At 42.3% G+C, this 72,089-nt stretch overlaps 2 protein-coding genes across 2 annotated transcripts; both read right to left on the bottom strand.

The window, feature by feature from the left end:
* Positions 1–389: 389 nt before the first annotated feature.
* LOC128399073 (vomeronasal type-2 receptor 26-like) lies at positions 390–14,246 on the bottom strand. Its single transcript, XM_053360333.1, has 5 exons — positions 13,939–14,246; positions 7,632–7,923; positions 2,517–2,744; positions 2,186–2,312; positions 390–1,291 (listed from the first exon to the last, which is right to left on the bottom strand). Exons 1-5 carry the CDS (start codon positions 14,244–14,246, stop codon positions 390–392), a joined length of 1,857 nt encoding a protein of 618 aa, XP_053216308.1.
* Positions 14,247–14,671: 425 nt separating this feature from the next.
* Positions 14,672–21,952, bottom strand: LOC128399074 (vomeronasal type-2 receptor 26-like). The gene is made up of 5 exons (XM_053360334.1): positions 21,873–21,952; positions 20,844–21,135; positions 17,748–17,975; positions 15,964–16,090; positions 14,672–15,573 (listed from the first exon to the last, which is right to left on the bottom strand). The coding sequence occupies exons 1-5, from the start codon at positions 21,950–21,952 to the stop codon at positions 14,672–14,674; spliced, it is 1,629 nt and encodes a 542-aa protein (XP_053216309.1).
* Between the last annotated feature and the right edge of the window lie 50,137 nt (positions 21,953–72,089).

Consider the following 72,089-nt stretch of genomic DNA (forward strand, 5'->3'; position numbering starts at 1 on the left):
TCCGCAGTCTGTTAGGGAATTTCTCTGCATGCAAAGACAGGTCATAGCAGATAAGAGCAAAAGTGGGCCCAATGCTTAAAAAGGTGGCTACTGCAGGTGCTGTAGAGGGAAATCAGGGGCAGATGGGTCTCATAAACCTTGGAAGGGAGCCCACCTAGGAGATGGAAATTTTGAACCTAAACCTCCACTGCTTTACAGCATTACTCATTTGTGAAGAAGGCTTTGGGACTAGAACCTGAGGAAAAATTTGAATCCATTGCCTTTGGGACATCTTTGGCGAACAAAACAGTTAAGGAGCTAACTCTACAAAGATCCAGAGCAGGAACTCAGAAAGTGATACCCGCCACCAAGTCCATAAGACTCAACAGAACCACAAATTCCACTGTCATTTATACCTTTCTTTGTGTTAGCTGCTCTTTGTTGTTCAGGTCAGGCCTCACCACAATAATGTAGCATTTAGGGGAAAAAATGCAAGCCAGTAACCCAGCACCAGAAGCAAAGATGGAGAAGATCTCCACAGCCACCATGTATTTTCCTCTGGTGCTCAGATAAGTTGGAATGAAGGAGAGCCAAACACTGCAGAAGACCAGCATGCTGAAGGTGATGAACTTGGCTTCGTTGAAAGTGTCAGGCAACTTTCTGGCTAGGAAGGCCACCGTGAAGCTCATAGCGGCCAGGAAGCCCATGTAGCCCAAAACACAATAGAACATGGAGACTGACCCTTCATTACATAGAAATATGATTTCTTCAGTCATTGAGTGCATGTCCACATCTGGGAATGGGGGAGAGGTTGCCAGCCAGAGGACACAGATTCCTACTTGAACAATGGAGCAGGAAAAGACAATGGAATAAGCCAGTTCTTTGCCTACCCATTTCCTCATATTGGATCCTGGTTTGGTAGCCATGAATGCCAAAACCACCAATATGGTTTTGGCTAAGATGCTGGAGAGGGCCACAGAGAAGACAATGCCAAAAGCAGTTTGTCGGAGAAGGCAAGTCACCATATTAGGTTTTCCGAGAAACAACAAAGAAGAGAGGAAACACAAGAGGAGGGAGATAAGGAGACCATAGGTGAGGCTTCGGTTGTTGGCCTTGACTATGGCTGTATTGCGATGCTTAATGAAGATGCTGAGCACCAGAATTGTGATTAGAGCGAATAAAAGTGCAGAGGAAGATGAAAAAATGGCCAAGGTTTCATCAAAGGCTAGGAAGTTTGGAATCTTAGGAATGCATAGATCCTGGCCGCTGTTTGGATACTGATCTGCTGGGCAACTGACACATGTATCCATGTCTGAAAATACACAAACAGTGTGTGACAATTTGAAGCAACCAAAAGTATTCTTAAGAATTCCCTCATCACTAGTCCATTTAGTACAGTGGTGACACGCAAGACGGATGCCTCGCAAAACGAAAAATGCGCAAGACGAAAGGGTTTTTCGGTTTTTGCATCGCTTCGCTAGACGATTTTCCCTATGGGCTTGCTTCGCAAGACGAAACCTCTTGCGAGTTCTTGCGAGTTTGTTTCCTTTTTCTTAAAGCCTCTAAGCCGCTAAGCCGTTAATAGCCGCTAAACTGCTAATAGCCGCTAAGCCGCTAATAGCCGTGCTTCGCAAGACGAAAAAACCGCAAGACGAAGAGACTCGCGGAACGGATTAATTTCGTCTTGTGAGGCACCACTGTATAGTGTTTTCTACGTCAGAATGTATACGAGCTTCAAGTCCAAATGCTTTTGTACTAGGTGTATCAAAAATAAAAGTTGTGTATCAATTCTGGAATTTTCTACATGGGTAATGTCTTTTTTTTCTTTATTGTCTCCCTGCTTTTTCTTAGAGCCACATAAACAGTACAACAAAATGAGAAATGCGTTACAGCTGAAATCTTTGCATCTCAGAAAAGTGAGTTTGATAAGAGTTTCACCCTATTGTCAAACAACCTAATTCTTAGAGGAGAAAACACCACTTCTATTCCACCCAAATTTTGTAGAAGTTGGAGGTAAAATATATTAGCTTCCACTTAAAAAAGAAATCTTCAAGATGCTTTAAAGATTAAAATATATTGATGTTATCTATAAACAGTGAGAAGAACACATCTGTTAATTTAAGCCTTCTCTCCTGCAGCAGTTTAATGTCAACTAAATTGCCAGGAGCCCAGAATATCTGCAGTATCTTAAGACGTCATCTCTAACCTTTCTCATTTGAAATCATTCCTTCTGGACATGGATCACAATCATAGCAGCAAAACTTCTCCCCCTCCTTCTTTTTCTTCCCGTAACCAGGATGGCAGTTGGCATTACATAGAGAAAGCGGTGGCACCTATCCAAAGAGATAGGAAGAGTTTAATATTATGATATTGTTTTGGGGAATTTATCAAATTTCCAATATCAGGTGATTTAATAGTAAATAGGAGGACTAATAGCATGAAATGATCCGTAGGTACACAAGTGGCACATACAGTGGGGTAAAAAGCTGCTGTTCTAAGCATCATACAAACTTAAGAAGATATCAGTATTCCCATACCTTAGTGAAGCGTCTGTGCCATTTGATTCTGTCTTCATTAACGGTGAGCTCTTTGCCAGGAGGGGCCTGAGGATCCAAACTTCCCACTTTGATTCTGACATAGGAATTATTTGGGAAAGTGACCAAGTTGGTAATATCAAAGCCAGCTGCTAACTCTCCATATTCATTTAATGTAATTTCATCTCCAGCACTGTTGTTGAAGGAGATTCTCTGCAGGAATGAGTGGAGCTAAGTGGAAAGGGAATCAAAGTTGAACACTTCAGTTCACAATGAAGAGCATCCATATTTTAGTTGCACATACAGGAGGAGTAGGAAATAATGAATCAGTGCCAATTCAACATTCAACAGACTTGCATCAAGTTGGAGAGACCTTAGTCCTGCTTGCCTGAGACCAGCCTTTGTCTGTATCCAAGAAAGGTATGGAATTTGAGAAGTCATGTAAGAGAAGAGATGGGAGCTTATGTTCTCAAAAGATAGGAATGCAACATGAGAACATCGGACTGGACCTTTCCATAGTTTATAGAGTGGATTTGAGCATGATTGGATGTTGGATGCAGAGGAGTGGTAGGAAGCAGCAGCTGGAGAACCCGAAAGGGACGCCCCAAGGAAAGGGGCTCAGAGCCAGGGGATTGGTGGTGGGATAACAAGGAGTGGTCAGTGGAAGAATAGGCAGCAGACTGGGAGGAAGAGGTGTCAGAAGCAGAAAAGGCAACAGGGTTAAGGGAGCAGGAAGAGGCTGTGGCAGACTGAAATCCAGACTCAAAGGCAGAAGAGGAGAAGGGAGAAACGCAGGTTCTAGAGACAGTGATCAAACAGTTGCTAGCCTCTTCTAGGGACCTACCAGTGAGGCCAGAAACCCCTGGTGATTGGCAGACAGGGAAAGATGAGGAGCTGGGGACAGGGCCTTCCAAGATGTGCCCAGGTAGTGGCAGCTCCCTGGTGGGCTGCTCTTCTGTTTTCTCTTGGATATGAGGATCCCTGCAAAAGCCAGTGCCTGGTGTTGGGGTTCTGGTTGTTCTCCCTTAGAATTATGTGCCCAGGGTCAATGGGCCCCAGGCCCCCAACCTTAGAACACTGGGTAACTGGACAGGTAAGAGAGACAGAAAGAATTGGGGAGGGTCTTGAGATGGTGATCACACAATTGCTAGCCTCTTCTGGGGGTCAGCCAGCAAGGCTTCAGGGTCCAGAAACCCCTGGTGGTTGACAGACAGGGAAAGATGAGGAGTTGCGGAGCTCCCTGATGGGGAGATGAGGAAAGATGAGGAGTCGGAGCTCCCTGATGGGGAGATGAGGAAAGATGAGGAGTCGGAGCTCCCTGATGGGCTGCTCTTCTGTTTTCTTTTGGATATGAAGATCCCTGCAAAAGCCAGTGCCTGGGGTTGGGGTCCTGGTTGTACTTGCTCAGAATTATGCGCCCGGGGCCCCCAATCTTACACCACTGGGTAACTGGAGAGGTAAGAGAGACAGAGAGAAGTGGGGAGGGATATTTGGAGAAAATGGAGGGGTTTGCAGCATGAAGGAGGTACTTGTTTGTAGTCTGTTGCTTCTGAAAGTCTGTGTCATCTAAAGTCTGTTTAGTATCATTATAGGAAATATTCTAATTCCCATCTTTCATACAATAAATTTACTTAAGGTTCATTTTTAATTTCTTAAGTTTTATTCTTTTATTTCTTTACTGATGATTAAATGCCAACTATCATAATGTACCAATGCAGTGTATGCTTTGTAACAGAGAACATTACCTGCCAAGGTTCTACATATTGAGGAGAGAGTCTTCCCCTAGCACCTCTCCATTTGCAGATGACTGCAGCCAAGTGTATGCTATTTAAGGCATGTGCCAAAGTATAGACAGCATTATAAACACTGTAGCTGTGGCCAGTCATGCTCATTTCAAAAAATGGTGCAGGAAGGCTCTCCAGCATCTCCTCTCCAGTACACATGGTTTCTGAGAGAGTGGAATTTGGAAGTGAACAACTGAATGCATCTTCCCAGAAATCTTGGATAAAACCATCTGTCTCTGTCCAATGAGGATATACACTCCGAAGAAAGTCTTGAAAGTTGTGAATCGCCTTGGAGTGAATTGCAAAGGATATTGCACCATGGAGCATTCGTATTTTAACATTAATTTTTTTTTGAAGGCTATATAATATGAAATCAATTTGGGTAGTTGTAATCCATACTTTTCCTACATGTGACTTCTTTTGAGGAAATAGTAGCTGAGTAAACCCCATCATGCTTAAAGCCAGTGACAACCATATACTAGATCTACTTTCTCCATATAGAAGAATTGCATTGGCTCTGCTGGTTGTGAAAGTTGGTAACAAAATCCTTGAGTCCTCCAGCATTTCTAGTAAGTTACTGTTATAATGTATATTGGGTTTAACGCTTTCTGTAAATGCCGAACAGATTCCATTCTTGAAAAGCATTGGCTCAATTGTCTGTAAGAAACGTTCCCCAGCTTCATTAGCTGGAGTGATGAGCCCAACCCATTTCCATCTGAAATGCAGAAGTAACTGGATAATTCCCTGATACTGAAGGTCTTCATTGGGGACCATGCGGTAAAAGGAAGGGAACTTGGTTCCATCATTTATGGCTGGTTCAAATGAACCATATGAAATCTGGAAAAAGCAAAAGCCAAACATTTCCAAGAACTCCTGATACTCCACTTTATTCAAATATAAACACGTGCACACACACACACTTAAATATTGAATATATATTGAATCTGTATGCCAAGTTTACCAAGTTTAGGGACAGCACCAACTCCAGCTTATATAGGAAAACACAGATAACCTTGCTCCATGTTTTCTGTTGATATTTATTATTATTATGGCATCATCACAGCTTCATTCTTGTACATATTGATTGTATCGAAGAATAGGGGAGCATTTGGGGGAGGAGCTTCCGGTGAGCTGCGATGGAGGATTCCTGAATTCCATCACCGCCGTACGTTCCAGAATCAGAGGCTGAGATGGGAGTAATCAGGCTCCCAACATTCCCCAGGCTGGGGAGTGGCAGCTCATCCGCAGATCGCCCAACACCTTGCCCCAAATTCAGTAGGAGGGGCTGGGGGCAGCTGGGTGGAAGGCCTGGAACCTTTCTTGGCAACTCTTCAAAGTCGCCTCCAATTAGCAGCAAGCTTCCAGTTCTTAAGATGAAAAACTGGATTTAAGTTTTGGACATGATCTGAGCGAAGGGGAAGAAACTACTCTTCTAATTAATTCATCCACTGAGGTGCTAAAAAGGATTCGAACGGAAAAAGGATAAACATCTATGTAGACTTGGTATGTTGGAACTGAAAGGGGGGGGGGGTTGAGCCTCCTTTGTTATTATATTTCGTTTTGCTATGTTATGTGGCAAAATCCTCCTCTGAAAGAACCATTATTTATAGCAAGCGAGACTGGAGAGGTGGTGTATTTGGTGATATAATATGATTCTAATAGTCATTAACTGTGTGGAAATAACAATCATTCAAAGGTGGAAAACCAAGTTCAAAGTATTCGGCTGCAGATATATTTGGAAGAGGATAAAGAGTTTCCCAACTTTGATTTGGAGAATGACTGGGGAGACGCCAAAAAAACCTTGGGAAGTTTGCCTGGAATTAGAATCGGAATGATGCAGCTCCAATTAAACGAGCGGCCATGACCGAAAGTACATCAGCTTCTCTGATTAAATGCAGAGCCTTAGGGGAATAGGTGCCTTTTAATATCTTACTTAAGATTTGCTCTGGTCCATGGGGTCACGAGGAGTCGGACACGACTAAACGACTAAACAACAATATTTGCATTCCCAGTTTTATATGGCAAAACCTTCCCTGGACAGGTTAACCATTTGAAGGACAGCTGGTCTTAAAAGCATTGGGCAGATGCCTTGCTTTGATTTTATCTGGACTGACTTGGCTGCTGCCCAAGGTGAGAAGATTTTTGGACTGGCTTGGTGGAAACATCATTTTGTGAAGAGACATCGTGAACATACAGAGGGAACTCGGGATGTAAATTCCACACAGAATATATTGTTTTGTTTTATCTTGCTTGTCCAGAGGCTGTGAAATGTAATAAGTATTAACATCGGAATGATTTATTAGAACTATCGTGAAAATTATGAAAGCAGCAGAAGTATGAGATGATCAGAACCATCCCGGCCTGAGAACATGGGAAGATACCTCCAATTTTTTTTATAATTTGGCCTAATATTTGGACTGTTTGATGGTTGAATAATATGTATAATTTGGAATATTTAATATGATTTTATTGAATTGTTAAAGTGGAAAATTTAATACATATTATTTTTTTAAAAAAGAAGAATATGGGAGCATTTATAATGGCTCATGTTAACATACTAAGTGGACGATTAAGCAAAATTCCAAGATGGAAGTGGAGTGATAGAAATTGTTGATTATGTACTTTTGATCTGTAAACTTTGTAATGACTGTAGGGAGCGGTTGATTCTCTGTTTACTAAGAACTCTCTCAGGAAGATTTCCTGGGAAATCCTGAAGATCTCCATTAGATTGTATATTCTCTTCTATTCTGAGCACTATAAACCAAATCATATAAAATATCAGTAAAATATAAAATACTGTACCAGCACTATTTAAAACAACTAAAATGAAATACTACAAAGTAGCGGAATAGCACAATGCTGACACCACTATAAAACGCTCTGAAATGACACATGACAAATGCCAGAACAAAGCAAGAAAACACTTTTTCACTTAGCCTCTGAAAGTGAACAATGCTGATTAACATCATACTTTGGGAAAGGACTATCTTGATTTTTAAGGGGAAGAATATTTTTAGTTAATGTGTTCTCAGCTATTTTTGCCTATGAAGCCAATGTCAATGTCCTATATTCTGTAGCTCACAGGAAGCCAGTGTAGTGCGTTCAGGATTGTTGTATATGAACGAGTCTAGGTGCCTCCTTTACAAACCTGGCAGCTTTACAGAAATCTTCTATTACATCTATTAAACACAAATTGCCCTTCTTACACACATTGTTGGATATGCATATTATGGCCCTTTTACTTTGTCTATTTCCCCACTCCATATTTATGAATCAGTAGATTCCTAATGCAAGGACAGCATGAAATCTCTGTTTTTCAAAATCCATATTCTACCTGTGGAATCTTGAAAGGACCTAAGACGTTTGCCATGCACCAGGAGGTATCAGAGCTGAGTCCCCCAATGACTCCTATGACATTTTTCTGGATGCCACACCTGTAGTTGGGAACAAAGTGACGTGATTTAAAGATCAGGTCCAGAGTGTTTCGGTAGGTCATCTTTGAATCATAATAGCTATCATAGATGTGGAAGCCGAGAGAGACATTGGGCAACATCCTGGGATTCTCATTGATCTCATCAATAGCAAAGACCAAGGCCAGGATTTGCTGGTAGAACTTTGTCACCACCCTGCAGATGAAATAAGAGTGGGGAAATTAATCATAATCTAGGTATGAGAGACTCACCTGCCTGCCTATCGAAAGAAAGGACAAAGCCCGCAAAGTTTATTTACTTAATAGGCAGTCTCATAATACTGTGTCATTAAAAAAGCTGTTGCACATTTCTTCGATATCTTCAGCAACCCGTGTTTGTTTTCACCACCTTGAAAATTTGGGTATCATCAACAAAGTTGAGTACAACCCTTTTGGCTATATGTTTCTCCTAGGTTTTCATGCCTTTTCTCTTTCTCCTACTCTCTTTTCCGTCTGTCAACATTGTCAACACCCTGCAAATGAAGTGAGATTTTGTTTGTGACAAAGTGCTCAGAATCTAGATAAGAGAGATTCACCTGCCTGCCCAATAAAGAAAGGATGAAGCCAGCAAAGTTTATTTACTTATTTGGGCAATCTAAGAATACTGTGTTTGTTTTAAGTACCTTGAAAATTTGGGTATCATCAAAAAAATTCAGTACCGTTCCTATTTTTTTATTCCATCTCTTTTCTCTTTCTGCTACTCTCTTTTCTATCTCTCTTTACACAATTAGAATCCAAAACGCTTATAGTTCATTGAGAGTATGAACACAGCCTATCTGCACAGAGATTTCTAATAAAATCTCTCGACACATTAAAAAAATAAAGTTCTAAAGCTATCCCCCCCAATCAATCATATCAGGAATAATTAAAATAATATTAATTAACGGTTACTTACAGTGGGGCATCAATGAATTCCTTGGAAGGGTGTTTCTTGAAGGATAATTTGGGGACTATGTAATAAATATGAGATGCCATTGCACCAATGACCAGGTCACCTGGCTCATACCACTCGTGTGGAACATGAACAGGATTATTTGTGGTGCATTTAGTACTTTGTCCTTGGGACACTATATTGGGGAGCAGCAGGAGCAGCAGGAGCAACATCCTGATGGCAAATACACTTGTCTGCATGGACTCCCCTGCTTCTCCTGACAGTATTATTCCTCTCCTCCACCTGATCTGAACAAGACAAATTGGGTGGCAGCTGACTCTGTCAATTTGGCACTTTAAAGGACAGGTATCCACCTTATTGTTAGCTTGAACATTGTCACAACAGAATGCCTTGGATACCAAATAAGATGCAGTGGTTTGATATGAAAGAGGGAAACTGATAACTGATAAGTAACAGAGCCCAGCCTAGTTGTCTATGGAGCACAGAGGAGCTTATAATAATTTCAGGCTTGCTTGTTGATTCTTTTTTTCCACTGTGACATCTGGAGGTTCAGTCAGATGGATTGATTATTGTAATTTTAGTAATGATAGCGACCTCATTATAACAATACCAATTTTATCTAATTAATGCAATTATGAATGCCAATTATTCAAATGTCAATTATATGATTTAATTAAACTTTTCCCCTTGGTGCTTGATTTGATGGCTTCATTCTTCTTCATTATTTCTGTGTTCCACTATGTTAATAATTTCCATTGCATTCCATGCACATATAATAATCTCTTATATAACGGCTACAGTCTTGTGATTTCTATTTGTATTAGGTAATTTATAAACTTTCAATTGAGGAACTTTAAGTGTAGTCCTTATTCTTTCCTGAGTGTGACAATTTCCCCTCATGATGTTTTCCTGTCCATATATGATGATGTATCCTTCATTCCTGCAACTGTTGATGGTTCCCATCATGCCCTGGGAGAAGCGGTTATCCCACATTTTCCAAAAGTCACTGCATCGCTTTGTCCTGTGATTCGGCTTCCAGTAAAAAAGCAGTGTTCACCATTTTTTCCAGCCTAGGAGGAATGGTCTGAATCCAGACTGCAGATACTGAATCCAAAAGGATTTATTACTGCAGCTAGTAGACACAAAGCCGGATCTGCCAATGTAATTATATTTGTAATATCACAAAATCATAAGCAAGGAATGAACCTACTAGGTCAGCAGGATGTCTAGAGTTGAGCTGGCCCCATCCTTTCCCTGCTTCCTAATATGTTAGTACTGTGGTATCCATCACTCTCCCACCTATGTAACACTGATCAGACATAGTTTGCCATCATATTAACTGAATGGTGGCAGCAATTCTGAATAGCATCCTTGTCTTATCAAGAAGTGGGGACACTGGATTATAGCATCAATAGACCAATGGGATATCGGATCCACACAAAGCATGATGGAGAACAGCAACAACTTGCAAAAGATGGATGTGACAAGCTTGGAACCTCAGTTACCACTCAAGCCCATGTGTCCGCTCTCTCTTAAATATATTGCCCCCACCTCATCGAACAACCTTTGACCCGAAGGCTTAAAAACAAAACCTCACTATACCAGGGGGATCTTTGTGAGGGGGATAACCAAGAAGTTGGAGTATCGGGGGGGGGGGCGCTAGGGGCGCATTGGAAGATGGCCGGCAATACCATCTCTCTGGCTCACACGAGGAAATTAAGAGGCTGATATGGGAGTATGCAGCCTCCCTTGTTACCCCAGGGAATGGGGGGACACTGCCTTTGCCGGTGGTGCCAATAAATCACCCCCGAGTTCGAAAGATGCAGGGGGTGAGGGCACTAGGCGCACAGCCCTTGTGTGGGTTCTCGGCTCTCCTGGACGCTGTCTCCGATAGCGCGCCTGGTTGCAGCAGCTCAAAATAAACAATTAGAGAGCAGCAAATGCACATGTTTTGAGTGAAGAATGGGAGTTGAGACTGCTATGTGAAGGGACCTCTGTGAAGTTGAGCGACGGGCTGGATTCAACAGGAAAATATATCAAGAAGAAGACACATCAAAGGGTCGGTATGTCGGAACGGGACGGAATGGGGGGGAGGAAACTTTTCTTTTTTTATCTTATGCGATTACCTAACAACCCCCCCCCAAGAAGAATCGTTGCAACTACTGATTATAAGCGGGATGATTAAGAACTGTGTGGAAATGAATTACTAATCAAAGACATGGTTTGTGGAATATCTGGAAAGGAATGAAAGGCCTTTGGAATGACGCAGTTATAAAAAGAGACTCGCTAGGAAGCAGGCCTGGTTGCAGGATTTACGATCGAGGGGGAGGAGACCATGGCTTTGTTATCATATTGGACTGTGAGTTTGACCTGGCAGAACCCCCTAAGAAGATTGAGGAGAGAGTGACAAGCCTGCGAGGATTAATGGGCAGACTTTAAGAATGTTTTGTACGGAGTGATGAAATGGCGTCTGTCTATTTGAATATGGCTCTTGGAGGAATGGAAAATCTACACAGGACTATAACAACGTTTGTTTTTAACCCGCTTGTGGAGACTATCAGAGGTCACAAGGAAAGGATTATATGATAACAAGAAGATGAGGAAAACAATAAAGAGAAGATTGGACAGAACTGTGAATACTATTTGGACAGAACTGTGAATATGAAAGCAGCAGCAATAGAGATGTTTGGATCCCTTTCTGAGCTCGAAGCATGGGTACCCCCAACAAAAAATTAAAAATTTGGCTCTGTAATTTGGAATTAATGTGATTTGATTGGTTTGTTAATAAAATATATATTAAAAAAAAGAAAAAGAAGTTGGAGTCTCGAGCAGGTGTTCTTTAAATAAACAATAAAGATTTATTTTTAGAACAAGGAAGTATAATACAAGTGGAGAAACTTAGGTTACTTCAATAAGAATACACTAGTTCACTTCAATGCGCTTTATAGTTTGTTTCCTTTCTAAGGTGGTACTTTCCTTCATTTACCCACCCCTTTAACAAATGCAGCTCCTGAGGTACTTTCAGTAATAGTCTTAAGGGCTCACCCCCCTTCCTTCACTGGGATTTGGAAGTCTCTTCTTTCCCTCCTCCACCCTCCTATCCTATCTCCCTAACTCACAACCTCTCCAGCCCCCCTCCTCAAACACTTCAACTCAACCCCCCTCTTAACCACACTCTAACTCCATCTCCCTCGAAGTGTGTTCCTTTTAAACTCTCCCTCCTGGAACCACAGCCAATCAGAGGCTGCCGTTCTTTAAGCATTTGCTGGCAGGAGAAAAAAGTAAAAAGAAATACTTGTGGAACCAACTTTTCCGTCACAATAGACAAAACATTTTACAAGGACTGGAAGAAACACCATGGAAAGAATAATTGCCACAAACAGGAAGAACAAGGATATAGTTTGAGTGCCTCATTTTCAGTTCTATGAATCATTTAATGTGCCAACATGAATAGAAGTTATTAATATTGCAGTTGTTGTATAAGGGATTATTATTCTGACCGAAATATAATAGAAATTAATAAGATTTTGGAAACGCAGAAATAAAGGAAATCATCTAGCAATGGGGGGGCACCTAAATTATCTGATTCGGTATTTAAGTGATTAGTATTAGTATTACAGTTTGGTATTGTTTTAATGAGGCTATTATTGAATGGTAATTTAAAATTAATAAAAATTATTATAACAGAAATAGCATAACTAGGCTTTAGAATCAACTTTAGAAACAACACATCTGTATTCTCTGAAGCCATTTGGCTTATTTGAGATATTCTCTGCCACCACTCTTTCAAACAGGTTAGAAGTATAATTCAGGAAAAAAGCCTTGTCCTATTAGTGTTAGTAATATCCAGTGTGTTTTCCTCCAGATATGGTTGCATATCTCTGCTACTTTTCTTTGTTAAAACTATTTTTTTTAAAAAAAGGGGGGAATGGCTGTTTTAAACTTCTCCTTCTTCTGTTCCTCAGCTGCCTTGTGGGTGAGAGATAAAGAATGTAGAGCCCTTAACTATTTCACAATGTTTTTTGTTTCTGGTACCCTGTGTTGTCTGTCTTCAAGATGAATTTGCAGATTACACGAAGTAATTGATAAGAGACTTTTTATTAACAATCATTCATACCGTACATGTACAACACTGAACCACTGAAATTAACCATTTCTAAATGAAAAGGCTGAGAGTTTTGCTATTAAGATTCCATTTGCTTTAAATATACATTAATACATGACAGGGGTGTATGGAGTGTTAGGGAGTGGTAGTAACTCTAGCGGGGAACAAGTCATGCTCCTTCTGGGGTAGTTTGTCTACCTCAGATCCCCACCCTGCACTCAGTTCTCACCTGTATCTCCTAGATGTTGTCAGCATGTAACAGCAGCCACATTCCACAAAACAGATTCACCTGACTGCCTAAATCAGGTGAGGGGAGCCTATGGACTTCAAATCCTCAGTGAGTTACAGCAGGGGTGTCAAACTCAAATTCATCGGGGGCCGCATCAGCAGTTTGGTCACCCTCAAACGGCCGGTTGTATTGGCCTAAAATATTTGAGCAGGCTGAGACCCCCGAAGTTGATGGGCTTTGACATTTAAATGGGGTGTGTGTGGCATGTGATAAATTATGTGAGGTTCGAGCTGGTCTTTGACCAGTAATAAATTATTATGATAATGATGATTATCATACCTGCCCCCCCTCAATATTTTATTCAGACTGACACCCCTGTTATGAAAGATTACTAAAGCCTGCCCCTGTGGTGATGTATCATAACATTGTGCAGGCCCAGTCTGAGGGCACCTTTACTGGACTGCGTCTTGTGGCTGGGGCTTGTCTGCGCCTTCTCTTCCTTCTCCGCCTGTTGCTGCCTCCTCCCTGTGCCAGGCGCTGGTGGGGGGGGAGATGTGCCAGTTGCACCCCAGTTTCTGACGGGGGCCAATGCTGCTTGTTCCTCCCTCTGCTTTTCAACACTGCAATATATCGCTACCGTATCACAACATCACTATCATAATGTTGAAAAGTTGGTATCGTCTGCTTTTAGGGGCTGAGGGGCTTACTCAGTACGGACAGGGGCACTCCTAGGAATTTATTGGATTTCAAATCCCTGGATTTCAAATCCCATTGAGGGGGGACAGGGGCGGACTTTGGTAATATGGCACCCACCCTGAGTGAGGACAAAATTTGGTGCCCCCCCAATAGAATAAATAGGCATCGTTATCATTATTTTGTGCTCCCTTGGCTTGGGGCAGGTGAGGTGCCCACATGGCCCCAAATCTGGCGCTGGTGGAGGAAGTACATTTCCACAACCGGCCGAGCTGCCCCTGTGGATCCTGCTGCCTGAGGCAGCCGCCTCCCCTTGCCCTCCGTGGCAAGCCGAGGCTGAGGGGGACGTTCGCTTGCCCAGGCGCCGGGCTCCCGTCCACTTGCTCCGACGCGCCCGCTGCAGCCCTGCTGCCAGTAGCCATCGGGGAAGGTGGCCGGCCGGGCTCCGGGGCTCGGTGGGGCCCGCCGGCAGAGGGTGGCGCTGCGCCTCGCCTGGGCATGGAAGCCCTGCTGGCACGTTGTTTCCCACGCCGCGCGTCCGCGCCGTACTCCCACCTCCATCTCGGCTCACTCCCTCCTGTCCTCCGCCTCCACGCCCGCCTCGCCTGCCAGACTTGCATCCCTGCCCGCCGGCGGCGGCGCAGCGGAGACCGAGCATGGTGCCAGCAGTGGCTGCCGGGGCGCGCGGAGGAGAACAGCAGCGAGAACGGCAGCTACACAGGCCACATGACGAGGTCTGGCGGGCCGGATTTGGCCCACGGGCCTTGTGCTTGACACCCGTGCTTTACAGCATTACTCATTTGTGGAAAAGGTTTAGGGAGTAGAACCTGAGGAAAAATCTGTACCGATTGCCTTTGGAACATCTTTGGCAGACAAAACAGTTAAGGAGCAAAATCTACACATATCCAGTCAGGACGCGGAAAGTAATACCAGCCACCAAGTCCATGTATTCTAAGACCCAACAGAACCACAAATTCCACTGCCATTTATACCTTTCTTTGTGTTAGCTGCTCTCTGTTGTTCAGGTCTGGCCTCACCACAATAATGTAGCATTTAGGGGAAAAAATGCAAGCCAGTAACCCAGCACCAGAAGCGAAGATGGAGAAGATCTCCACAGCCACCATGTATTTTCCTCTGGTGCTCAGGTAGGTTGGAATGAAGGAGAGCCAAACACTGCAGAAGACCAGCATGCTGAAGGTGATGAACTTGGCTTCGTTGAAAGTGTCAGGCAACTTCCTGGCTAGGAAGGCCACCGTGAAGCTGAAAGTGGCCAGGAAGCCCATGTAGCCTAAAACACAATAGAACATGGAGACTGACCCTTCATTACAAAGAAATATGATTTCTTCAGGCATTGAGTGCATGTCCACATCTGGGAATGGGGGAGAGGTTGCCAGCCAGAGGACACAGATTCCTACTTGAACAATGGAGCAGGAAAAGACAATGGAATAAGCCAGTTCTTTGCCTACCCATTTCCTCATATTGGATCCTGGTTTGGTAGCCATGAAAGCCAAAACCACCAATATGGTTTTGGCTAAGATGCTGGAGAGGGCCACAGAGAAGACAATGCCAAAAGCAGTTTGTCGGAGAAGGCAAGTCACCATATTAGGTTTTCCGATAAACAACAAAGAAGAGAGGAAACACAAGAGGAGGGAGATAAGGAGACCATAGGTGAGGCTTCGGTTGTTGGCTTTGACTATGGCTGTATTGCGATGCTTAATGAAGATGCCAAGCACCAGAATTGTGATCAGAGAGAATAAAAGTGCAGAGGAAGTTGAGACAATGGCCAAGGTTTCATCAAAAGCTAGGAAGTTTGGAATCTTAGGAATGCATAGATCCTGGCCGCTGTTTGGATACTGATCTGCTGGGCAACTGACACATGTTTCCATATCTGAAAATACACAAACAATGTGTGACAATTTGAAGTAACCAAAAGTATTCTTAAGAATTTCCTCATCACTAGTCCATTTTGCATAGTGTTTTCTACATCAGAATGTATAAGAGCTTCAAGCCCAAATGCTTTTGTCAAACAACCTAAATCTTAGAGGAGAAAACACCTAGTCCACCCAAATTTTCTAGAAAGTGGAGGTAAAATATATTAGCTGCCACTTGAAAAAGAAATCTTCAAGATGTTTTAAAGATTAAAATATATTGGTGTTATCTATAAACAATGAGAAGAACAAATCTGTTAATTTAAGCCTTCTCTCCTGCAGCAGTTTAATGTCAACAAAATTGCCAGGACCCCAGACGTTCTGCAGTATCTTAAGATGTCATCTCTAACCTTTCTCATTTGAAATCATTCCTTCTGGACATGGATCACAATCATAGCAGCAAAACTTCTTCCCCTCCTTCTTTTTCTTCCCATAACCAGGAAGGCAGTTGGCATTACATAGAGAAAGCGGTGGCACCTATGCAAAGAGACAGGAAGAGTTTAATATTAAGATATTGTTTTGAGGAATTTTTCAATAATCCCATATCAGGTGATTTAACAGGAGTTCACATGGTGTTCCTTTTGTAGTGGCTCAAGGAATTTAATGTAACTCCTTATAGTAGTTCTGCTCCTACCTGCAGGGTCACTACAAGCAAATTATCCCATGACTTTTGGGTTGTGGTGTCCTGTTAGGCCCCATTCTGCCTCCTATGCAGAATGCATCATCTATATGATACTCTTAGGAATAATATGCTAAGATATGGGACACTGCATCATCTGTATGCTGATGATATGCAGTTCTATATTTCCATTTCACTGGAATGAAAGGAAAGCTGAAGTTGTTTGACAGGTGTCTGGAGTGAGTGATGGATGGGATGGGGGCTGACTCCTTATCATAGAGAAATGCTTTGGGGGGGGTTCCTACACCTGCCTTGTTCTGTGAGGGGTTGCATTCCCTTTGAAGCAAGAGATCTGGGAGAACTCCTTGATTCTAACTCATCACTAGAGTCTGAAGTATTTTTTGGTGCTAGCTAGGAGTCCTCCACCCACCTTAGACCTATTCACCAGCTACAACCACTCCCAGGTGTATATATCCTGAAATTGCTTCATATAAAATCAAGAAAATTATGATGTTCATTCTCAACCCAAATACTGATACAGCCAGTTTAGTATTTAATCTAATGCCACTAACTGGAGAACTGCTTCATGGATTTCATAAACAAGAATGGTGGATGTCAGGGAACTGCCATCAGTGCCGGAGGGAGAGAACAAGCTCCAGAAGGATCCCAGAGAGCGTCCCGGGATTGGGAGAGGTAGCCCATCTTCTGGGGAAGGGAATCAGCGTAGCACCAGTGGAGAAGGGGGGCAGATGGGGGAATCGGCAAGGCGGTCCCATGACTCCTTGCCGGGGACCAGCGGGGAGAGTAGAGGTCCTCCGCTGCCTACGCCCTCCTTGTGCAGAAGGCTTCCGCGCAGGGAGAGTAGGAGGAGACTGGGCGTCAAAGAGCTTCTTTGCTGGAAGAAGTTTAAGAAACGCCCACTAACGGATTCTGCCAGCGATTGAGACAGCCACGGGTGAGTGGCTGTCCGAACAGGAAAGGTTCACTCAGGCAACCAAGCCAGGTGTTGGCACAGGCTTACGCACGAGCAACCCCTAGAACCATTACAGTGGATGATGCTGGACTCTCTGATAGCCATTGCTCCTTCTTAGTGGGAGATGCCTTCTGCGCATGTTGCTCATTTTGGTATTGTGGCTCATTTGTTTTTGTACTGATAGACCTTACAGTGTTTCTTAAAGGACAATATTTTCTCCTGGATGGCTTATTGACATGCAATAAATAAAAAGGGAATGTCAGTATCACATGTAATGTAATACTATGTACAAAGAAAAGTGCCAATAGCAAAATTGAAGGCCAACAAGCACAGCCTCAGAGGCTGAAGGTGCAAACATACAGAAAAAGCCACTCTTTCAAAAAGAGAATCTCTCTATTAAAGCACTATCCATCTAGATATGAAAACTATATAGGAAAAATAAGCTATATTAAATAATAAATTTCAAAATTATTAATGCATGAAATGCTTTTGTTACATCCCATTCTGTGGAAAACGAGGGACTGTGCCATTTTTTTCCATACCTGAGTGAAGGCTCTGTGCCATTTGATTTGGTCCTCATTAATGGTGAGCTCTTTGCCCGGAGGGGCCTGAGGATCCAGCCTTCCCACTTTGACTCTGATGTATGATCTATTTGGGAAAGTGACCAAGTTTGTAATATCAAGGCCAGCTGCTAACTCTCCATATTCATTTAATGTAAGTTGGTCCCCAGCACTGTTGTTGAATGAGATTCTCTGCAGGAATGAGTGGAGCTAAGAGGAAGAGCATAAAAAGATCTATAAAACATTTGAATAGTCTGATTAAGATTGTTGAATAGCTTTCCTAGACAGAATGAATTCCTTTTCCTCTAGAAGTTGAACACTTCAGGCCACAATGGAGAGGAGGAGGGAGAAAAGCAGGGTCGAGAGACAGTGATCACACAGTTGCTAGCCTCTTCTGGGGACCTACCAGTGAGTATAGGTTTGGCTTCAGGGTGCCAGAAACCCCTGGCAGTGGGTAGACAGGGAAAGATGGGGTCTTCCAGGACATGCCCAAGCAGTGGCAGCCCCCCAAATGAGGATCCAGTGCCTGGTGTGGGGGTTCTGTTTGTGCTCCCTCAGAATTGTGTAAACTGGGGCACGGGCCCCTGGCCTCCATCCTTACACCACTGGGTAACTGGACAGGTAAGAGAGACAGAGAGAATCGCGGAGGGATGTGGTTGGCACAGCTTCAGTTACATGTAGTTTTTGGTAGTCTGTTGCTTGTGAAAGCCTGTGTCATCTAAAGTCTGTGCAGTATCATTATAGGAAATATTCTAATTCCCATCTCTGATAAAAATTTCTAAAGGTTTATTTTTTAATTTCTAAAGTTTTATTCTTTTATTTCTTTACTGATAAGTAAATGCCTACTCAAAAAATGTACCAATGCAGTGAATGCTTTTTGAGAGGGAACAATACCTGCCAAGGATCTGCATACTGAGGAGAGAGTTTTCCCTTAGCCTCTCTTCTGTTGCGGATGGCTCCAGCCAAGTGCATGCTATTTAAGGCATGTGCCAAAGCATAGACAGCATTATAAATACTGTAGCTGTGGCCAGTCATGCTCATTTCAAAATATGGTGCAGGGAGGCTCTCCAGCATCTCCTCTCCAGTACACACAGTTTTTGAGAGAGTGGAATTTGAAAGTGAACAACTGAATGCATCTTCCCAGAAATCTTGAATAAAACCATCTGTCTCTGTCCAATGAGGATATACACTCTGAAGAAAGTCTTTAAAGTTGTGAATCTTCTTGACGTGAATTGCAAAGGATATAGCACCATGGAGCATTCTTATATTAACATTAAATTTTTTTTGCAGGCTATATAATATGAAATCAATTTGGGTAGTTGTGATCCATACTTTTCCTTCACGTGACTTCTTTTGAGTAAATAGTAGCTGATATAACTCCATTGTGCTTAAAGCAACTGACAACCATATAATAAATCTACTTTCTCCGTATACAAGAACTGCATTGGCTCTGCTGGTTGTGAAAGTTGGTAACAAAATCTTTATGTCCACCATTTCTTGTAAGTTAGCATTATCACGTATATTGTGTTTAAATCTTTCTGTGAATGCTGAACAGATTCCATTCTTGAAAAGCATTGGCTCAATGTTCTGCAAGAAACGTTCTCCAACTTCATTAGCTGGAGTCATGACCCCAACCCATTTCCATCTGAAATGCAGAAGTAACTGGATAATTCCCTGATACTGAAGGTCTTCATTGGGGACCATGCGGTAAAAGGAAGGGAACTTGGTTCCATAATTTTTGGGTGGTTCAAATGAACCGTATGAAATCTGGAAAAAGCAAAAGCCAAATGTTTCCAAGTGGAAACAAGAAATCATGATATCCCAAAAACATTTGTATATAAACACGTGCACGCACACACACTAAAATATTGAATATATATTGAATCTATATCCCAAGTTTACCAAGTTTAGGGAGAGCACCAACCCCAGCTTATATAGGAAAGCACAGATAACCTTGCTCAATGTTTTCTGTTGATATTTATTATTATTATGGCATCATCACAGCTTCATTCTTGTACATATTGATTGTATCGAAGAATAGGGGAGCATTTGGGGGAGGAGCTTCCAGCGAGCTGCGATGGAGGATTGCTGAATTCCATCACTGCCGTACGTTCTGGAATCAGAGGCTGAGAAGGGAGTAATCAGCCTCCCTACACTCCTCAGGCTGGGGAGTGGCAGCTCATCCACAGATCGCCCAACACCTGGTCCCAAATTCAGAAGGAAGAGGGGAGGCTGGGGGACGCTTGATGGAAAGCCTGGAACGTTTCTTGGTAACTCTCCAAAGTCACCTCCATTTAGGAGCAAGCTTCCAGTTCTTAAGATGAAAAATTGGATTTAAGTTTTGAGCATGATCTGAGCGAAGGGGGAGAAACTACTCTGCTAATTAATTCAGCCACTGAGGTGCTAAAAAGGATTTGAACAGAAAAAGGATAAACATCTATGTAGACTTGGTATGTTGGAACTGAAAGGGGTGGGGGGTTCAGCCTTCTTTATTATTATATTTCATTTTGCTTTCTTATGTAGCAAAATCCTCCCCCAAAGAACCAACTCCCTGAGTCATGACTGACTCTGGGGTTGCGGTGCTCATCTCGCTTTATTGGCCAAGGGAGCCGACGTACAACTTCCGGGTCATGTGGCCAGCATGACTAAGCTTCTTCTGGTGAAAGAGAGCAGTGAACTGAAACACTGTTTACCTTCCTGTCGGAGCGGTTCCTATTTATCTACTTGCACTTTGACAACCTTTCGAACTGCTAGGTTGGCAGGAGCAGGGACCGAGCAACGGGAACTTACCCCGTCATGGGGATTCAAAGCGCCGACCTTCTGATCGGCAAGTCCTAGGCTCTGTGGTTTAACCCACAGCACCACCCCACGTCCCATGCCTCCTTTACATACCTGGCAGCTTTACAGCAATATTCTATTACATCTATTACACACAAATGGTCCATGTTACACACATTGTTGGATATGCATATTATACCCCTTTTACTTTGTTCATTCTCCCACTCCATATTTATGAATCAGTAGATTCCTAAAGCAAGGACAGCATGAAATCTCTGTTTTTCAAAATCCATATTCTACCTGTGGAATCTTGAAAAGACCTAAGACGTTTGCCATGCACCAGGAGGTATCAGAGCTGAGTCCCCCAATGACTCCTATGACATTTTTCTGGATGCCACACCTGTAGTTGGGAACAAAGTGACGTGATTTAAAGAGCAGGTCCAGAGTGTTTCGGTAGGTCATCTTTGAATCATAATAGCTATCATAGATGTGGAAGCCGAGAGAGACATTGGGCAACATCCTGGGATTCTCGTTGATCTCATCAACAGCAAAGACCAAGGCCAGGATTTGCTGGTAGAACTTTGTCAAAACCCTGCAAATGAAGTGAGAGTGGGAAAATTAATCATAATCTAGGTATGAGAGACTCACCTGCCTGCCTATCGAAAGAAAGGACAAAGCCCGCAAAGTTTATTTACTTATTGGGCAGTCTCATAATACTGTGTCATTAAAAAAGCTGTTGCACATTTCTTCGATATCTTCAGCAACCCGTGTTTGTTTTCACCAGCTTGAAAATTTGGGTATCATCAACAAAGTTGAGTACAACACTTTTGGCTATATGTTTCTCCTAGGTTTTCATGCCTTTTCTCTTTCTCCTACTCTCTTTTCCGTCTGTCAATATTGTCAACACCCTGCAAATGAAGTGAGATTTTGTTTGTGACAAAGTGCTCAGAATCTAGATAGGAGAGATTTACCTGCCTGCCTATAAAGAGAGGATGAAGCCAGCAAAGTTTATTTACTTATTTGGGCAATCTAAGAATACTGTGTTTGTTTTCAGTACCTTGAAAATTTGGGTATCATAAAAAAAATTCAGTACCGTTCCTATTTTTTTATTCCATCTCTTTTCTCTTTCTGCTACTCTCTTTTCTATCTCTCTTTACACAATTAGAATCCAAAACGCTTATAGTTCATTGAGAGTATGAACACAGCCTATCTGCACAGAGATTTCTAATAAAATCTCTCGACACATTAAAAAAATAAAGTTCTAAAGCTATCCCCCCCAATCAATCATATCAGGAATAATTAAAATAATATTAATTAACGGTTACTTACAGTGGGGCATCAATGAATTCCTTGGAAGGGTGTTTCTTGAAGGATAATTTGGGGACTATGTAATAAATATGAGATGCCATTGCACCAATGACCAGGTCACCTGGCTCATACCACTCGTGTGGAACATGAACAGGATTATTTGTGGTGCATTTAGTACATTGTCCTTGGGACACTATATTGGGGAGCAGCAGAAGCAGCAGGAGCAACATCCTGATGGCAAATACACTTGTCTGCATGGACTCCCCTGCTTCTCCCGACAGTATTATTCCTCTCCTCCACCTGATCTGAACAAGACAAATTGGGTGGCAGCTGACTCTGTCAATTTGGCACTTTAAAGGACACGTATCCACCTTATTGTTAGCTTGAAGATTGTCACAACAGAATGCCTTGGATACCAAATAAGATGCAGTGGTTTGATATGAAAGAGGGAAACTGATAACTGATAAGTAACAGAGCCCTGCCTAGTTGTCAATGGAGCACAGAGGAGCTTATAATAATTTCAGGCTTGCTTGTTGATTCTTTTTTTCCACTGTGACATCTGGAGGTTCAGTCAGATGGATTGATTATTGTAATTTTAGTAATGATAGCGACCTCATTATAACAATACCAATTTTATCTAATTAATGCAATTATGAATGCCAATTATTCAAATGTCAATTATATGATTTAATTAAACTTTTCCCCTTGGTGCTAGATTTGATGGCTTCATTCTTCTTCATTATTTCTGTGTTCCACTATGTTAATAATTTCCATTGCATTCCATGCACATATAATAATCTCTTATATAATGGCTACAGTCTTGTGATTTCTATTTGTATTAGGTAATTTATAAACTTTCAAGTGAGGAACTTTAAGTGTAGTCCTTATTCTTTCCTGAGTGTGACAATTTCCCCTCATGATGTTTTCCTGTCCATATATGATGCTGTATCCTTCATTCCTGCAACTGTTGATGGTTCCCATGATGCCCTGGGAGAAGTGGTTATCCCACATTTTCCAAAAGTCACTGCATCGCTTTGTCCTGTGATTCGGCTTCCAGTAAAAAAGCAGTGTTCACCATTTTTTCCAGCCTAGGAGGAATGCTCTGAATCCAGACTGCAGATACTGAATCCAAAAGGATTTATTACTGCAGCTAGTAGACAGGAAGCTGGATCTGCCAATGTAATTATATTTGTAACATCACAAAATCGTAAGCAAGGAATGAACCTACAAGGTCAGCAGGATGTCTAGAGTTGAGCTGGCCCCATCCTTTCCCCGCTTCCTAATTTGTTAGTACTGTGGTATCCATCACTCTCCCACCTATGTAACACTGATCAGACATAGTTTGCCATCATATTAACTGAATGGTGGCCGCAATTCTGAATAGCATCCTTGCCTTATCAAGAAGTGGGGACACTGGATTATAGCATCAATAGACCAATGGGATATCGGATCCACACAAAGCATGATGGAGAACAGCAACAACTTGGAAAAGATGGATGCGACAAACTTGGCACCTCAGTTACCACTCAAGCCCATGTGTCCGCTCTCTCTTAAATATATTGCCCCCACCTCACCGAACAACCTTTGACCCGAAGGCTTAAAAACATAACCTCACTATACCAGGGGGATCTTTGTGAGGGGGATAACCAAGAAGTTGGAGTCTCGGGGGGGCGCTAGGGGCGCATTGGAAGATGGCCGGCAATACCATCTCTCCAGCTCACACAAGGAAATTAAGAGGCTGATATGGGAGTATGCAGCCTCCCTTGTTACCCCAGGGAATGGGGGGACACTGCCTTCGCCTGCGGTGCCTATAAATCACCCCCGAGTTCGAAAGATGCAGGGGGTGAGGGCACTAGGCGCACAGCCCTTGTGTGGGTTCTCGGCTCTCCCGGACTCTGTCTCCGATAGCGCGCCTGGTTGCAGCAGCTCAAAATAAACAATTAGAGAGCAGCAAATGCACATGTTTCGAGTGAAGAATGGGAGTTGAGACTGCTATGTGAAGGGACCTCTGTGAAGTCGAGCGACGGGCTGGATTCAACAGGAAAATATATCAAGAAGAAGACACACCAAAGGGTCGGTATGTCGGAACAGGACGGAATGGGGGGAGGAAACTTTTCTTTTTTTATCTTATGTGATTACCTAACAATCCCACCCCCAAGAAGAATCGTTGCAACTACTGATTATAAGCGGAATGATTAAGAACTGTGTGGAAATGTATTACTAATCAAAGACATGGTTTGTGGAATATCTGGAAAGGAATGAAAGGCCTTCGGAATGACGCAGTTATAAAAAGAGACTCACTAGGAAGCAGGCCTGGTTGCAGGATTTACGATCGAGGGGGAGGAGACCATGGCTTTGTTATCATATTGGACTGTGAGTTTGACCTGGCAGAACCCCCTAAGAAGATTGAGGAGAGAGTGACAAGCCTGCGAGGATTAATGGGCAGACTTTAAGAATGTTTTGTACGGAGTGATGAAATGGTGTCTGTCTATTTGAATATGGCTCTTGGAGGAATGGAAAATCTACACAGGACTATAACAACGTTTGTTTTTAACCCGCTTGTGGAGACTATCAGAGGTCACAAAGAAAGGATTATATGATAACAAGAAGATGAGGAAAACAATAAAGAGAAGATTGGACAGAACTGTGAATACTATTTGGACAGAACTGTGAATATGAAAGCAGCAGCAGTAGAGATGTTTGGATCCCTTTCTGAGCTCGAAGCATGGGTACCCCCAACAACAAATTAAAAATTTGTCTCTGTAATTTGAAATTAATGTGATTTGATTGGTTTGTTAATAAAAATTATATTTAAAAAAAGAAGAAGAAGTTGGGAGTCTTGAGCAGGTGTTCTTTAAATAAACAATAAAGATTTATTTTTAGAACAAGGAAGTATAATACAAGTGGAGAAACTTAGGTTACTTCAATAAGAATACACTAGTTCACTTCAATTCGCTTTATAGTTTGTTTCCTTTCTAAGGTGGTACTTTCCTTCATTTACCCACCCCTTTAACAAATGCAGCTCCTGAGGTACTTTCAGTAATACTCTTAAGGGCTCACCCCCCTTCCTTCACTGGGATTTGGAAGTCTCTTCTTTCCTCAGAAGAGTCTCACCCCTCCAGATTAGTTTGAGACCTAAGCAGACTCATCTATTTCAGCTCCTCCTTCTCCTGCCTCACCCTCAGTCTCCCAGAAAGATTTGGTCCTTTTACTCCTGCAGGACAATACACTCAGTCCTTCATGGTACACTCAAGGTGGATGTTTTATTCCAGAACCAACTCTCCCTCCTCCACACTCCTATCCTATCTCCCTAACTCACAATCTCTACAGCCTCCCTCCTCAACCACCTCAACTTAACCCCCCTCTTAACCACACTCTAACTCCATCTCCCTCGAAGTGTGTTCCTTTCAAACTCTCCCTCCTGGAACCACAACCAATCAGAGGCTGCTGTTCTTTAAGCACTTGCTGGCAGGAGAAAAAAGTAAAAAGAAATACTTGTGGAACCAACTTTTCCGTCACAATAGGCACAACATTTTACAAGGATTGGAAGAGACACCACAGACAGAATAACTGCCACACACTGGAAGAACAAGGATATAGTTTGAGTGCCTCATTTGTAGTTCTATAAATCATTTAATGTGTCAACACAAGTAGAAGTTATTAATATTGCAGTTGTTCTATAAGGGATTATTATTTTCACCGGAATATAATAGAAATTAATAAGATTTTGGAATGCAGAAATAAAGGAAATCATCTAGCAATGGAGAGGGGCACCTAAATTATCTGATTTGGTATTTAAGTGATTAATATTAGTATTACAATTTGGTATTGTTTTAATGAGGCTATGATTGAATGGTAATTTAAAATTAATAAAAATTATTATAACAGAAATAGCATAACTAGACTTTAGAATCAACTTTAGAAACAACACATCTGTATTCTCTGAAGCCATTTGGCTTATTTGAGATATTCTCTGCCACCACTCTTTCAAACAGGTTAGAAGTATAATTCAGAAAAAAAGGCTTGTCCTATTAGTGTTAGTAATATCCAGTGTGTTTTCCTCCAGATATGGTTGCATATCTCTGCTACTTTTCTTTGTTAAAACTATTTTTTTTTAAAAGGGGGGAATGGCTGTTTTAAACTTCTCCTTCTTCTATTCCTCAGCTGCCTTGTAGGTGAGAGATAAAGAATGTAGAGCCCTTAACTATTTCACAGTGTTTTTTGTTTCTTGTACCCTGTGTTGTCTTCAAGATGAATTTGCAGATTACACGAAGTAATTGATAAGAGACTTTTTATTAACAATCATTCATACAGTGCATGTACAACATTGAACCACTGAACTTAACCATTTCTAAATAAAAAGGCTGAGAGTTTTGCTATTAAGATTCCATTTGCTTTAAATATACAGTAATACATGACAGCGGTGTATGGAGTGTTAGGGAGGGGTAGTAACTCTAGCGGGGAACAAGTCGTGCTCCTTCTGGGGTAGTTTGTCTACCTCAGATCCCCACCCTGCACTCAGTTCTCACCTGTGGCTCCTAGACGTTGTCAGCATGCAACAGCAGCCACATTCCACAAAACAGATTCAACTGACTGCCTAAATTAGGTGAGGGCAGCCAATGGGCCTCAAATCTTCAGTGAGTTAGGGAATTTATCTGCATGCAAAGACAGGATATAGCAGATGAGAACAAAAGTGGGCCCAATGCTTAAAGAGGTGGCTACTGCAGGTGCTGTAGAGGGAAATGAGGGGCAGATGGGTCTCGTAAACCTAGGAAGGGAGCCCACCTAGGAGAAGGAAACTTTGAACCTAAACCTCCACTGCTTTACAGCATTACTCATTTGTGAAGAAGGCTTTGGGTGTAGAACCTGAGGAAAAATCTGTACCCATTGCCTTAGGAAAATCTTTGGCAGACAAAAAAGTTAAGAAGCAAACTCTACACTTATCCAGAGCAGGGACCCAGAAAGTGATACCAGCCACCAAGTCCATGTATTCTCAAACCCAACAGAACCACAAATTCCACTGTCATTTATACCTTTCTTTGGGTTAGCTGCTCTTTGTTGTTCAGGTCAGGCCTCAGCACAATTATGTAGCATTTAGGGGAGAAAATGCAACCCAGCAGCCCAGCACCAGAAGCAAAGATGGAGAAGATCTCCACAGCCACCATGTATTTTCCTCTGGTGCTCAGATAGGTTGGAATGAAGGAGAGCCAAACACTGCAGAAGACCAGCATGCTGAAGGTGATGAATTTGGCTTCATTAAAAGTGTCAGGCAACTTCCTGGCTAGGAAGGCCACCGTGAAGCTGAAAGTGGCCAGGAAGCCCATGTAGCCCAAAACACAATAGAACATGGAGACTGACCCTTCATTACAAAGAAATATGATTTCTTCAGGCATTGAGTGCATGTCCACATCTGGGAATGGGGGAGAGGTTGCCAGCCAGAGGACACAGATTCCTACTTGAACAATGGAGCAGGAAAAGACAATGGAATAAGCCAGTTCTTTGCCTACCCATTTCCTCATATTGGATCCTGGTTTGGTAGCCATGAATGCCAGAACCACCAATATGGTTTTGGCTAAGATGCTGGAGAGGGCCACAGAGAAGACAATGCCAAAAGCAGTTTGTCGGAGAAGGCAAGTCAGCATATTAGGTTTTCCGAGAAACAACAAAGAAGAGAGGAAACACAAGAGGAGAGAGATAAGGAGACCATAGGTAAGGCTTCGGTTGTTGGCTTTGACTATGGTTGTGTTGCGATGCTTAATGAAGATGCCGAGCACCAAAACTGTGATCAGAGAGAATAGAAGTGCAGAGGAAGTTGAAACAATGGCCAAGGTTTCATCAAAGGCTAGGAAGTTTGGAACCTTAGGAATGCATAGATGCTGGCCGCTGTTTGGATACTGATCTGCTGGGCAACTGACACATGTTTCCATGTCTGAAAATACACAAACAAAGCAAGACATTTTGAAGTAACCAAAGGTATTCTTAAGAATTTCACATCACTAGTCCATTTAGCATAGTGTTTTCTACGTCAGAATGTATGAGCTTCAAGACCAAATGCTTTTGTACTAGGTGTATCAAAAATAAAACTTGTGTATCAATTCTGGAATTTTCTACATGGGTAACGTCTTTTTTTCTTTATTGTCTCCCTGCTTTTTCTTAGAGCCACATAAACAGTACAACAAAATGAGAAATAAATTACATCTGAAATCTTTGGATCTCAGAAAAATGAGTTTGATAAGAGTTTCACCCTATTGTCAAACATCCTAATTTTTAGAGAAGAAAACACCACTTCTATTCCACCCAAATTTTGAAGAAGTTGGAAGTAAAATATATTAGCTTCCACTTAAAAAAGAAATCTTCAAGACGTTTTAAAGATTAAAATATATTGATGTTATCTATAAACAATGAGAAGAACACATCTGTTAATTTAAGCCTTCTCTCCTGCCGCAGTTTAATGTCAAGAAAATTGCCAGGAGCCCAGAGGTTCTGCAGTATCTTAAGATGTCATCTCTAACCTTTCTCATTTGAAATCATTCCTTCTGGACATGGATCACAATCATAGCAGCAAAACTTCTCCCCCTCTTTCTTTTTCTTCCCGTAACCAGGATGGCAGTTGGCATTACATACAGAAAGCGGTGGCACCTATCCAAAGAGATAGGAAGAGTTTAATATTATGATATTGTTTTGAGGAATTTATCCAATATCCAATATCAGGTGATTTAATAGTAAATAGGAGGACTAATAGCGTGAAATGATCCGTAGCTACACAAGTGGCACAAAATTAAGAAGATGCCTGGACCATCCAACCTTACAGCTGTGTAAGAATTCTGTGTGATTTCACCCCTGGTTTGGCCTTTTGATGGAGTCACCACTTAATGGCATTTGCTTCAAGGAGTTCACATGCTGTTCCTTTGTGTGGCACAAGGAATTAAAGGTAAACCATTATAGTGGTTCTGCTCCTACCTGCAGGGTCAGTACAAGAAACTAACAATAGGAAATCATTCCATGACTTTTGGGTTGCGCTTTCCTGTTAGGCCACATCCTGTCTCAGAGAGAAATGCTTTGGGTTTCTCCGCCTGACCTGTTCTGGGAGGAGTTGCATTCCGTTTGAAGCAAGAGGTCTAGGAGCACTGCTCGATTCTAACTCATCACTAGTCTGAAGTGGTTTGAGGTGCTAGTGAATTTCAAAATGAATAATGTGTGAAGTGCTTTTGTTACATCCCATTTTGTGGATAACCGCAAATTCTGGGTTTTCAGGGACTGTGCCATTATTTCCATACCTTAGTGAAGCGTCTGTTCCATTTGATTCTGTCTTCATTAATGGTGAGCTCTTTACCTGGAGGGGCCTGAGGATCCAACCTGCCCACTTTGATTCTGACATAGGAATTATTTGGGAAAGTGACCAAGTTGGTAATATCAAAGCCAGCCACTAACTCTCCATATTCATTTAATGTAATTTCATCTCCAGCACTGTTGTTGAATGAGATTCTCTGCAGGAATGAGTGGAGCTAAGTGGAAAGAGCATTGAAGTTAAACGCCTCAGTTCACAACAAAGAGCATCCATATTTTAGTTGCCCATACAGGGGGAGTAGGAAATCTTGAATCAGTGCCAATTCAACATTCAACATACTTGCATAAAGATATTATGGAGAGAAGAGACCATAGACCTGCTTGCTAGACACCAGCCTTTGTCTGTATCCAAGAAAGGGAAGGAAACTGAGAAGTCATGTAAGAGAAGAGATGGGTGCTTATGTCCTCAAATGATAGGAAAGCAACATGAGAACCTCGGACTGGACCTTTCCATAGTTTATAGAGTGGATTTGACCATGGTTGGATGTTGGATGCAGAGGAGTGGAAGGAAGCAGCTGCTGGGGAACCCCCAAGAGACACCCCAAGGAAAGGAGGCTCAGAGCCAGGGGATTGGTGGTAGGATGACAAGGAGTGGTCAGTGGGAGAAGAGGGAGCAGACTGGAAGAAAGAGGTGTCAGAAACAGAAGAGGCAACAGGGTTGACGGAGCAGGAAGAGGATGCGCCAGACTGAAATCCAGACTTAAAGGCAGAAAAGTGTCTAGAGACAGTGATCACACAGTTGCTAGCCTCTTCTGGGGACTTACCAGTGAGGCTGCAGAACCTCCCTGGTGGTGGGCATACAGGGAAAGATGAGTAGTTGGGGAGAAGGCCTTCCAGGATGTGCCCAGGTAAAGGCAGCTCCCTGATGGGCTGCTCTTCTTTTTTCTCTTGAATATGAGGATCCCTGCAAAAGCCAGTGCCTGGGGTTGGGGTCCTGGTTGTGCTCCCTCAGAATAATGCTCCCAGGGCAATCGGCCCCAGGCCCCCAACCTTACACCACTGGCGAACTGGACAGGTAAGAGAGACAGAGAGAATTGGGGAGGAATGTGGATGGAAAATGGAGAGTTTTATAATATGGAGAAGGTGGATGGGACAGCTTCAGTTACATGTAGTTTTTGGTAGTCTGTTGCTTGTGAAAGCCTGTGTCATCTAAAGTCTTTTTAGTATCATTATAGGAAATATTCTAATTCCCATCTTTGATATAATTACTAAAGGTTTATTTTTTAATTTCTTAAGTTTTATTCTTTTATTTCTTTACTGATAAGTAAATACCTACTCACATAATGTACCAATGCAGTGAATGCTTTATAAGAGAGAACAATACCTGCCAAGGATCTGCATACTGAGGAGAGAGTTTTCCCTTAGCATCTCTTCTGTTGTGGATGGCTCCAGCCAAGTGCATGCTACTTAAGGCATGTGCCAAAGCATAGACAGCATTATAAATACTGTAGCTGGGGCCAGTCATGCTCATTTCAAAATATGGTGCAGGAAGGCTCTCCAGCATCTCCTCTCCAGTACACACAGTTTTTGAGAGAGTGGAATTTGAAAGTGAACAACTGAATGCATCTTCCCAGAAATCTTGGATAAAACCATCTGCCTCTGTCCAATGAGGACGTGTACTCCGAAGAAAGTCTTTAAAGTTGTGAATCTCCTTGGAGTGAATTGCAAAGGATATAGCACCATGGAGCATTCGTATATTAACAGTAAATTTTTGAAGGCTATATAATATGAAATCAATTTGGGTAGTTGTAATCCATACTTTTCCTTCACGTGACTTCTTTTGAGGAAATAGTAGCTGAGTAAACTCCATTGTGCTTAAAGCAGTTGACAACCATATAATAAATCTACTTTCTCCATATAGAAGAATTGCATTAGCTTTGCTGGTTGTGAATGCTGGTAATAAAATCTTTATGTCCACCAATTCTAGTAAGTTACCATTATAATGTATACTGGTTTTAACGCTTTCTGTGAATGCTGAACAGATTCCATTCTTGAAAAGCATTGGCTCAATGTTCTGCAAGAAACGTTCTCCAGCTTCATTAGCTGGAGTGATGAGCCCAACCCATTTCCATCTGAAATGCAGAAGTAACCGGATAATTCCCTGATACTGAAGGTCTTCATTGGGGACCATGCGGTAAAAGGAAGGGAACTTGGTTCCATAATTTATGGGTGGTTCAAATGAACCATATGAAATCTGGAAAAAGCAAAAGCCAAACGTTTCCAAGTGGAAACAAGAAATCATGATGTCCCAAAATATTTGTATATAAACACACACACACACACACACACACTGAATATATATCCCAAATGTACCAAATTACATAGAAAAACAGATATAATCTTGCTCATGGTTTCTACAGATATTTATTGTTATTATTATGGCATCATCCCAGCTTTATACTGTTACACACTGATTGTCTCCAAGTAGAGAGAAGCATTCATCATAGCTCCTGTTAATATCCTAAATGGAAGACTCAACAAAAGTCCAAAGTGGAGGTGGATCATGTACTTTTGCTCTGTAACCTTTATAGCGGTTTAAGAGAGAGGTTGATTCTCCATCTATTGATATTTATTATTAATATTATGGCATCATCACAGCTTCAGTCTTGTACATTTTGACTGTAACCAAGAGTAGGGGAGCATTTATCATGGCTCATGTTTATTTATTAAGTGGATGATTAAGCAAAACTCCAAGGTGGAAGTGGAGTGATAGAAATTGTTGATTATGTACTTTTGCTCTGTAACCTTTGTGATATTTGTAGGGAGCCGTTGATTCTCTGTATACTAAGTTTTCCTAGGAAATCCTGAAGAGCTCCATTAGATTGTACAGTTGTACCTCAGGTTAAGTAATTAATTCGTTCTGGAGGCAGAATAGCACAATGCTGACACCACTCTATAACGCTCTGAAGTGAGAAATGCCAGAACAATAAGAACAAAACAGTGTTTTCAATTAGCCTCTGAAAGTGAACAATGTTGATTGACACCATACTTTGGGAAAGCACTATCTTGATTTTTAAGGGGAGGAACATTTTTAGTTAATGTGTTCTCAGCTATTTTTGCCTATGAAGCCAATGTCAATATCATATATTCAGTAGCTCACAGGCAGCCAGGGCAGTGCATTCAGGATTGATGTATATGAACCAGTCTAGGTGCCTCCTTTACAAACCTGGCAGCTTTACAGAAATCTTCTATTACATCTATTCGACAGAAATTGTCCTTCTTACACACATTGTTGGATATGCATATTATGGCCCTTTTACTTTGTCCATTTTTCCACTCCAGATATATGAATCAGTAGATTCCTAATGCAAGGAAAGCATGACATCTCTGTTTTTCAAAATCCATATTCTACCTGTGGAATCTTGAAAGGACCTAAGACGTTTGCCATGCACCAGGAGGTATCAGAGCTAAGTCCCCCAATGACTCCTATGACATTTTTCTGGATGTCACACCTGTAGTTGGGAACAAAGTGACGTGATTTAAAGAGCAGGTCCAGAGTGTTTCTGTAGGTCATCTTTGAATCATAATAGCTATCATAGATGTGGAAGCCGAGAGAGACATTGGGCAACATACTTGGATTCTCATTGATCTCATCGACAGCAAAGACCAAGGCCAGGATTTGCTGGTAGAACTTTGTCAACACCCTGCAAATGAAGTGAGATTTTGTTTGATGGGAAAATTAAACAGTGCACAGAATCTAGATAGGAGAGATTCACCTGCCTGCATATAAAGAGAGGATAAAGCCAGCAAAGTTTGTTTACTTATTTGGGCAATTTAAGAATACTGTGTAATTTTAAAAGCTGTTGCATATTTCTTCATATCTTCAGCAACCTGTGTTTGTTTTTGCCACCTTGAAAATTTGGGTATCATCAAAAAAATTAAGTACCATGCTACTTGGCTATATGCTTTCCTATTTTTTATGCCATCACTTTTCTATTTCACTTTAAACAATTAGACTCAAAAAAACCTTATTGTTCATTGACAATATGCAGATAGTCTATATGTACAGAGATTTCTAATAAAACCTCTCCACACATTAAAAAATAAAGTTCTAAAGCAATCCCCCCTTCAAATCAATCAAAGTTATTTTCTGTCCGATTTAGCATATAAGGAATAATTAAAATAATATTAATTACCAGTTACTTACAGTGGGGCATCAATGAAGTCCTGGGAAGGGTGTTTCTTGAAGGAAACCTTGCGGACTATGTAATAAATATGAGATGCCATTGCACCAATGACCAGGTCACCTGGCTCATGCCACTCTTGTGGAACATGAACAGGATGATTTGTTGCGCATTTAGCACTTTGTCCTTGGGACACTATATTGGGGAGCAGCAGAAGCAGCAGGAGCAACATCCTGATGGCAAATACCCTTGTCTGCATGGACTCCCCTGCTTCTCTCTACAGTATTATTGCTCTCCTCCACCTGACCTGAAGCAGCTGACTCTGTCAATTTGGTACTTTAAGGGACATGTATCCACCTTATTGTTAGCTTGAACACTGTCACAACAGAATGCCTTGGATACCAAACAAGATGCAGTGGTTTGATATGAAAAAGGGAAACTGATAAGTGATAAGTAATAGAGCCCTGTCTAGTTGTTTATGGAGCACTGAGGAGCTTATAATCATTTCAGGCTTGCTAGTTGATTCTTTTTTTCCACTCCAGCCTTTGGAGGTTCAGTCAGGTGGATTGATTATTGTAATTTGAGTAATGATAGGGGAGAGAATCAGTTGTGCAGTGTTTTTGGATTCTGTGGCGCATCAGCAGTAGGGGAAATGCCAAAATATTACTATTATTATTTTTTAAATATATATTTTTATTGATTTTTCAATATTGTTCCCATTGCGACCTCATTATAACAATACCAATTTTATCTAATTAATGCATTTATGAATGCCAATTATTCAAATGTCAAACGATATGATTTAATTAAACTGGCCCCCATGCATGCTAGATTTGATGGCTTCATTCTTCTTCTTTAATTCTGTGTTCCACTATATTAATAATTTCCATTGCATTCCATGCACATATAATAATCTCTTATATAACAGCTACAGTCTTGTGATTTCTATTTGTGTTGGTATATTAGGTAATTTATAAAGTTTCAAGTGAGGAACTCTAAGTGTAATCCTTATTCTTTCCTTCCCCCTACCCTGATGGTTGCTCCCTTCCCGATAGGGCGACAGCAGTGACCTGTGGAAGACAGGATGAATCCTCATACTGTCCGGCAACATTAACTTAAACGCCACGGGATTGACCTGTTGGATGACCTCAAAGGGACCCACTCTCCTGGGCTTGAGCTTTTTGCACCCACCCCTCCAGGGCAACCCCTGTCTGGACAACCACACCCTATCCCCCACCCAGATGACCTCCCCTGGTCTTCGATGCCTGTCTGCTTCCCTCTTGTACACATCTTTGGCCCTCTCCAAGTTCAACTGAAGTTGTTGGTGAATGGCCTCCATCTCTTCCGCAAACTGTTCAGCGGCCGGCACACTCGATGACTCTTCTCCCCTCCCCGGAAAGGTCCTGGAGTGACACCCGTGATTGGCAAAGAATGGAGTCATCCCTGTGGACACATTCTCGGCGTTGTTGTACGCAAATTCTGCTAATGCTAATTTGTCCACCCAGTCGTTCTGTCTCTGACTGACATAACACCGCAAATACTGTTGCAAATTGGGATTTGCTCTCTCCGCTTGCCCATTGGTTTCGGGGTGCCTTGCTGTTGTGAAGCTCACTTCTACTTGCAGCAAACCCCTGAGCTTGCGCCAAAATCGTGAGGTGAACTGCGTCCCCCAGTCAGAAATTACCTTAGAAGGAACCCCATGCAACCGAAACACATGCTCTACAAACAGCTTGGCTGTCTCCTCCGCCATCACTGCATGGGAACACGCCACAAAGTGACACATCTTGGTTAGTAGATCCACCACTACCATGACTGATGATTTACCTCTGGACACAGGTAGGTCAGTCATAAATTCTACAGACACCACTTCCCATGGCTTCCCTGGTGTGGGCAAAGGTTCTAGTAACCCTGCCGGAGCAGCCCTCTCCCCTTTGGCCCTCTGACAGGTGTCACAACCTCTCACATATTCCTGCATGTCCTCCCTCACCTTGGGCCACCAAAAGTCCCTTGTAACCAACAACATGGTCTTATATTGCTCAAAATGTCCCGCAGTGGGGTTGTCGTAGAGCTGCTTGGGGATCTTGGCCCTTAGGGATTCACCTGGGACATACAGTGCCCCCCGATAGAACAAAAGCCCCCCCTTTCTCCTCAAAACCTCCCTCACCTCCCCCGTTTTCCTTAAGTTTGTTCAGCTTCCGCTGAGCAAAAGCATCGTTTCTGATCAGTTGCACCAGTTCATTGTCCTCCACCAGTGACCCCCCACAAGTCCACCTGTTCTCCGGGAACATGAGCCTGGCTACAGGAGGTACCTCTTCCACCCAGTACTCCGGTTTGCGTGTTAGCGCATCCGCCCTCACGTTCTGCTCTCCTGGAACGTACTGAATCCTAAAGTTGAAGTTGGCAAAAAACTCCGCCCAGCATATTTGCCTTTGGCACAACAAATGCGCCGTCCACCAGTACTCCAGGTTCTTATGAACCGTGCACACCTGTATCTGATGTTTCACAATAATCAGGAAGTGTCTCCACTGTTTAAAAGCTGCAAAAATAGCAAGCAATTCTTTGTCGTAAATACTGTAGTTTAGCTCTGACTTTTTTCCAGTTTCCTGGAGAAAAAGGCGCACTGTCTCCAATCCCCCCTACCATCTTGCTGCCCGGTCTGACGCATCAGTTTCCACTCGAAGCGGCAGGTCAGGGTTGACGTGCAATAACTGCTCCTCCGAGGCAAAAACTTTCTTCAGTTTCTCAAATCCCTCTTGCTCCGCCTCAGTCCACTTCTTCTTCCCACTAAGGCAGTCAGTTATGGGCGCCGTCAAACGTGCAAAGTTCTTGATGAACTTCCTGTAGAAGTTGCGGAACCCCAGGAACCACAGAACATCCTTCCTGGTCTTGGGGCTTTTCCATTCCACCACGGCTTTCACCTTCTCAGGATCCATTGCTAGACCCTTATCCGACAGCTGGTAGCCCAGGAACTCAACCTCCCTCGTGTGGAACTGGCACTTTTCCAGCTTTACCCACAGGCGATGCTCCTTTAGCTTCCCCAGAACCTCACACAGTCCTCCACATTCTGCTTTTCGTTCTCGGAGTATACCAGAATGTCATCCAAAAAACAAACGCAGTTACGGCACAGTAGCGGTCCCAGCATGTGGTGCACGAACACCTGAAAGCATGGGTTTCCGCTTTGTAAGCCGAAGGGCATAATGAGATATTCAAATGCCCCAAGGGGGTAAACATGGTGGTTTTCCATTCGTCTCCCTCTCGCCCCCTAATGAGATTGTGTGCCCCCCGAGGTCTAGCTTAGTAAATTTTTTCCCTTTCCGCACTCTTGCCAAAACGTTGTCGATTCTTGGCATGGGGAAGGCCAGGGGTTCCATCAAGGAGTTCAAAATTCTAAAGTAAACTACAAGTCTCTTTTCTTTCGTTGCCTTCTTGTCCACAAAAAACACAGGGCTGCCACCCACTGCCTTGGACTCCCTGATGAACCCCATTTTCAAGTTTTTGTCAATAAACTCCTTCAACTCCTGTATCTCTTGGTCGGACATCGAGTACAGCTTACCCACCGGTAGCTTGGCCCCCAGGACCAAGTTAATCTGGCAGTCATATGGCTGGTGACGCGGTAACGTGTCGGCCTCTCTTTCACTGAACACCTCCTCCAAGTCCCTGTATTGTGGAGGGATTTCACCTTTCTTCCCCAGGCACATTGTCGCCACCTGGGCCTTCTTTTCCCAAGGTTCTCCTCCTCCCAGGCAGTTCTCCAAACAGTGAGTCGACCCGAAAGACAGGGATCGCTGGTGCCAAGAAACCACCGGGTCATGCAAGGCCAACCAACTCATTCCCAGAATAATGGGTGGCCCAGCCAAGGTGGCTACGTGAAAAGCGATGGTCTCGGAGTGCGTGGAAATCCGCATTCACATGGGAGGAGTCTGATGCATGACTTCTCCTCCCAAAAGTTCCCTTCCATCAATCGCGGTAACTTGCAGAGGAAAATCAAGGGGCAGGAGATGCAGCTGGTGCTGTGCAGCAAAGTCCCTGCTGAAGAAGTTAGCACTGGTCCCCGAATCCACTAAGGCGTGGACCTCCATTGTGTGGCCATTTGGGAGCTCCTGCAGCACCCTAACCACTATGCCTGCTTTGGGGTGGCCTGGTCGGGGCTCTTCGCTGCTGCTCCTGCCTGGTTGCTGCCCCAGTTTCCCACCAGCCAGGTTTTCCCGTTTCCCTGCATCTAGGGCACTTCTTCTCCTCCCTGTGGAGTGGCCCCCACCATTCCCTGCCAGTTACTACGTTCAGGACACACTCTGGCAAAGTTGCCTGGTTTCTGGCACAGAAAACACTTCTTGGCAGCCTGCCAGTCCTTTCCCTCCTTTTTGCCCTGTGGCTGGACTTTTGAATGCTCCCATGCGTGGGCTGAGTCGATTTCCATGGGCTCTGGCTGACTCCGACCTTGAGTAGCCCCTGCCAGCATCTCAGGAATGTGATTGCCATGGAAACCCTCCCCTCTGTTCTCCCGCCTCTCCAGCAAACAGGCTTCCTGTCTGACAGCTAAGGCAGCCTTGGTTAACGAGTCCATATCTTTGGGCCAGGGGCCTCTTGAAAGCTCATCTTTCACGTCTGAATTTAGCCCTGCCTTAAAAAGGGCCTGCACTGGTTAAGAACTCAAATCCCAGCCCAGCTTGTGGACCAGCATGGGAAATTGAGACCAGTAACTGCGGACAGTCAGTTTCCCTTGCCTCAAAGCCAGTAGTTGCTGCTGAGTCATATCAACTTGGCTCTCATTTGTAAACATGGCATCCATCGCCTCATAAAACTTCCCCAAGTACCGGAGTGCATCGTTACCGGTGGCAATTAGGGGCCTCACCCATTCCCTAGCCGTCCCAGATAGATGACTGATTACAAATGCCACTCTCTACTGATTGTTAGAAAATTCACTCCCCTGGAGCTCCAATGCATATTTTATTTCAGTCTTAAAGCTCAAATATTCCTGAGGGTCCCCATTGAACCTACCAACCAATGAACGCATTTTCCTTCCCAGCAGGTCACCCCTTGGTTCCTTATTTTGTGAACGACTCTCCTCCAGACTAATTCGCAGCTCCTGCGCGTGCTCTTCCAATTGCAAATGACATTGCTTCAAGTCAGCAAATTCTTTCCTTGCTGCCTCTTCCATCGCTGTTATCTGTCCTTTCTTGCTAGCACCCGGCATATGAGTTTCGGCAAGCTGTCAAGATGATTAGTGGGTGCTAGAAGAGATAAGAGCCCGGGACTCCAGCCAGCTTTAAAAGATTTATTAAGTTCATTATACTATTTACAATCCGGAGCTCTTAAAAGCATGCCCTTCTCAGTTGGTGTCAGTTGCCGAAACTGCCCCCTCCCTTCAGCATAACAACTTCCTGAAGCCTCCCCTTTTCCTTCCTCCCTTACGTGAAGAGCAAAGCCCCGGAAGTTGTTTCTCCCTCCCTGATTCATTGCTTCCTGATAGCCCCTCCTCATCTTCCCTCTCTGATGAGGTGCAGCTGCTCATTATCGGAGGCTGCGCTCTATATTTCCCCAGCGTTTCCCCTTTCTCAGCCCCCAGTTCCCTGACAATGTGCCTGCTTCACTTTAATATATTGCCCCCAACACACTGAACAACCTTTGACCGGAAGGCTTAAAAACAAAACCTAACTATCCCAGCTTATCCTGTGGACGATCTTTGTGAGGGGATAACCAAGAAGTTGGAGTCTCAAGCAGCTGTTCTTTAAATAAACAATAAAGATTTATTTTTAAAAACAAGGTAGTATAATAAAAGTGGAGAAACATAGGTTACTTCAATAAGAATACGCTAGTTCACTTCAATTCGCTTTCAGAGGTTTGGCTTTATAGTTCGGTTCCTTTCTAAGGTGGTACTTTCCTTCAGTTATGCGCCCCTTTCAAAAATGCAGCTCCTGAGGTGCTTTCAGTAAAAGTCTTAAGGGCTCACCACTTCCCCACTTCCTTCACTGGGATTTGGGAGTCTCTTCTTTCCTCAGAAGAGTCTCTCCCCTCCAGATTAGTTTGAGACCTAAGTAGACTCATCTCTTTCAGCTCCTCCTTCTCCTGTCTCTCCTGTCTTTAACACCCCCTGGCCGACAATACCCAAGAGAAAGGCCTCTGGTTTCTTGGGGAAAGTATATTTAAATACCTTTTTCAGTTCATTATAGATCATTTCCCAGAATGCCTTAATCTTCGGGCACGTCCACCAGAGGTGAAAGAATGTACCTTCCTTTTCCTTACATTTCCAACATTTATTGTCAGGCAAATGGTAAATCTTTGCAAGCTTGACTGGGGTTATGTACCACCTATAGATCATTTTCATAATATTTTCTCTTAAGGCATTACATGCCGTAAATTTCATCCCGGTGGTCCACAACTTTTCCCAATCAGCAAACAAAATATTATGACCAATGTCCTGAGCCCATTTAATCATAGCTGATTTAACCGTTTCATCTTGTGTATTCCATTTCAGCAGAAGATTATACATTTTTGACAAATTCTTGGTACTGGGTTCTAACAATTCTGTCTCCAATTTTGATTTTTCCACCTGGAAGCCAATTTTACTGTCCAATTTAAACACTTCATTTATTTGATGGTAGTGCAGCCAATCTCTCACCTTCCCTTTTAATTTCTCAAAACTCTGCAATCTCAGTTTGTCCCCTTCCTTTTCCAGAATTTCCCAGTATCTTGGCCACTTCGACTCCATATTTAACTTTTTAACTGCCTTTGCTTCCATTGGCGATAGCCACCTTGGAGTTTTATTTTCCAGCAAGTCTTTGTATCTGATCCAGACATTTAATAATGCTTTTCTGACAATATGGTTTTTGAAACTTTTGTGCGCTTTAACCTTGTCATACCACAAATATGCATGCCACCCAAAAATGTTATTAAAGCCTTCCAAATCCAAAATGTCTGTGTTTTCAAGAAGCAGCCATTCTTTCAGCCAGCAGAAAGCTGCCGCTTCATAATACAATTTAAAGTCTGGCAGGGCAAACCCCCCTCTTTCCTTTGAATCAGTTAATATCTTAAATTTAATTCTGGGCTTTTTGCCCTGCCAGACAAATTTAGATATATCTTTTTGCCACTTCTTGAAACAGTCCATTTTATCCATTATTTGCAATGCTTGGAACAAAAACAACATTCTTGGCAATACATTCATTTTTATAACTGCAATTCGACCTAACAAGGAAAGCTTTAAGTTTGACCAAATCTCCAAATCTTTTTTCACTTCTGTCCAGGTTTTTTCATAATTATCTTTAAATAGATTCACATTCTTAGCTGTCATATTTATACCCAAATATTTCACTTTTTTAACCACAGTCAACCCTGTCTCATTCTGAAACCTTTCTTTTTCAACCTGTGTTAAGTTTTTCTCCAATACCTTTGTCTTTAACTTATTCAATTTAAATCCTGCCAATTGACCAAACTCTTGGATTATTTCCAAAACTCTTTTCGTACTAGCTTCTGGCTCTTGCAATGTAAGTACTAGGTCATCTGCAAATGCTCTCAGTTTGTATTGTTTAGCTCCGACCTGAATCCCTTTAACCAACTGGTCCCTCCTAATCATATTAAGCAAAACCTCCAGGACCGATATAAAAAGTAATGGGGAGATAGGGCACCCCTGTCGTGTCCCTTTTTCAATCTTGAACTCTTCTGTAACTACATTATTTACAATTAATTTTGCTTTCTGTTCAGAATATATTGCACCTATACCATTCTCAAACCCTTGGACTACCCCCATCCCCCGGAGGTTCTTCAACATAAAACTCCAAGAAATGTTGTCAAAGGCTTTCTCGGCGTCCACAAATATCAAAACAGCCTTAGTGTTTATATTCACTTCCAACTTTTCCAAAATGTCAATTATATTCCTTACATTATCCGACAAATGCCTTTTCGGGAGAAAGCCTGCTTGGTCCCCATGAATCTCCTCCATCAAAACTCTTTTCAGTCTCTTTGCTAAAATGTCAGCAAAGATTTTGTAATCCACATTCAATAACGAGATGGGTCGGTAGTTTTTAAGTTGGGTCTTTTCAGTCTCTGTCTTTGGTATAAGTGTAATGTAGGCCTCTCTCCACGTATCGGGTGCCCTTTTCCCCTCCATAATCTCGTTACAGACTTCCTTCAAAGGTTGTATCAACCCTTCCTTCAGAACTTTGTAGTATTTGGAAGTCAATCCATCCGGTCCTGGGGATTTGCCCAACGTCATACCCTGAATGGCATCTTCTATTTCTTGTGCTGATATCTCCTGGTTCAAAATCGTCTTACTTTCCTGCGAGACCTTTTTCAGCCCATTTTCCTCGAGGAATTGTTGTATATCCATTTCCTTCTGCGGCCCTTGTGTGTAAAGTTGTCTAAAGTAGTTCTGAAAACAGTTCCTAATTTCCGCTGGGTTACTTATGTTCTTTCCTTCCACTTCTATATTTGTTACCGTGTTGAGTTTTTGTCTCTTCTTTATTTGCCAAGCCAATAACTTGCCACATTTGTCAGCAGATTCAAAAGTCTTTTGTCTCATTTGCTTAATTTTCCACTCTAATTCTTGATTCGTCAGTTCCATATATTGTATTTGATAAAGTTTGATTTCTCTTAAAATCTCTTGTGATTTTGGCTTCAATCTTAGTTTCTTTTCCCCTTCTTTTATCTTTTCCAGAATTTTTTCCTTCCTCTCATTTTGTTTTCTTTTCTTTAATGTATTTTGTTGTATCAGAAACCCTCTCATCACGGCTTTACTTGCGTCCCATACTATTCTTTTTTCTACTTTAGTCCTTAGGTTAATTTCAAAATAGTCTTTCAAAGTTTTTTGGGCCTTCTTGCAAATCTCCTCATCTCTAAGTAAGATGTCATTCATTCTCCATCTAAAGGAGCCAGTTGTTGTTTGCCTCATCACCATCTTTACTGCATTGTGGTCGGAGAAAGTTTTTGGGCAGATTTCCACTCTCTTTATGTTCTGCGCCATACTGCTAGTCACCCAAATTTGGTCAATCCGTGTCCATGTCATTTTGGCTTCAGAAAAGAAGGTTCCCTCTCTTTCTAATGGGTGTTTTGTTCTCCAAATGTCAATCAAGTCCATATTGTCAGTCATTTCAAAAAAGGTCTTTGGTAATCTTCCATCTTTTGTTACAACCTGTCTTTGTGCTTTATCCATATTTGTTGAAACTACTCCATTCATGTCTCCCATCATGATTAATTTGTAATCCATATAGTCCATCAAAGTCTCATGCAACTTCTTAAAAAATTCAGCTTTCCCTTCATTTGGTGCATAGATTCCCACTATCAGGTACTTTTCTCCTTGAAATTGGATTTCAATTGCCAAATATCTTCCTTGGTCGTCTTTAAAGATTTGTTTCGGTTGCAGCTTTTCCTTTGCATAAATCACTACTCCTCTCTTTTTTACTCTGTCTGAAGATATAAATTCTTGTCCCAGTCTTTTATTTATTAATAATTTTCTATGTGCTCTTGTCACATGGGTCTCTTGTAAACAAATCAAGTCCAATTGGTCTTTCTTTAAAGCATGAAATATATTTTTCCTTTTTCTGGGAATGTTCAAACCGTTACAATTCCAGGTTAGAAGTTGCAGAGCCATGATGGGGTTATTTACTCTTTCCTCCTACAGCTCCCAATTTTTGTTCCTCGTTTGTCGGTGGTTCCGTATCCGTATCTAGTGAAGGATGCCCTTGCCCTGGAAACGTCTCTTTCTGTAGGTCTTCTTCGTGTTCTCCTAAGAACTTGTCTTTATCACTCACTGTCTTTATTCTTCTTTTCTTCCCCTTGTATTTAAAAGACAAGCCTTGGGGAAACTCCCACCTGAATTGTATGTAGTTCCTTTTCAGCAATATCACCAGGTCCTTGTAGTGTCCTCTTGCGTCCAAGATACTTTTAGGGATGTCTTTAAAAATCTCAATGTAAAAATCTTCAATTCGAAGGGTTGTTTGGTAATGCAGGTTCAATATTTTGTCCCGTTCCTCCTTTGATCTTAGGGTTATTAAACAGTCTCTGGGTCTGTTCTTCCTCTGCCTTGCTCCCAGTCTAAATGCACTTTCTATCTTAAATTCTTCTTTGTCCAGCTCCTGCTTCCAAAAGTCAGAAAATTCTTTTGTCAGGTAGTCCACCAGGTTGTCTCCTTCCTTTTCCGGCACAAGTCTGATCCTTAGGTTCCTCTCCTTGCGTTGCATATCCTGCATAGAAAGTGCCAGTTCATACTCATCTAGTTTCTTGAACACTGGTGGAAACTTTCCCTCAGCAGCAGTTGCAATTTCTTTAGCTTCCTCAGCTATCTTTCTTGTTGTAGATGATTCTTCCAATAATTTCCCAATTGCTTCTGCATTTGAGTTCACTTTGTTCCCAAGGTCAGTTATACTTTTTGTGTTTGAATCAATTTTCCCAGAGATTTCTTCAATTTTCTTATTTGTTTCCGCAACTTGTACTTTAGTTTCTGCACCTTGCTTTTTTAGTTCCTCTAAAGAGTCATTTATCTTCTCCAATACCTTAGCAAAGGTTTCTTCTGAAGACATTATTTTCACTTTTGCCTTTGGGACAACTGTAGTTCCAGGGGCTCCTGATACAGAAGCCCTTCTTTGCATGGAAAGATCAACTTTGTATTGTCTGCCAGATCTCAAGGTTGTTTCTTGTAAATCCTCTTTCTTGTGACTTTTCTCTTTACCATCTGCCATAACAAAGTCTTTTGCTCAAGGTCATTCCCACACTCTTGAGCTGTCAGACAAAAATTCTCAAATTTTAAACTCCACTTGTTACTGAAACAATTTATAAGTCCTCTAGAGGGCGTAAAGTCAGTTCTTTACCTCCAAATTAATCCCACACTCTCCAGACAATAAACAAAAGTCCTCCCAGTCCTTTTCAATTGTTCTTTTCTCTTTCTAAAGGATCCAAATCAGTAATGTCCTGCAGATAACTTTACTATGCAACAAAGTAAATATTTCAAGTTGAGAGTAACCAAAGTCAGTTAGAGATACTTTTTTACCTTCTTGTAGCGGCAGTCCTTAGCCGGTTCCTTTTCTCCGGCAGTCCGATCCCCAGGTATGGGAGCAGCGGTGAATAGCTCAATTTCTTTTAAAATGGCAGGAAAACACTTTAAAATCTTCTTTCCCCCCCCTCCTGCCTTCGGGGAGGGAGTTCTTTGCTTGGTGGTGGATTTATTAGTTCCCACAACTCTCCTTTCAAACAGTTACAGCTTGAATGCCTTTCGCTTTGATCTTGCTACAGAACGGAAAGCAGACTTCCTTTTTGGTGCTTGTCCGTTTCGGTGCCCAATTTCCTTAATTTTAGTGTCCAATTGTATCTTAGAGGTCAATCCTACTCACGGATAGTTGTTCTTTTTAGTCCAAATTCACCGGAAGAAATCAGCGCTCTCCGCTAATGGCGACGCGGCTTCGCTTCGCAGGCTGGGTGAAAACGACTCTCAGCACCGCTCCACACACCCTCCGCTGATCCGCAGCCTTTAAAAAGGCTATTTCACAGCGTCGGGGGGGCACAAAGGTGCCCGCCGAGTCTCCGGTTCACAGGCTACACGCCTGTGATTTTTAAGGGTCCCCGCTCCGCCGTAGCTGGCAGGACCCGAACCCACGAAGCAGATCTCTCCCGGAGCTCCGGGAGAAATCCGCCATTAAGCGCTGGCGCTAACCGGAAGTCCGAAATCCGCTCCTTTTAAACTCTCCCTCCTGGAAACAAGGCCAATCAGAGGCTGCCGCTCTTTAACCATTTGCTGGCAGGAGAAAAAAAGTAAAAAGAAATACTTGGGGAACCAACTTTTCCGTCACAACAGACACAACATTTTACAAGGATTGGAAGAAACACCACGGACAGAATAACTGCCACAGACAGGAAGAACAAGAATGTAGTTTGAGTGCCACATTTGTAGTTCTATGAATCATTTAATGTGTCAACATGAATAGTTTTAATGATGCTATTCTTGGATAGTAATTGAAAATTATAACAGAAATAGACTTTAGAATCAACTTTACAAGCAACACATCTGTATTCTCTGAAGCCATTTGGCTTACTTGAGATATTCGCTGCCGCCTCTCTTTCAAACTGGTTAGAAGTATAATTCAGAAATAAAAGGTTTGTCCTATTAGTGTTAGTAATATCCAGTGTGTTTTCCTCCAAATATTGTTGCATATCTCTGCTACTTTTCTTTCTTAAAACTATTTTTTTTAAAAAAGGGAAATGACTGTTTTAAACTTCTCCTTCTATTCCTCAGCTGCCTTGTGGGTTAGAGATAAAGAATGTAGAGCCCTGAACCATTTCACATTGTTTTTTGTTTCTGGTATTCTTTTTTTGTCTTCAAGATGAATTTGCAGATTCCATGAAGAAATTAACAATCATTCATACAGTACATGTACAACGTTGATCAACTGAACTTAACCATTTCTAAAAGAAAAGGCTGAGAGTTTTGCTATTAAGATTCCATTTGCTTTAAATATACAGTAATAGATGACAGGAGGAATGGAGTGTTAGGGAGGGGTACTATAGCGAGGAACAAGTCGTGCTCCTTCTATGGTAGTTTGCCTTCCTCTGATCCCCACCTTGCACTCAGTTCTCACCTGTGGCTCCTTGAAGTTGTCAGCTTGAAACAGCAGCCACATCCCATGAATCAGATTCAAGTGGCTCGCTAAACCAGGTGAGGGCAGCCAATGGGCCTCAAATCCTCAGTGTGTTAGGGAAATTCTCTGCATGCAAAGACAGGATATAGCAGATGAGAGCAAAAGTGGGCCCAGTGCTTAAAAAGGTGGCTACTGCATGAAGGAGAGCCAAACACTGCAGAAGACCAGCATGCTGAAGGTGATGAACTTGGCTTCGTTGAAAGTGTCAGGCAACTTCCTGGCTAGGAAGGCCACAGTGAAGCTGATAGTAGCCAGGAAGCCCATGTAGCCCAAAACACAATAGAACATGGAGACTGACCCTTCATTACAAAGAAATATGATTTCTTCCATCATTGAGTGCATGTCCACATCTGGGAATGGGGGAGAGGTTGCCAGCCAGAAGACACAGATTCCTACTTGAACAATGGAGCAGGAAAAGACAATGGAATAAGCCAGTTCTTTGCCTACCCATTTCCTCATATTGGATCCTGGTTTGGTAGCCATGAATGCCAAAACCACCAATATGGTTTTGGCTAAGATGCTGGAGAGGGCCACAGAGAAGACAATGCCAAAAGCAGTTTGTCGGAGAAGGCAAGTCACCATATTAGGTTTTCCAATAAACAACAAAGAAGAGAGGAAACACAAGAGGAGGCAGATAAGGAGACCATAGGTGAGGCTTCGGTTGTTGGCTTTGACTATGGCTGTATTGCGATGCTTAATGAAGATGCTGAGCACCAGAATAGTGATCAGAGAGAATAGAAGCACAGAGGAAGTTGAAACAATGGCCAGGGTTTCATCTAAGGCTAGGAAGTTTGGAATCTTAGGAATGCATAGATCCTGGCCGTTGTTTGGATACTGATCTGCTGGGCAACTGACACATGTATCCATGTCTGAAAATACACAAACAATGTGTGACAATTTGAAGTAACCAAAAGTATTCTTAAGAATTTCACATCACTAGTCCATTTATCATAGTGTTTTCTACGTCAGAATGTATACGAGCTTCAAGCCCAAATGCTTTTGTACTAGGTGTATCAAAAATAAAACGTGTATCTATTCTGGAAATTTCTACATGGGTGACATCTTTTTTCCCCTATTGTCCCCCTGCTTTTTCTTAGAGCCGCATAAACAGTACAACAAAATGAGAAATGCATTTCAGCTGAAATTTTTGGATCTCAGAAAAGTGAGTTTGATAATACTTTCACCCCATTGTCAAACAACCTAATTCTTAGAGGAGAAAACACCACTTTTATTCCACCCTAATTTTGTCAAAGTTGGAAGTAAAATATATTCGCTTCCACTTAAAAAAGAAATCTTCAAGATGTTTTAAAGATTAAAATATATTGATGTTATCTATAAACAATGAGAAGAACACATCTGTTAATTTAAGCCTTCTTTCCTGCAGCAGTTTAATGTCAACTAAATTGCCAGGAGCCCAGAGGTTCTGCAGTATCTTAAGATGTCATCTCTAACCTTTCTCATTTGAAATCATTCCTTCTGGACATGGATCACAATCATAGCAGCAAAACTTCTCCCCCTCCTTCTTTTTCTTCCCGTAACCAGGATGGCAGTTGGCATTACATACAGAAAGCGGTGGCACCTATGCAAAGAGATAGGAAGAGTTTAATATTATGATACTGTTTTGAGGAATTTATCCAATATCCAATATCAGGTGATTTAATAGTAAATAGGAAGACTAATAGCGTGAAATGATCTGTAGGTACACAAGTGGCACATACAGTGGGGTAAAAACCTGCTGTTCTAAGCATCTTACAAACTTAAGAAGATTCCTGGACCATCCAGCCTTACAGCTATGTTAGAATTCAATGTGATTCAGTGTGATTTCACCCCTGGCTTGGCCTTTTGATGGAGTCACCACCTAACAGCATTTGCTTCAAGGAGTCCACATAGTGTTCCTTTGTGTGGCACAAGGAATTAAAGGTAAACCATTATAGTGGTTCTGCTCCTACCTGCAGGGTCAGTACAAGAAACTAACAATAGGAAATCATTCCATGACTTTTGGGTTTCCTGTTAGGCCACATCCTGTCTCAGAGAGAAATGCTTTGGGTTCCTATGCCTGACCTGTTCTGGGAGGAGTTGCATTCCATTTGAAGCAAGATGTCTGGGAGCACTCCTCTGTTCTAACTCATCACTAGTCTGAAGTGGTTTCAAGTGCTAGTGAATTTCAAAATGAATAATGTGTGAAGTGCTTTTGTTACATCCCATTTTGTGGATAATCACAAATTCTGGGTTTTCAGGGACTGTGCCATTATTTCCATACCTTAGTGAAGCGTCTGTGCCATTTGATTCTGTCTTCATTAATGGTGAGCTCTTTGCCCGGAGGGGCCTGAGGGTCCAGCCTTCCCACTTTGACCCTGATATAGGAATTATTTGGGAAAGTGACCAAGTTGGTAATATCAAAGCCAGCTGCTAACTCTCCATATTCATTTAATGTAATTTCATCCCCAGCACTGTTGTTGAATGAGATTCTCTGCAGGAATGAGTGGAGCTAAGTGGAAAGAGCATTGAAGTTAAATGCTTCAGTTCACAACGGAGAGCATCCATATTTTAGTTGCACACACAGAAGGAGTAGGAAATCTTGAATCAGTGCCTACATTCAACAGACTTGCATAAAGATATTATGGAGAGAAGAGACCATAGACCTGCTTGCTTGACACCAGCCTTTGTCTGTATCCAAGAAAGGGAAGCAAATTGAGAAGTCATGTAAGAGAAGAGATGGGAGCTTATATCCTCAAACGATAGGAAAGCAACATGAGAACCTCAGACTGGACCTTTCCATAGTTTATAGAGTGGATTTGACCATGGTTGGATGTTGGATGCAGAGGAGTGGAAGGAAGCAGCTGCTGGGGAACCCCAAAGGGACACCCCAAGGAAAGGAGGCTCAGAGCCAGGGGATTGGTGGTAGGATGACAAGGAATGGTCAGTGGGAGAAGAGGAAGCCGACTGGGAGGAAGAGGTGTCAGAAACAGAAGAGGCAACAGGGTTAACAGAGCAGGAAGAGGATGCGCCAGACTGAAATCCAGACTTAAAGGCAGAAAGTGTCTAGAGACAGTGATCACACAGTTGCTAGCCTCTTCTGGGGACCTACCAGTGAGGCTGCAGAACCTCCCTGGTGGTGGGCATACAGGGAAAGATGAGTAGTTGGGGAGAAGGCCTTCCAGGATGTGCCCAGGTAAAGGCAGCTCCCTGATGGGCTGCTCTTCTTTTTTCTCTTGGATATGAGGATCCCTGCAAAAGCCAGTGCCTGGGGTTGGGGTCCTGGTTGTACTTGCTCAGAATTATGCACCCGGGGCCCCCAAACCTTACACCACTGGGGAACTGGACAGGTAAGAGAGACAGAGAGAACTGGGGAGGAATGTGGATGGAAAATGGAGGGTTTCATAATATGGAGAAGGTGGATGGGGCAGCTTCAGTTACATGTAGTTTTTGGTAGTCTGTTGCTTGTGAAAGCCTGTGTCATCTAAAGTCTTTTTAGTATCATTATAGGAAATATTCTAATTCCCATTTTTGATATAATTACTAAAGGTTTATTTTTTAATTTCTTAAGTTTTATTCTTTTATTTCTTTACTGATAAGTAAATGCCTACTCACAAAATGTACCAATGCAGTGAATGCTTTGTAAGAGGGAACAATACCTGCCAAGGATCTGCATACTGAGGAGAGAGTTTTCCCTTAGCATCTCTTCTCTTGCGGATGGCTCCAGCCAAGTGCATGCTACTTAAGGCATGTGCCAAAGCATAGACAGCATTATAAATACTGTAGCTGGGGCCAGTCATGCTCATTTCAAAATATGGTGCAGGAAGGCTCTCCAGCATCTCCTCTCCAGTACACACAGTTTTTGAGAGAGTGGAATTTGAAAGTGAACAACTGAATGCATCTTCCCAGAAATCTTGAATAAAACCATCTGTCTCTGTCCAATGAGGACGTATACTCCGAAGAAAGTCTTTAAAGTTGTGAATCTCCTTGGAGTGAATTGCAAAGGAGATAGCACCATGGAACATTCGTATTTTAACATTAAAATTTTTTTGAAGGCTATATAATATGAAATCAATTTGGGTAGTTGTAATCCATACTTTTCCTTCACGTGACTTCTTTTGAGGAAATAGTAGCTGAGTAAACTCCATTGTGCTTAAAGCAGTTGACAACCATATACTAGATCTACTTTCTCCATATAGAAGAATTGCATTAGCTTTGCTGGTTGTGAATGCTGGTAATAAAATCTTTATGTCCACCAATTCTAGTAAGTTACCATTATAATGTACACTGGTTTTAAAGCTTTCTGTGAATGCTGAACAGATTCCATTCTTGAAAAGCATTGGCTCAATGTTCTGCAAGAAATGTTCTCCAGCTTCATTAGCTGGAGTGATGAGCCCAACCCATTTCCATCTGAAATGCAGAAGTAACCGGATAATTCCCTGATACTGAAGGTCTTCATTGGGGACCATGCGGTAAAAGGAAGGGAACTTGGTTCCATAATTTATGGGTGGTTCAAATGAACCATATGAAATCTGGAAATAGCAAAAGCCAAACGTTTCCAAGTGGAAACAAGAAATCATGATATCCCAAAATATTTGTATATAAACACACACACACACACACAAACACACACACTAAATATATATCCCAAATGTACCAAATTACATAGAAAAACAGATATAATCTTGCTCATGGTTTCTACAGATATTTATTGTTATTATTATGGCATCATCCCAGCTTTATACCGTTACACACTGATTGTCTCCAAGTAGAGAGGAGCATTTATCATCGCTCATGTTAATATACTAAATGGAAGACTCAACAAAAGTCCAAAGTGGAGGTGGATCATGTACTTTTGCTCTATAACCTTTATAGTGGTTTAAGAGAGAGGTTGATTCTCTATCTATTGATATTTATTATTAATATTATGGCATCATCACAGCTTCATTTTTGTACATTTTGACTGTAACCAAGAGTAGGGGAGCATTTATCATGGCTCATGTTTATTTACTAAGTGGATGATTAAGCAAAACTCCAAGGTGGAAGTGGAGTGATAGAAATTGTTGATTATGTACTTTTGCTCTGTAACCTTTGTAATATTTGTAGGGAGCCGTTGATTCTCTGTATACTAAGTACTCTCTCAGGAAGTTTTCCTGGGAAATCCTGAAGAGCTCCATTAGATTGTACAGTGGTACCTCGGGTTAAGTACTTAATTCGTTCTGGAGGCAGAATAGCACAATGCTATAACGCTCTGAAGTGAGAAATGCCAGAACAATAAGAAGAAAACAGTGTTTTCAGTTAGCCTCTGAAAGTGAACAATGTTGAGTAACATCATACTTTGGGAAAGCACTATCTTGATTTTTAAGGGGAGGAACATTTTTAGTTAATGTGTTCTCAGTTATTTTTGCCTATGAAGCCAATGTCAATGTCATATATTCAGTAGCTCACAGGAAGCCAGGGCAGTGCATTCAGGATTGATGTATATGAACCAGTCTAGGTACCTCCTTTACAAACCTGGCAGCTTTAGAGAAATCTTCTATTATATCTATTCAACACAAATTGCCCTTCCTACACACATTGTTGGATATGCATATTATGGCCCTTTTACTTTGTCCATTTTTCCACTCCAGATATATGAACCAGTAGATTCCTAATGAAAGGAAAGCATGACATCTCTGTTTTTCAAATCCATATTCTACCTGTGGAATCTTGAAAAGACCTAAGATGTTTGCCATGCACCAGGAGGTATCAGAGCTGAGTCCCCCAATGACTCCTATGACATTTTTCTGGATGCCACACCTGTAGTTGGGAACAAAGTGACGTGATTTAAAGAGCAGGTCCAGAGTGTTTCGGTAGGTCATCTTTGAATCATAATAGCTATCATAGATGTGGAAGCCGAGAGAGACATTGGGCAACATACTTGGATTCTCATTGATCTCATCAACAGCAAATACCAAGGCCAGGATTTGCTGGTAGAACTTTGTCAACATCCTGCAAATGAAGTGAGATTTTGTTTAATGGGAAAATTAAACAGTGCACAGAATCTAGATAGGAGAGATTCACCTGCCTCCCTATAAGGAGAGGATGAAGCCAGCAAACTTTATTTACTTATTTGGGCAATCTAAGAATACTGTGTAATTTTAAAAGCTGTTGCATATTTCTTCATCTCTTCAGCAACCCGTGTTTGTTTTTGCCACCTTGAAAATTTAGGTATCATCAAAAACTTCAGTACCATACTATTTTGCTATATACTTTTCCTATTTTTTTATGCCATCTCTTTTCTCTTTCTCCTACTCTCTTTTCTATCTCTCTTTACACAATTAGACTCAAAAAAGCTTATTGTTCATCGACAATATATACATAGCCTTTATGCACAGATTTCTAATAAAATCTCTCCACACATTTAAAAAATAAAGTTCTATAGCAATCAATCAAAGTTATTTTCTGTCAGATATAGCATATAAGGAATAATTATAATAATATTAATTAACAGTTACTTACATTGGGGCATCAATGAAGTCCTGGGAAGGGTGCTTCTTGAAGGATAATTTGGGGTGTATGTAACAGATATGAGATGCCATTGCACCAATGACCAGGTCACCTGGCTCATACCACTCGTGTGGAACATGAACAGGATTATTTGTTGTGCATTGAGCACTTTGTGCTTGGGACACTATATTGGGGAGCAGCAGAAGCAGCAGAAGCAACATCCTGATGGCAAATACCCTTGTGTGCATGGACTCCCCTGCTTCTCTCGACAGTATTATTCCTCTCCTCCACCTGATATCAACAAGACAAATTGGGTGGCAGCTGACTCTGTCAATTTGGCACTGTAAGGGACATGTATCCACCTTATTGTTAGCTTGAACACTGTCACAACAGAATGCCTTGGATACCAAATAAGATGCAGTGGTTTGATATGAAAGAGGGAAACTGATAACTGATAAGTAACAGAGCCCTGCCTAGTTGTCTATGGAGCACAGAGGAGCTTATAATCATTTCAGGCTTGCTTGTTGATTCTTTTTTTACACTGTGGCATTTGGCGGTTCAGTCAGTTAGTTTGATTATTGTAATTTGAGTAATGATAGGGGAGAGAATCACTTGTGCAGTGTTTTTGGATTCTATGGCGCATCAGCAGTAGGGGAACTGCCAACATATTACTATTATTAATTTTTAAATATATATTTTTATTGATTTACCAATATTGTTCCAATAGCGACCTCAATATAACAATAGCAATTTTATCTAATTAATGCAATTATGAATGCCAATTATTCAAATGTCAATTATGTGATTTAATTAAACGTTTCCCCTTGCATGCTAAATTTGATGGCTTCATTCTTCTTCATTATTTCTGTGTTCCACTATGTTAATAACTTCCATGGCATTCCATGTACATATAGCAATCTGTTAGATAACAGCTAGTCTTCTGATTTCTATTTGTGTTGGTATATTAGGTAATTTATAAAGTTTCAATTGAGGAACTCTAAGTGTAATCCTTATTTCTTCCTGCGTGTGACAATTTCCCCCCATGATGTTTTCCTGTCCATATATGGTGCTGGATCCTTCATTCCTGCAACTGTTGATATTTCCCATCATGCCCTGGGAGAAGCAGTTATCCCACAGTTTCCAAAAGTCACTGCATCGCTTTGGCCTGTGATTTGGCTTCCAGTAAAAAAGCTGTGTTCACCGTTTTTTTTCCAGCCTAGCAGGAATGGTCTGAATCCAGACCGCAGATAGTGAATCCAAAAGCATCTATTACTGCAGCTGGTAGACAGGAAGCTGGATCTGCCAATGTAATTATATGTGTAATATCACAAAATCATAGGCAAGGAATGAACCTACAAGGTCAGCAGGATTGAGTTGAAATGGCCCCATCCTTTCCCTACTTCCAAATTTGTTAGTACTGGGGCATCCTGCACTCTCCCACCTATGTAACACTGATCAGACATGGTTTGCCATCATATTAACTGAATGGTGGCAGCAATTCTGGATAGCATCCTTGCCTTATCAAGAAGTGGGGGCACTGGATTATAGCATCAGTGGGATATCAGATGCACACAAGGCATGATGGAGAACAGCAAGAACTTGGAAAAGATGGATGCGCCAAGCTTGGCGCCTCAGTTACTGCTCACGTCCATGTGCCTGCTCTCTCTTTAATATATTGCTCCCACTACACCGAACAACTTTTTACCCGAAGGCTTAAAAAAAACAACACCCTAACAATCCCAGCATATCCTGTGGGGGATCTTTGTGAGGGGGATAACCAAGAAGTTGGAGTCTCAAGCAGGTGTTCTTTAAATAAACAATAACGATTTATTTTTTAAAGCAAGGTAGTATAATATAAGTTGAGAAACTTAGGTTACTTCAGCAATAATAATATGCTAGTTCACTTCAATTCAATTTCTGAGGTTTGGGCTTTATAGTTCGGTTCCTTTCTAAGGCAGTACTTTCCTTCATTTACCCACCCCTTTAACAAATGCAGCTCCTGAGATACTTTCAGTAATAGTCTTAAGGGCTCAGCCCCCCATCTGCCTTCACTGGGATTTGGAAGTCTCTTCTTTCCTCAGAAGAGTCTCTCCCCTCCAGATTAGTTTGAGACCTAAGTAGACTCATCTCTTTCAGCTCCTCCTTCTCCTGTCTCACCCTCACTCTCCCAGGAAGAATTAGTCCTATTACTCCTGTAGGACAATACCCTCAGTCCTTCACTGTACACTCGGAGTGGATGTTTTATTCCAGAACCAACTTTATATTTCAACCTGACTCCTATCCTATCTCCCTACCTAACTCCCAACCTCCCTCCTCAACCACCTCAACTCAACCCCACTCTTAACCACAGTCTAACCCCATCTCCCTTGAAATTGGCTCCTTTTAAACTCTCCCTCCTGGAATCACAGCCAGTCAGAGGCAGCTGTTATTTATCCATTTGCTGGCAGGAGAAAAAAGTAAAAAGAAATACTTGTGGAACTAACATTTCTGTCACAATAGACACAACATTTTAGAAGGACTGGAAGAAACACTATGGACAGCATATCTGCTACACATTGGAAGAACAAGGATGTAGTTTGAGTGCCTCATTTGCAGTTCTATGAATCAATGTGTCAATACAAATAGAAAATATTAATATTGCAGTTGTTGTATAAGGGATTATTATTTTGACTGGAATATAATAGAAATTAATAAGATTTTGGAATGCAGATATAAAGGAAATCATCTAGCATGTGGGGAGGGGCACCTAAATTATATGATTCAGTATTTGAGTGCTTAGTATTAGTATTACAATTTGATATTGTTTTAATGATGCTATTATTGGATGGTAATTGAAAATTAATAAAAATTATTATAACAGAAATAGAATTTAGAATCAACTTTAGAAACAACACATCTGTATTCTTAAAAATGGGCTGACTTGAGATATTCTCTGAGACCTCTCTTTCAAACTGGTTAGAAGTATAATTCAGAAATAAAAGGTTTGTCCTATTAGTGTTAGTAATATCCAATGTGTTTTCCTCCAGATATTGTTGCATATCTCTGCTCATTTTCTTTCTTAAAACTATTTAAAAAAACAAGGGAAATGGCTGTTTTAAACGTCTCCTTCTTCTATTCCTCAGCTGCTTTGTGGGTGAGAGATAAAGAATGTAGAGCCCTTAACTATTTCACAATGTTTTTTGTTTCTGGTACGCTTTTTTTGTCTTCAAGATGAATTTGTAGATACCATGAAGTAATTGATAAGAGACTTTTTATTAACAATCATTTATACAGTACATGTAGAACATTGATCAACTGAACTTAACCATTTGTAAATGAAAAGGCTGAGAGTTTTGCTATTAAGATTCCATTTGCTTTAAATATACAGTAAGACATGACAGGTTAGTATAGTGGTAAGTATCCCCGCCTGTCACGCGGGAGACCGGGGTTCGATTCCCTGATGGGGAGAGGCAGCAATGTTTAAGGGACGCGGGTGGTGCTGTGGGTTAAACCACAGAGTCTAGGGCTTGCTGATCGGAAGGTCGGCGGTTCAAATCCCCGCGACGGGGTGAGCTCCCATTGCTCGGTCCCAGCTCCTGCCACCCTAGCAGTTCGAAAGCACGTCAAAGTGCAAGTAGATAAATAGGTACTGCTCCGGCGGAAAGGTAAACGCCATTTCCGTGCACTGCTCTGGTTTGCCAGAAGCGGTTAGTCATGCTGGCCACATGACCCGGAAGCCTTACGCCGGCTCCCTCGGCCAGTAAAGCAAGATGAGCGCCGCAACCCCAGAGTCAGTCATGACTGGACCTAATGGTCAGGGGTCCCTTTACCTTTAATACACGACAGGGGTGTATGGAGTGTTAGGGAGGGGTAGTAACTCTAGCGGGGACCAAGTCGTGCTCCTTCTGGGGTAGTTTGTCTACCTCTGATCCCCCCCCTTCACTCAGTTCTCACCTGTGGCTCCTAGAAATTGTCAGCTTGCAACAGCAGCCACATCCCATGTATCAGATACAACTGGCTGGCTCCCTAAACCAGGTGAGGGCAGCCAAGGGCCTTTAAATCCGCAGTCTGTTAGGGAATTTCTCTGCATGCAAAGACAGGACATAGCAGATAAGAGCAAAAGTGGGCCCAATGCTTAAAAAGGTGGCTACTGCAGGTGCTGTAGAGGGAAATCAGGGGCAGATGGGTCTCATAAACCTAGGAAGGGAGCCCACCTAGGAGATGGAAATTTTGAACCTAAACCTCCACTGCTTTACAGCATTACTCATTTGTGAAGAAGGCTTTGGGACTAGAACCTGAGGAAAAATTTGAACCCATTGCCTTTGGGACATCTTTGGCAGACAAAACAGTTAAGGAGCAAACTCTACAAAGATCCAGAGCAGGAACTCGGAAAGTGATACCCGCCACCAAGTCCATAAGACTCAACAGAACCACAAATTCCACTGTCATTTATACCTTTCTTTGTGTTAGCTGCTCTTTGTTGTTCAGGTCAGGTCTCACCACAATAATGTAGCATTTAGGGGAAAATATGCAAGCCAGTAACCCAGCACCAGAAGCAAAGATGGAGAAGATCTCCACAGCCACCATGTATTTTCCTCTGGTGCTCAGATAAGTTGGAATGAAGGAGAGCCAAACACTGCAGAAGACCAGCATGCTGAAGGTGATGAACTTGGCTTCGTTGAAAGTGTCAGGCAACTTCCTGGCTAGGAAGGCAACCGTGAGGCTGACAGTGGCCAGGAAGCCCATGTAGCCCAAAACACAATAGAACATGGAGACTGACCCTTCATTACAAAGAAATATGATTTCTTCCGTCATTGTGTGCATGTCCAGATCTGGGAATGGGGGAGAGGTTGCCAGCCAGAGGACACAGATTCCTACCTGAACAATGGAGCAGGAAAAGACAATGGAATAAGCCAGTTCTTTGCCTACCCATTTCCTCATATTGGATCCTGGTTTGGTAGCCATGAATGCCAAAACCACCAATATGGTTTTGGCTAAGATGCTGGAGAGGGCCACAGAGAAGACAATGCCAAAAGCAGTTTGTCGGAGAAGGCAAGTCACCATATTAGGTTTTCCGATAAACAACAAAGAAGAGAGGAAACACAAGAGGAGGGAGATAAGGAGACCATAGGTGAGGCTTCGGTTGTTGGCCTTGACTATGGCTGTATTGCGATGCTTAATGAAGATGCTGAGCACCAGAATTGTGATTAGAGCGAATAAAAGTGCAGAGGAAGATGAAAAAATGGCCAAGGTTTCATCAAAGACTAGGAAGTTTGGAATCTTAGGAATGCATAGATCCTGGCCGCTGTTTGGATACTGATCTGCTGGGCAACTGACACATGTATCCATGTCTGAAAATACACAAACAGTGTGTGACAATTTGAAGCAACCAAAAGTATTCTTAAGAATTCCCTCATCACTAGTCCATTTAGTACAGTGGTGCCCCGCAAGACGAATGCCTCGCAAAACGAAAAATGCGCAAGACGAAAGGGTTTTTCGGTTTTTGCGTCGCTTCGCTAGACGATTTTCCCTATGGGCTTGCTTCGCAAGACGAAATGTCTTGCGAGTTCTTGCGAGTTTGTTTCCTTTTTCTTAAAGCCTCTAAGCCGCTAAGCCGTTAATAGCCGCTAAGCCGCTAAGCCGCTAATAGCCGTGCTTCGCAAGACGAAAAAACCGCAAGACGAAGAGACTCGCGGAACGGATTAATTTCGTCTTGCGAGGCATCACTGTATAGTGTTTTCTACGTCAGAATGTATATGAGCTTCAAGTCCAAATGCTTTTGTACTAGGTGTATCAAAAATAAAAGTTGTGTATCAATTCTGGAATTTTCTACATGGGTAACGTCTTTTTTTCCTTTATTGTCTCCCTGCTTTTTCTTAGAGCCACATAAACAGTACAACAAAATGAGAAATGCGTTACAGCTGAAATCTTTGCATCTCAGAAAAGTGAGTTTGATAAGAGTTTCACCCTATTGTCAAACAACCTAATTCTTAGAGGAGAAAACACCACTTCTATTCCACCCAAATTTTGTAGAAGTTGGAGGTAAAATATATTAGCTTCCACTTAAAAAAGAAATCTTCAAGATGCTTTAAAGATTAAAATATATTGATGTTATCTATAAACAGTGAGAAGAACACATCTGTTAATTTAAGCCTTCTCTCCTGCAGCAGTTCAATGTCAACTAAATTGCCAGGAGCCCAGAGGTTCTGCATTATCTTAAGATGTCATCTCTAACCTTTCTCATTTGAAATCATTCCTTCTGGACATGGATCACAATCATAGCAGCAAAACTTCTCTCCCTCCTTCTTTTTCTTCCCGTAACCAGGATGGCAGTTGGCATTACATACAGAAAGCGGTGGCACCTATCCAAATAGATAGGAAGAGTTTAATATTATGATATTGTTTTGGGGAATTTATCCAATATCCAATATCAGGTGATTTAATAGTAAATAGGAGTACTAATAGTGTGAAATGATCCGTAGCTACACAAGTGGCACATACAGTGGGGTAAAAAGCTGCTGTTCTAAGAATCATACAAACTTAAGAAGATGCCTGGACCATCCAACCTTACAGCTGTGTAAGAATTCGGTGTGATTTCACCCCTGGCTTGGCCTTTTGATGGAGTCACCACTTAATGGCATTTGCTTCAAGGAGTTCACATGCTGTTCCTTTGTGGTGGCACAAGGAATTTAAAGGTAAGCCATTATAGTGGTTCTGCTCCTACCTGCAGGTTCATTACAAGCAACTAGGACTAGGAAATCATTCCATGACTTTTGGGTTGCGCTTTCCTGTTAGGCCACATCCTGTCTCAGAGAGAAATGCTTTGGTTTCCTCCGCCTGACCTGTTCTGGGAGGAGTTGCATTCCGTTTGAAGCAAGAGGTCTGGGAGCACTCCTCTATTCTAACTCATCACTAGTCTGAAGTGGTTTGGGGTGCTAGTGAATTTCAAAATGAATAATGTATGAAGTGCTTTTGTTACATTCCATTTTGTGGATAGCCACTAATTCTGGGTTTTCAGGGACTGTGCCATTATTTCCATACCTTAGTGAAGCGTCTGTTCCATTTGATTCTGTCTTCATTAATGGTGAGCTCTTTGCCCGGAGGGGCCTGAGGATCCAACCTGCCCACTTTGATTCTGACATAGGAATTATTTGGGAAAGTGACCAAGTTGGTAATATCAAAGCCAGCTGCTAACTCTCCATATTCATTTAATGTAATTTCATCCCAAGCACTGTTGTTGAATGAAATTCTCTGCAGGAATGAGTGGAGCTAAGTGGAAAGAGAATTGAAGTTGAACACCTCATAGTTCCAGTTACAGAAAGGTAGCCGTGTTGGTCTGCCATACTCAAAACAAACAAACAAACAAATTTCTTTCCAGTAGCACCTTAAAGACCAACTAAGTTAGTTCTTGGTATGAGCTTTCGTGTGCATGCACACTTCTTCAGATACACTAGATACACTAGTGTATCTGAAGAAGTGTGCATGCACACGAAAGCTCATACCAAGAACTAACTTAGTTGGTCTTTAAGGTGCTACTGGAAAGAAATTTGTCTGTTTGTTTGTTTTGAACACCTCAGTTCACAACGAAGAGCATCCATATTTTAGTTGCACATACAGGAGGAGTAGGAAATCATGAATCAGTGCCAATTCAACATTCAACAATCTTGCATCAAGATGGAGAGACCATAGTCCTGCTTGCCTGAGACCAGCCTTTGTCTGTATCCAAGAAAGGGATGGAATTTGAGAAGTCATGTAAGAGAAGAGATGGGAGCTTATGTTCTCAAAAGATAGGAATGCAACATGAGAACATCGGACTGGACCTTTTCATAGTTTATGGAGTGGATTTGAGCATGATTGGATGTTGGATGCAGAGGAGTGGTAGGAAGCAGCAGCTGCAGAACCTGAAAGGGACGCCCCAAGGAAAGGAGGCTCAGAGCCAGGGGATTGGTTGTGGGATGACAAGGAGTGGACAGAGGCAGAAGAGGGAGCAGACTGGGAGGAAGAGGCAACAGGGTTAAGGGAGCAGGAAGAGGCTGTGGAAGACTGAAATCCAGACTCAAAGGCAGAAGAGGAGAAGGAAGAAACGCAGGGTCTATAGACAGTGATCAAACAGTTGCTAGCCTCTTCTGGGGACCTACCAGTGAGTCCAGAAACCCCTGGTGATTGGCAGACAGGGAAAGATGAGAAGTTGGGGATGGGGCCTTCCAAGATGTGCCCAGGTAGTGGCAGCTCCCTGGTGGGCTGCTCTTCTCTTTTCTCTTGGATATGAGGATCCCTGCAAAAGCCAGTGCCTGGGGTTGGGGTTCTGGTTGTTCTCCCTTAGAATTATGTGCCCAGGGCCAATGGGCCCCAGGCCCCCAACCTTAGACCACTGGGTAACTGGACAGGTAAGAGAGACAGAAAGAATTGGGGAGGGTCTTGAGATGGTGATCACACAATTGCTAGCCTCTTCTGGGGGTCAGCCAGCAAGGCTTCAGGGCCCAGAAAACCCCTGGTGGTTGACAGACAGGGAAAGATGAGGAGTTGGGGATGGGGCCTTCCAGGACGTGTCCAGGCAGTGGCAGCTCCCTGATGGGCTGCTCTTCTGTTTTCTTTTGGATATGAAGATCCCTGCAAAAGCCAGTGCCTGGGCTTGGGGTTCTGGTTCTACTTGCTCAGAATTATGCGCCCGGGGCCGCCAATCTTACACCACTGGGTAACTGGAGAGGTAAGAGAGACAGAGAGAAGTGGGGAGGGATATTTGGAGAAAACGGAGGGGTTTGCAGCGTGAATGAGGTACTTGTTGGTAGTCTGTTGCTTCTGAAAGTCTGTGTCATCTAAAGTCTGTTTAGTATCATTATAGGAAATATTCTAATTCCCATCTTTCATACAATAAATTTACTTAAGGTTCATTTTTAATTTCTTAAGTTTTATTCTTTTATTTCTTTACTGATGATTAAATGCCAACTATCATAATGTACCAATGCAGTGAATGCTTTGTAACAGAGAACATTACCTGCCAAGGTTCTACATATTGAGGAGAGAGTCTTCCCCTAGCACCTCTCCATTTGCAGATGACTGCAGCCAAGTGCATGCTATTTAAGGCATGTGCCAAAGCATAGACAGCATTATAAACACTGTAGCTGTGGCCAGTCATGCTCATTTCAAAAAATGGTGCAGGGAGGCTCTCCAGCATCTCCTCTCCAGTACACATGGTTTCTGAGAGAGTGGAATTTGGAAGTGAACAACTGAATGCATCTTCCCAGAAATCTTGGATAAAACCATCTGTCTCTGTCCAATGAGGGTATACACTCTGAAGAAAGTATTGAAAGTTGTGAATCTCCTTGGAGTGAATTGCAAAGGATATTGCACCATGGAGCATTCGTATTTTAACATTAATTTTTTTTTGAAGGCTATATAATATGAAATCAATTTGGGTACTTGTAATCCATACTTTTCCTTCATGTGACTTCTTTTGAGGAAATAGTAGCTGAGTTAACTCCATTATGATTAAAGCACTTGACAACCATATACTAGATCTACTTTCTCCATATAGAAGAATTGCATTGGCTCTGCTGGTTGTGAAAGTTGGTAACAAAATCCTTGAGTCCTCCAGCATTTCTAGTAAGTTACTGTTATAATGTATATTGGGTTTAACACTTTCTGTGAATGCCGAACAGATTCCATTCTTGAAAAGCATTGGCTCAATTGTCTGTAAGAAACGTTCCCCAGCTTCATTAGCTGGAGTGATGAGCCCAACCCATTTCCATCTGAAATGCAGAAGTAACTGGATAATTCCCTGATACTGAAGGTCTTCATTGGGGACCATGCGGTAAAAGGAAGGGAACTTGGTTCCATCATTTATGGCTGGTTCAAATGAACCATATGAAATCTGGAAAAAGCAAAAGCCAAACATTTCCAAGAACTCCTGATACTCCAATTGATTCAAATATAAACACGTGCACACACACACACTTAAATATTGAATATATATTGAATCTGTATGCCAAGTTTACCAAGTTTAGGGACAGCACCAACTCCAGCTTATATAGGAAAACACAGATAACCTTGCTCCATGTTTTCTGTTGATATTTATTATTATTATGGCATCATCACAGCTTCATTCTTGTACATATTGATTGTATCGAAGAATAGGGGAGCATTTGGGGGAGGAGCTTCCGGTGAGCTGCGATGGAGGATTCCTGAATTCCATCACCGCCGTACGTTCCAGAATCAGAGGCTGAGATGGGAGTAATCAGGCTCCCAACATTCCCCAGGCTGGGGAGTGGCAGCTCATCCGCAGATCGCCCAACACCTTGCCCCAAATTCAGTAGGAGGGGCTGGGGGCAGCTGGGTGGAAGGCCTGGAACCTTTCTTGGCAACTCTTCAAAGTCGCCTCCAATTAGCAGCAAGCTTCCAGTTCTTAAGATGAAAAACTGGATTTAATTTTTGGACATGATCTGAGTGAAGGGGAAGAAACTACTCTTCTAATTAATTTTTCCACTGAGGTGCTAAAAAGGATTCGAACGGAAAAAGGATAAACATCTATGTAGACTTGGTATGTTGGAACTGAAGGGGGGGGGTTGAGCCTCCTTTGTTATTATATTTCGTTTTGCTATGTTATGTGGCAAAATCCTCCTCTGAAAGAACCATTATTTATAGCAAGCGAGACTGGAGAGGTGGTGTATTTGGTGATATAATATGATTCTAATAGTCATTAACTGTGTGGAAATAACAATTATTCAAAGGTGGAAAACCAAGTTCAAAGTATTCGGCTGCAGATATATTTGGAAGAGGATAAAGAGTTTCCCAACTATGATTTGTGGATCGAGGGCCCGACCCCCGCTATGTGAAATAAACACACAAGGACACGTGATATAAGGTTAATGGGCAAGAAAAGGCCACAACTTTATTGATTACAGCAGTGAAAAGGTATTGGCTTAGGCATTGGATGACTATAGGAGGTGGGTTTATTCAACAGTAGGTGGAGCCTGTTGATGCTAATCCAACTATAGGCTCACCCCTGATGTCACCGAGGGTCGTGCCATGGCCTCCCGCCAAGCAGGCATCGGACGGAATACACGACCGCCAGATTCCTTTAACGGAATAACCCACGGTAGATAGCATAGGCGATGGCCACACCTAGCCCTTGACACACATGAATCCAATGCCTAACCTACCCACCAATACCACAAAAGTTGTGACGATTGCTACGAGGTAGGCGAAAAAACCACAAAGCCTAATGCCAAATGGAAAAATTCCTACCAGGCCCTCCAGACAACCGGGGCGACCAACCTAAGGTCCATAGCAAGGCCAAAAAACCTAGACCCTGAGCTAAATGGGAGTGGAGGGTGGGTGACTCGCTGCGGGATGATGACGACTGAGGAGGAGGCGGAGCTGGAGCCGCAGCATTAAGCTGCTAAACACGCCCCCCGGAGACACCTGGTTGGCTGCCTCCGGTGGGCGTGGGCGCCAGCCAGGTGAGGAGGGGCGGGGGCTAAGGCCCCCGGCCAGGGGCGGAGCTCGGGCTCCCGCCCACAACCACTCCCCTCTCTTCCAGGGAGGAGAGTCTTTGGAGAATGACTGGAGAGACGCCAAAAAAACCTTGGGAAGTTTGCCTGGAATTAGAATCGGAATGATGCAGCGCCAATTAAACGAGCGGCCATGACCAAAAGTAGATCAGCTTGTCAAATTAAATGCAAAACCTTCCCTGGACAGGTTAACCATTTGAAGGACAGCTGGTCTTAAAAGCATTGGGCAGATGCCTTGCTTTGATTTTATCTGGACTGACTTGGCTGCTGCCCAAGTTGAGAAGATTTTTGGACTGGCTTGGCGGAAACATCATTTTGTGAAGAGACATGGTGAACATACAGAGGGAACTCGGGATGTAAATTCCACACAGCATATATTGTTTTGTTTTATCCTGCTTGTTCAGAGGCTGTGAAATGTAATGAGTATTAAGATTGGAATGATTTATGGGAACTATCGTGAAAATTATGAAAGCAGCAGAAGTATGAGATGATCAGAACCACCCCGGCCTGAAAACATGGGAAGATACCTCCAATTTTTTTTTAATATAATTTGGCCTAATATTTGGACTGTTTGATGGTTGAATAATATGTATAATTTGGAATATTTAATATGATTTTATTGGATTGTTAAAGTGGAAAATTTAATAAATATTATTTTTTAAAAAAAGAAGAATAGGGGAGCATTTATAATGGCTCATGTTAATATACTAAGTGGATGATGAAGCAAAATTCCAAGATGGAAGTGGAGTGATAGAAATTGTTGACCATGTACTTTGATCTGTAAACTTTGTAATGAACTAAGAACTCTCTCAGGAAGATTTCCTGGGAAATCCTGAAGATTTCCATTAGATTGTATATTCTATTCTTCTCTGAGCACTATAAACCAAATCATATAAAATATCAGTAAAATATAAAATACTGTACCAACACTATTTAAAACAACTAAAATGAAATACTGCAATGTAGCAGAATAGCACAATGCTGACACCACTATATAAGGCTCTGAAGTGACACATGACAAATGCCAGAACAAAGCAAGAAAACACTTTTTCAATTACCCTCTGAAAGTGAACAATGTTGATTAACATCATACTTTGGGAAAGGACTATCTTGATTTTTAAGGAGAGGAACATATTTAGTTAATGTGTTCTCAGCTATTTTTGCCTATGAAGCCAATGCCAATGTCCTATATTCAGTAGCTCACAGGAAGCCAGTGCAGTGCGTTCAGGATTGATATATATGAAGCCACCTAGGTGCTTACTTTACAAACCTGGCAGCTTTACAGAAATCTTCTATTACATCTATTAAACACAAATTGCCCTTCTTACACACATTGTTGGATATGCATATTATGCCCCCTTTACTTTGTCTATTTCCCCACTCCATATTTGTGAATCAGTAGATTCCTAATGCAAGGAAAGCATGACATCTCTATTAATCCATATTCTACCTGTGGAATCTTGAAAGGACCTAAGACGTTTGCCATGCACCAGGAGGTATCAGAGCTGAGTCCCCCAATGACTCCTATGACATTTTTCTGGATGCCACACCTGTAGTTGGGAACAAAGTGACGTGATTTAAAGATCAGGTCCAGAGTGTTTCGGTAGGTCATCTTTGAATCATAATAGCTATCATAGATGTGGAAGCCGAGAGAGACATTGGGCAACAACCTGGGATTCTCATTGATCTCATCGACAGCAAACACCAAGGCCAGGATTTGCTGGTAGAACTTTGTCAACACCCTGCAAATGAAGTGAGATTTTGTTTGATGGGAAAATTAAACAGTGCACAGAATCTAGATAGGAGAGATTCACCTGCCTCCCTGTAAGGAGAGGATGAAGCCAGCAAAGTTTATTTACTTATTTGGGCAATCTAAGAATACTGTGTAATTTTAAAAGCTGTTGCATATTTCTTTATATCTTCAGCAACCCGTGTTTGTTTTCACCACCTTGAAAATTTGGGTATCATCAAAACTTTGACTAATATACTATTTGGCTATATGCTTTTCCTATTTTTAATGCCATCTCTTTTCTTTTTCTCCTACTCTCTTTTCTTTCTGTCGTTATAGATTTGGTGTTTTTAAAAAGCTTATTCTTCACTGACAATATGCACATAGTCTATATGCACAGAGATTTCGAATAACATCTATCCACACATTTAAAAAATAAAGTTCTAAAGCAATTCCCCCTTCAAATCAATCAAAGTTATATTCAGTCAGATACAACATATAAGGAATAATTAAAATAATATTAATTAATGGTTACTTACAGTGGGGCATCAATGAAATCTTGGGAAGGGTGTTTCTTGAAGGAAACCTTGCGGACTATGTAATAAATATGAGATGCCATTGCACCAATGACCAGGTCTCCTGGCTCATACCACTCGTGTGGAACATGAACAGGATGATTTGTTGCGCATTTAGCACTTTGTCCTTGGGACACTATATTGAGGAGCAGCAGGAGCAACATCCTAATGGCAAATTCCCTTGTGTACATGGACTCCACTGCTTCTCTCTACTGTGTTATTCCTCTCCTCCACCTGACCTGAACAAGACAAATTGGATGGCAGCTGACTCTGTCAATTTGACACTGTAAGGGACACGTATCCACCTTATTGTTAACTTGAACATTGTCACAACAGAATGCCTTGGATGCCAAACAAGATGCAGTGGTTTGATATGAAAGAAGGAAACTGATAACTGATAAGTAACAGAGCCCAGCCTAGTTGTCTCTGGAGCACAGAGGAGCTTATAATCATTTCAGGCTTGCTTGTTGATTCTTTTTTTCCACTGCGGCATTTGGAGTTTCAGTCAGGTGGATTGATCATTGTAATTTGAGTAATGATAGGGGAGAGAATCACTTGTGCAGTGTTTTTGGATTCTATGGCACATCAGCAGTAAGGGAACTGCCAAAATATTACTATTATTATATTTAAAATATATTTACTTATTGATTTACCAATATTGCTGCAATAACGACCTCATTATAAGAATACCAATTTTATTTAATTAATGCAATTATGAATGCCAATTATTCAAATGTCAAATTATTTAATATCATTAAACTGGCCCCCATGCATGCTAGAAATGATAGCTTCATTCTTCATCATTTATGTGTTCCACTATGTTAATAATTTCCATTGCATTCCGTGCACACATAATAATCTCTTAGATAACAGCTACAGTCTTGTGATTTCTATTTGTGTTGGTATATTAGGTAATTTATAAAGTTTAAAGTGAGGAACTCTAAGTGTAATCCTTATTCTTTCCTGTCCATATATGGTGCTGTATCCTTCATTCCTGCAACTGTTGATATTTCCCATCATGCCCTGGGAGAAGCAGTTATCCCACAGTTTCCAAAAGTCACTGCATTACTTTATCCTGTGATTCGGCTTCCAGTAAAAAAGCAGTGTTCACCATTTTTTCCAGCCTAGGAGGAGCGCTCTGAACCCAGACTGCAGATAGTGAATCCAAAAGCATCTATTACTGCAGCTGGTAGACAAGAAGCCAATCTTCCAATGTAATTATATTTGTAACATCACAAAATCATAGGCAAGGAATGAACGTACAAGGTCAGCAGGATATCTAGAGTTGAGCTGGCCCCATCCTTTCCCCGCTTCCTAATTTGTTAGTACTGGGGCATCCTTCACTCTACCACCTATGTAACACTGATCAGATATGGTTTGCCATCACATTAACTGAATTGGAAAAGATAGATCTGACAAGCTCGGCGACTCAGTCACCGCTCACGCCCATGTGCCTGCTCTCACTTAAATATATTGCCCCCACCTCACCAAACAACCTTTGACCCAAAGGCTTAAAAACAAAACTAATTATCCCAGAATATCCTGGGGGGGGAATCTTTGTGAGGGGGATAACTAAGAAGTTGAGTTTCAAGCAGGTGTTTTTAGATAATCAATAAAGATTTATTTTTAGAAAGACTCTCCTCCCTGCAAGAGAGGGGAGTGGTTGTGGCTGGGAGCCGGACTCCACCTCAAGCAGGGGGCGTTTGCCCCCTGCCTCCCACTCACCTGGCTGGCGCCCACGCCCTTGGCCAGGCACCCAACCAGGTGCCTTCAAGGGGGTGTGTGTACAGCAGCCTAAATTGCTGCGGCGCCAGCCTCCAGCCCTCACTTTTCGTTGTCCCGTGGTATAATAACAACAAAAGTAATAAATAAATATTAATATTAATAAATAACAACAACAATAATAATAATTAATAAATATTAATAAATAATAATAATAAATAAAATAATAATTGAAAAATGAAAAATAAATAAGAAGTAAAATAAATAAATAAATAAATAAATAAAAAGAACCCAACTCAATAAATAACAACTACACTTTATTAGTGCACAGCACAGCTCATGGTGCCCTAAAGAAAGCGCGCATCAGAAACAGCACGCAATGTGACTGGAAATGCGACGGGAAATCCATCACGGGGGCAACGTGGAAGGAATAATAACCAAAAGCCCATTTCCCATTTTCTCAAGGCATTTAGGTCATTTATAGATGATTATGAGCAAAGTTTTCCCCTCCTTCTCAGCGGGATGACCTTCCCGGCACCTCAGCGGCACATCACATACCAAGATTAAATTTATTTATTAATTAAACAAATCTATAGATAAATATATAAATAAACAAATAAAATAAAATAAAATTCATTAATAATAAATAATTTACATATATTTCGGAACCCTCAGTTGGTTAGAGTGTGGTGACAATAACGCCAAGGTTGCAGGTTTGATCCCTGTATGGAACAATTACATATTCCTGCTTTGCAAGGGGTTGGACTAAATGACCCTCGGGGTCCCACACAATTCTAGAGAGCCTGGATAGCTCAACTGGTTAGAGCATGGTGCCGATAATGCCAAGGTTGCTGGTTCGAACCCTGTACGGGACCCCGGTATATTACTGCATTGCAGGGGATTGAATGAGATATTATAATATGCAGTAGGAAGCATCTTTTTTATAAAAAATAAAATAAAAATAAAAATAAAAGAATAAATAATAATAATAATAAATAGTAATATATATAGAGAGAGTAATAAATAACACACACACGCACATACTAATGGGATAAACAATTAAACATTTAATTGAATGCTTGAGAAATCATTGTTTATTATAAGTAAAACAATAGTTAATTAGTATATTTGTTTCAGAATCAATAACACGTCCCTGTACAACCGCTTGTAAGCGGTAGCACGTGTTTGTGGCAGTAGCTTTGGCATGTTATCCATGGCGCCTAAGAGGAAGCGCTCTGCAATGGAATCAGCTCACACCTCAGGCTGCATGGGTGCCAATAGCCGTAATTCATCGTGGGTGCCACATGGACGGGATAATAACCCCAAACCTATTTCACACTGCCTAAATGCGTTTAGATCGTTCATTGATGATTACGAGCAGCGTTTTTTCTGATCAATCCCCTAACCCCATGCCTTCCGCTGCTACCCCTGATACGATACCAGATACCCAGGTGGTCCCGGAGAACCCGCCTCTCACCCAGGTTGATGACCTCCCAGGCACCTCTGCCGCCCTCTTCAACGATTCTCAGTTCTCAGGTGCAGGCCCAAGCTCTTGGACAGTAACTGCAGCAGTGCAAACTAGGTCTCGGGCTCACTCGGCATCATCTGGTCCTCAGAACCGCATTGGGTCGCCTGCGAGGAGGCCGCTGGCCTGTGTCAATAACCCTGTTGCGTCCAGTTCTTCCAGTCCTTCGCAGAATAAGCAGCCCAGGGTCCAGCTTCCAGAATTGGGCACCTCGTCGGCCGGTGAGGAGGAACAGCAGCTGGAGGGGGAGCTTCAGACAGCTGAGGGGGACAAACCGTCAGGCAAAAGACGCACCAAGAAGAAGCACGTGTGTAAGAAGAGCAAGTTGAAAATGGGCAACACGGATGAAGAGTCAGAACAGCCAATGTGCCTTCTGGGGGGCTGCCACCATTAGCTATGATAAAAGTTCTGAAGGAAGGTTTCCAGGATCCCGCTAGCACGCTGGGATCAATTTGAAAAGGGCATCTGGTCTGTGGCGGTCATCCCGTGTGTTGAGAAGAAGCCATTAGATTCTTATCGCATGGGTAAGCCGGACTTAAGAAGGGAGCCAAAGCGCAAGGTGTGTTGGGAATTCAATAAGGGGTCATGCCAAAGGCAGTCTTGTAAGTATCTGCACGAGTGCGAGAGGTGTGCAGGGGTACACCCAGCCACAGCGTGTTACAAAGAGAAGCAGCCCTTTCAGGGAGGTCGGGGGTTTCACCATTCTAGCTCCAGAGGAGCCCCCGCAACCATTAACCTTAAAAAAAAAAAGAAAAAAAACAGGGAACAGACGATAGGGACCCTCCGGGTCTAGCATTTTCACTGATCCAGCTCCCTCCTCTCCGCAACCTCTTGTCTAGCTATTCAGACGAAAGCGCAGCATCCTTTCTTTGGAAGGGTTTTGTCAGAGGGTTTCAGAATACCAGTAACCGACTCTTTAATTGCAAAGGATTTCCCCTAACCAGATGTCAGTAAGGGAAAGGCTTAGGTTGCAGAAAAAGAGAATAGCTAAGGAAGTGGCCGCAGGGAGGGTGGCTGGTCCATTCGTACACCCCCCTATCCGAAACCTGCACATCTCGCGCCTTGGTATTGTACCCAAAAAGACCCATGGTGAGTTCAGATTAATCCACAACCTTTCTTATCCTAAGGGTCTCGCTTTCAGATGTCTCGCTTCCAGTTGCTAGCACCTGGAGCTCAACTGTTGCCCAAACCCTTTCCAGAGCACCTGTGGAACCTTGGAGACGCAAAGTGATTAAGGGAGTATTAGCGTCGGTCGCACCCTCCACCCTTAGATCTTACAAAAAAGCATGGTGTGATTTCACGGGCTTCAGGTCAGGGATATTGGGGCTTTCGCCTAGCGTGCCACCCACCACAGATGACGTTCTACAATACTTTTCCCATCCTGATGATTTGGGACGGGCCCCCAAAACTTTAAAGATACACGTAGCCGCCATCAGCTTCTTTGCTAAAGCCATGTTTTCCTCTGACTTGTGCAGTGACTTCCTGATCCGCAGAGCTATTGAGGGTTGGGGCAGGCAACAACCCCCCTAGAGCCGTAAGCCAATTTCTTATGGGCTGCTATCTCAGATACACACAAAGCTTAGGTCAATCTGCTGGGCCAAGTTCGAGGCCCGCCTCTTTTCCGCAGCATATGCGATCGCCTTCTTTGGCGCCTTGAGGGTTGGTGAAGTGGTAGCCGAGGTTAACGCAAGTGGGAGGAAGTGCAGTTGACTGAAGCTAGCATGACTGTGCGGGTACGTCAATCCAAAACGGACCAGGCAGGTAGGGGTTCCCTCGTAAAACTTACAGCTTCAGTGGAGCGGGGCCCATGCCCGGTCAAGGACACTAGACGGTACCTTTACCTCAGACCGCACGGCCCGGGTCCACTCCTGGTTCACGAGGATGGGTCACCTTTGTTGAGACACCAATTCACAAGGGCACTCCGCAAAGCTATTGATGCCTGTGGTTTATCTTCCCAGGATTATGCGGCACACTCATTCAGGATTGGCGCCGCCACAACAGCTGCATGCTTGGGCCTGCCAGCGGATAAGATTAAGGAAATGGGCCGGTGGAAATCCGACGCTTATAAAGGTTACATTCGTTAGAATGCGCTCTGCTCCATTACCTCTACTTACCCGTATTTTTCTTTCCTTTATTCTCAGCCGTTCTCAGAAGTGTCTGGATTTGTGGCCATGGTATAGTCCATTGGGCCCGCGTATGGTCGGTTACCTGTGGCCTCACCCCTAACCTTGGATTGCCACCTGGAGTGCGAGTTTCCTGGTTTTCGAGACGAGGCATGCGTTGGGAAGAGCTTATGCCATTGCTGAGAGGGAGAGTTGCCGCGTTTGGCCCTCCTGACATCCTTATCCTTCAATTAGGGGGAAATGACCTTGTTAGCAGAAGTGTGGACTTGTCGTGGCACATAAGAAGAGATTTGGATGAGATTGCTGCCTTGTGTCCCGGAACAACGGTGTTCTGGTCCTCATTCCTGAAGAGAATTGTGTGGCGCGGTGCGCAGAACTGTATGGCCATTGAAAAATCCAGGAAACTCTTAAATCGTGCAATAGCCCGTTGGGTGCACTCTATGTATGGCCGAGTCATCTCTCATGACTGTATCCGGATTGGCGACCAAGCCTTGTACCGGAATGATGGGGTTCATCTTT

This window comes from Podarcis raffonei, chromosome 13 (genome assembly GCF_027172205.1).
Source record: "Podarcis raffonei isolate rPodRaf1 chromosome 13, rPodRaf1.pri, whole genome shotgun sequence".
Taxonomy (NCBI): domain Eukaryota; kingdom Metazoa; phylum Chordata; class Lepidosauria; order Squamata; family Lacertidae; genus Podarcis; species Podarcis raffonei.

Coding starts and splice junctions, on each gene's coding strand:
- LOC128399073 (XM_053360333.1), bottom strand. CDS start 14,246: ATGGAGGTGGGAGTACGGCGCGGACGCGCGGCGTGGGAAACAACGTGC. Junction 2,745..7,631: donor GTCCTTTCAAGATTCCACAG/GTAGAATATGGA, acceptor CTTTCCACTTAG/CTCCACTCATTCCTGCAGAG. Junction 2,313..2,516: donor GGCACAGACGCTTCACTAAG/GTATGGGAATAC, acceptor CTCTTTGGATAG/GTGCCACCGCTTTCTCTATG.
- LOC128399074 (XM_053360334.1), bottom strand. CDS start 21,952: ATGGCATCTCATATTTATTACATAGTCCCCAAATTATCCTTCAAGAAA. Junction 21,136..21,872: donor GAATTCATTGATGCCCCACT/GTAAGTAACCGT, acceptor CTTCATTTGCAG/GGTTTTGACAAAGTTCTACC. Junction 15,574..15,963: donor AATGATTTCAAATGAGAAAG/GTTAGAGATGAC, acceptor GTGTATTTTCAG/ATATGGAAACATGTGTCAGT.